Genomic DNA, 72,089 nt, shown 5'->3' on the forward strand with positions numbered 1-72,089 from the left:
GATAAAAATATTTTTTGGATTTTTTGTTAAGGGCCCCCCTTTGCTTGGTGTTATTGCTAATATCAAACAAAGAGGGGGGTTGTTGGTGACCACAACACTTCCTTAAAATATAAACAAATTTTATTAGTGGTTCCCAATATGTAGGGAAGGTGGACCTTACCAGCAAAATCATCCATTGGTTGTTTGCTTTTTAGGATTCTCTACCTTCTTGAAAGCTTTGACTCCTTGGTGTCTTCTATATCCATTCTTTTCAAAAACATCCATTAGGTGGTTCTTATCCTAATCAAAATGATCAAGATCTAAAATACGCATAGCCCTAGTTGCTAGGGATTGGATTCATTAATATTTTTAATTTTCTCTTCTTCGCACAACTTTATCAAGTTAGTAACGTCCATGGAGATATTTCATATGGGATTATTTTTTATTTTAATGTAACAACTAGTATTGTTCAGGTGGCCTAAAATCTTCTCATTCTAATCCTTTGTGTTCATTATAATAGTCGCACCACTTTTGTCACCTTTCAAGACCACAATATTAGTGTTTTGGTTTAGTGTCTTGAGAGCAAGATATTCTCGTTTGGAAATGTTGCTTATGGGTGGTTTGGATTTACTAAGGATGATGGAGAAATTGGGTTAATGAATAAAAGAGAGGTTTGGAATGGGAATAAATGGATTCGACAAGTTTGATAATGATATGATTGAGGTTTAGTTTTAATTATTAATCTTGTTAATGATTTTTAGTTTTTGATTTCTTATAAAGACTATTAATTTTTTTACAATTGTATTTTTAGTTTTTAATTGAATGATTAAAAATAAATATTAATTAGAACCTAATATTATTAATGATTATAATCTAACTAATTATTTTCTAAATAATTAATTAATTTTTATTAGTTTCAAGATTCAAATGAATTTAGTGATTAAATTGAATAAAATTTTAATCTTTAATTATGTTGGAATGAAATTGAGAATTATGAAAATATATAATTTTGTTTATTAATAATCATTAAAAATATTTTGTTAATGACGTTATAAAGTCTTAATTCTTATAAACTATTATTATATCTTTATTAATTATTAATTATTAATTTATAAAGTATTCTTTTTTTAAAATTTTAGAATATACTGATTGAGATTAAGTTAACTAAAGTCTTAGTTAAAATTAAAATAAATTAAAGTTGAAAGTACAAATTAATTTTTCATGATTTTTGTTTTCATTAAAATATTTTAATAAATTTTAGGGTTGGTATACTATAAGGAAGACCATGGAGGCGAAATCAAGTGATAATAAGGCAGAGATAATATAGGAGAAGGTGGAATCCGCGGTTAGAGTGGGAATCCGATTATCACTTATTTTTCAGCCGTCATCATGGTTAATGTCATAAGGGAATTTTTCAATTTTGATAACTTCTCTAAATTTCCTATGGTGATAATAATAAATTTTAGCCACAACACAAGAGTTTTAGATACAAATGTGATGATTGGTTTTACTAGAGTGCTCTGCCAAAGCTAATGGTTTGGAACGATGATGATTAATTTCAGCAGCATGCTCTTGAATCCTAGTTAAGATTAATCAACCGGTCTCACCAATGTAGGATTTGCCACAAGAACAAGGAACAAAATAAACCATTTTGTGATATTTAGGATCAACGTGATCTTTTAGCGATTTTAGACATCTACTAATGGTGTTCATGTGTTTGAAGGTGGTTTTTATATTGTTCTTATTTAAAATATAAGAAATTTTATTAGCGGTGCCCAATATGTAGGGAAGGTGGACCTTACCAACACAATCATCCATTGGTTGTTTTTTTTATGATTCCCCACCTTCTTGAAAGATATGTTTCCTTGGTGTATTTTATATTCATGCTTTTCGAAAACATCCCCAAGGTGGTTCTTCTCATGATCAAAATGATAATGATCTGAAATGCTCACAATCCTCATTACTAGAGTGTTTGAGAACCCCGAGTTTCTAAACAGGATGATGGTGAGAGTTGACAGGGAGGTAATCTTCTGTGTGGCTATTGTAGAAAACAACATATCAAAAATTTGACTCTAGCTACTGTAGTAAACAACATACCTTGTCTCTGTTGCTCTCCAATATTAATAGTATTTTTCTCCAAAGTCAATAATTATGACTTATGGAGTGTTAAACTGCAAATAATTTTCAATGGTAGTTATTTTCTATTACTCTCTTTGAATGCAAAGTAATTAACAATGTTGAATGATGGAAAATGGAAATAATAAGAATGTACCCAATTATAAATAGTTTATAGTTTCAAGAAGCAAACATTTAGGGTAAGGAAACATTTTATTTAGGATGAAAATTCAAGTATTGTATTTATGGTTGAATAATTTTTATGTGCTTACATTGAGAGAGAGTGTGTGTGTTTTGCAAGTGAGAAGGAGAGAGAAGGAGAGATAGAGATCTATATGTGGGGGAGAGGGAAGAAGAGAGAGGAAAAGACAAGGAGGGAGGAAGAGATATATATGGAGAGATAAATTTTGGAGAGGGGGAGAAGGGGGAGAGGGAGAGAGGGAGGAGAAAGGGAGGTAGGGGGGAATATAAATAGATATAAAGAGAGAGTGTGTATTTTTAGAGGTTGCGATAGAGAGATAGAGAAGGAGAGACAATGAGAGATAGAGATATAGATGGAGGAGGTAGAGATGTGCGTACACACTATTAATCTAATTACTTTGAAATTAATGTACATCATACATCTTGTTGCATCAAATAAAAAATCAACATCTACACTAAAATCACTAGAAATCAACATCTATACTGAAATCAATGCATCTAGTGTAAGAGATCAAATAGGATTAGAAATCAATATCTAGGATGAAACTAATGCATCTAATGCAAGAAATCAAATGAGTAGTAATCAACACCTACGTTGAAATCAATGCATCTAGTGCAAACAATCAAATAGGATTAGAAATAAACATTTATACTGAAACCAATGCATCTAGTGCAAGAAATCAAATAAGATTAGAAATCAATATCTACAGTGAAGCCAATGCATCTAATGCAAGCAATCAAATATGAGTAGAAATCAACATCTAAATTGAAACCAATGCATCTAGTGTAAGTTATTAAATATGATTACAAATAGGCATCTACACTGAAATCATGTAATTGGTAGCTAATTTAGAGTAATTAAAATATTTATAGAGTTAGAAACCTCTAAAACCATGTATATATACAGTATGCTACTTAGTAACCATAAACTATAATTCAAAATAGTCTTACATATAATATCATATTTATATCTCTTAAAATTAAATTATTATTATGTAAAAAATGTATTAAAAATTATAAACACATAAATTCTGAAATGTGTCATCAATATTTTCCATATAAAAAACATAAAAGATAAATAAATTAAACATTGTCTAAATAAATTGATTATAAATAAATTATATTAAAAAAGAAATCTAAATAATTTATGCATATAGATTAATTTAAATGAATATTGTAACTAAAAAATATGGGTATTTATTTTTATATTAAATTCATTATCCAATTATTAGTTAAAAAATTTAAAACAATCAAATTAAAAGCAATATAATATATATGTCTATTTATTCTCTTGCACATTTATATTAGTAAAATATATAGTAAAAATAAATATTAAAAATATGAGATATAAAAATAAATTACTAAGAATAAATATTTAAATTTGATAGATGTACTCTTACTAAATGTTATGACACTTGCTTTGATACTTTATACAATGATAATTAATTTTTATAACTATTTAGATTTGATAAATATATTATTTATTCAATGTTAAGGCACTTGGTTGCACATATGAAATGATTATAAATGAAACAATCAAAAAATAGAAATTTATATTTAAAAAATTTCAAAATTTATTTTTAATTTTCAAAATATTTTATTTTTTCAAAAATTTAATTAGAAATTTAAAAACTAATTGAAAATCATACATTTTTAACCAAATAAAAGATAATATATCTGCTTTCGGTATAATAACATAACAAATTGGAAATTGTTATCAATTTATCTCTGTACGGATATTGAATAATGAAAAAAAGTGATCATTACTTTATTATTATTATTATTAGCTATTCTTTGTATCTGCATGGATCATATATATAACATAATAACAAGTTGGAAATTGTTATCAATTTATATCTATATATTTAGGGATATTGAATAATGAAAAAGTGAACATTACTTTATTATTTTAGATTTTAAGCTTAAATGGTTGCGTTTTCAAAATTTATGATTTGGATCATCCACATTAATATTTACATCTTATCCAAGTTTCGAATCCCAAAGAAGTTCCATTTCACGCCAAAATACTTAAATGATAATTTGAAAGAGGAGCTTGTATATCAAAACCAAATAAATAGCAATGCATAAAAACCAGAAAACTAACTAATTTCTCAGAAAGCTAAACCTAAGGGTACATGAAAATAAATTTATATTTATATGAGGAATTAAAAGTAACCTTTAATTTTATTTAAAGGAAATGTTTCTATTAATAACGAAAACTTAAATAATAAATTAATCTTATAATTTTATAAAACTATATCGTTTAAAATGTAATAAATTAATAATTTTATATTTTTTTAATCAAAATTATTATATTTCTTTCGAATAAATAAATACATAATTTTATTTTATAAGAAATATTATTAATAAATGATCGCTAATATCAATAAAACCTAATAAAATAATAAATTGTATTATGATATATTTTATTAGTAATAATAATAATAAAATTAATTTATTATATAAACATTTAAGGCCTAATTTGTTTATTTATTTTTTTATGGTTTATTAACTCATAAATATAAAAAACCAAATAATAGTATTATTAATACTTAATTATTTAATTAATAATACTTAATTATTTATAAAAAACAAATAATATTATTAATAATAATTAACTACTTATTTATTTCTTTAATAATAGTTAATTACTCATTCTTAATGAATAAATAATAATAATTATTAAATAAATAGTAATAATAAATTATTTATTTATAATAATTAATAATTTAATATTTTTTGAAAATTTTAATAAATGTTTTTAAGAGGTTATTACTAATTATTAATTTATTGATTTTTCATAGTTTCTATTTAATATAGATTAAGGTGAGGAGAAAGGGTTGATATGTGGAATACTATATCTTAGAAGATTTGGAAGCTTGATATACCTAATTACAGAATGTCAATGCTCACTGATTTTATTTCCACCATCCCTGTTGAAGTTATTCAAACATTTCCTAATCTCAACCTCTTCTCTCATTTTTTTGATAATGGTCTTCTCTAACTATAATTTATAATTTATAATTTATAAAGTCTTGTTCTAATATTTAAGCCAAACATATGTTTTGACGAACACTCCAATTCTTTAACCTGAACAGAAATTGGTGATAAAGCCTAAGAGTGTTGAGTTTATGCCGTTCCATTTTTCCCTTGTTCACATTTATTAGCAGTTTTTTATGGATGATTTACTTCCTTTTTATGGAATTGAACCAGTGACCTATCGCAAGGAGTGCCTTAACAGCGCACCCATTCACCGTCAATCCAAAGCCCCGTGGGCATTACTTTCATAACTATTATAAATTATGTTGTTAATAAAAAAATTAAAGCAACTATATAATTAATGATTATTTATAATTATGTTATAAGTAACTTTATAATTTAATATGGAAATGATAGTTATCATTTATAATTTTATATAATAAAATACAATAATATTATTAAAATAAAAATAATTTTTTATAAATTTTATGATGAAATGGAAGTGATTTTTCAATACTTTCAAAGATTTGAACATAAAAAAATATTTTTTAATTATTTAAAATATAATTATATTTAATTTAAAATATATTAAGAGAAGTTGTACACAGAGAATTCGATCATAGGGATATTCAGTAAGAGGTTCGAGTCATAGGCATATTGAGTCGGAGTCTAGGCGGTGAAGGAAGCGACGTTGATACTCCTCTATTCATTTGAAATAAATGTGCCCCTTCAATTTAGAGTAAAAGCTTCACTCAAACGTAGTTTTGTGTGGTGATAAATTCTGCACTGATCGCATTTATGTTTTTTTTTGGCATTTATGTTTTTTTGGAATGGAGGTTTCGAATCTATTTCTTCGGTCAATCATCAGGATCACATGAATGAATAAGTCATAACTTAATAGGGTTAATAAATAAAGCAGAAGATGAGATAAGAATGAATGGAGCAGACAAATTTGCTAATGATACAGTTTAATTTTAGTTTTAATTATTAATTTTGTTAATGATTTTCAGTTTTAATTTTCTTATAAAGATTATTAATCTTTATATTTTTTTGACATTTATATTTTTAGTTTTTAATTGAATGATAAAAAATAAATATTAATTAGAAACTAATATTATTAGTGATTGTAAGCTAACTAATTATTTTCTGCATAATTAAATAATTTTTATTAATTTCAAGATTCAAATGGATTTAATGATTAACTTGAACAAAATTTTAATGTTTAATTTTGTTTGAATGAAATTGAGAATAATAAAAATATAAAATTTTATTTATTAATAATCATTAAAAATATTTTGTTAATGATGTTACAAAGTATTAATGCTTATAAGATATTATTATATCTTTATTAATTATTAATTATTATTTATTAATTTAGAATGTTTTATTTTTATTTTAGAATATACTCATTGAGATTAAGTTCACTAAAGTTTTAGTTAAAATTAAAATAAATTAAAGTTGAAAGTATAAATTAATTCGTTATTGATTTTTGTTTTCATAAAAATATCTTAATAAATTTTGGGACTCGTATACAATAAAGAAGACCATGGAGGCCAAATCAAGTGATAATAGGGCAGGGAGCACTTAGGAGAACATGGAATCCAAATTTAGTGTGGGAATCCAATTATCACTTATTTTCCAACCATCATCGTGGTTAAGGTTGTTAGGATGCTTTCCTAATTCGATAGCTTCTCTAAATTTCCTATGGTGATAGTAATCAATTTTGGCCATAAAAAAAGAGTTTTCAATACAAATGTTGTTGAAATGTGGCAACAAGAATATTCCAATTTAATTTGTTCTTGAATTAAATTGTGAATTAAAATCGAATTTATTCTTAATAGCTACGTGAAAATAATTAATTAAGTTATTCTAACTTAATTAGTTGGAGAAATTCAAGTTAGAAGTTTTTTTAAAGTCATGCGAGAGTTATCCCTTAAATTATAAGGATAAGCCTTAAATTAAGGAGATAAGATTGAGTTATATTTGAGTTGTAATTAGTTAACTCAGTTTACTGAGCTAAGTCTAGTTAAATTAGTTCCAAACTGTTTGAAGAACTAATATAGACTTAACAGTCAGTTGATGCATGCATGCACTCAACTAGTGCACTCTAGTTAACTAAATATTCCCTCATTAGAAACTCATTCATATCTATTCTGAGAAACACCCAGTTGAGATTGGAGTCAAGGACAATGTACTATCAGTTGCATGTGTTTTCCTAACAAGAAAACTTATGCATGCAAAATGAATCATTCGTTGAGGATTGTGCAGTTCTAACAGTGTGTGAGATCAGGTGATCATCCACTGGGTAGAAGAGGTTTTCCACTTGGTTGAAGGAGAATCATCCCAGAGGAACAACATAAGGAAAGAGGAGCTTGAAGAGCAGAGAGGGAAGTGCAGAGAGGAAAGATGGATAACAACCTAGATTTCCTATGAGAATCTGTGAGGATTGTACTCATAGTTGGCTAGCTGTGAGAGCTAAGGCTTTGTATAATTCCTATGTATTTCTACCTTGTATGATAATACAGATAGTGGGGTTTCTAGCTGAGGCTTTCCCCAAAGTATTTTCATGTGTATTGTGCATTGATTCTTCTTCTTATGGTTATATTTTTTAGCTCGATCTTTAGGCTTCCGCAAATTGATAGTAGAAGTAGGTTATAGTATTTTGCTTTGATTTATATTGCATTATCGAGTTAACCTACATTGCATATTTTGTACATGGTATCCGAGAATTTGTAGAAATTTTCTACAAGGTTATCGAAGCTGTGAATAGTATACTGAGAAGAGAATTTGATGTTTGAAGTTCGTGGTTGCAAGTGCAAATCAAATTCATATCATACTTCAATGGAGATGGTACATTATGCGACTAATTTCCCATTGAGGAAGTCTAAGAAGGAATCCTCAGAAGGATCGGAAGGTGAGGCATTAACCTCTTAGTTCCAAATGGACTTTACCCTCATCGCATGTAGGGTATCATGGATGATAGGTTGTGTCTGGTATATTGACAGTGGAACCTCATTCCAGAAGACCAGCGATAAAAATTTATCCAGTGCCTTGGAGGAGAAAGGCCTCAAGATGAGCATAGAGATGGGTGCCAACGGAAGGTATAGTGTTTTAAATGTGGGCACAGTTGCTTTTCAGAGAGAGCATGGAGCTCCTCTCACCTTGACACATGTGATGTATGTGCCTGGACTGAAGAAGAACTTGGTATCAGTTGCGATGTTGGAGGACAAAGGCTACAATGTTGTCTTCAGTAAAGGAAAGGTGTTACTAAGACACATAGATATGGGTCAGACCAAAAGGATAGGGATTCAGGTGAAGAATATCTACAAACTAGAGGTAGATGATTGTGTAGCATTGAGTACAAAAGCAGAATTGGTGCAATGCCAAGGCATTGGGGAGTTGTGGCACAGGTGGTTGGACCATTTGCATCATGGGGCTTTTAAGATAATGCAACAAATATCTACAAGACTTCCCAAAGGTAAACTTGAGAAAGTTGACACATGAAAAGGTTGTACCTTGGGAAAGTACACCAAGTATTCCTCTCATGAACGAGATAGTCGAGCAAAGGCTATCTTAGAGCGAGTTCATACTGATGTGTGTGGAACATTCTCAATGGCATATAGAATGAAGCAAAGGTATTTTTTTATTTTCATTGATGCTTATTCTCATAATGCTAGATTTATTTCATGCAAAAGAAAGACCAAACCTTCACAAAGTTTGTGAGTTCAAATCTTTTGTTGAGAAAGAGTCAGGGAAGAAGACCAAGGCCTTGAGAAGTGACAACAGTGGGGAATATGTCTCTCAAGAGTTGAAGGACTTCTGTGTATCAAAAGGAATTAAACGGGAGTTGACGACACCTCATAACCCACAACCAAATGGGGTGGTCGATAGGAAAAACATAACTATTGTAGGGGCAGCATGGGCAATGCTGCATGACCAAGGCCTACCACTTCACTTGTAGGCTAAGGCATGCACCACAATAGTCTATTTGCAGAATAGAAGCCCGCATCACATGCTTGGGATGAAGACAACAGAGGAATATTTCTTCGGTAAGAGACCATATGTGGGTCACTTCAGGATCTTTGGCTCATCGGTATATTTTCGTAGGATAAAGGAGGCATGAAAGAATCTTGAGCCGACAACAAAGTTGGGGATACTTGTGGGGTACACTGATACACCTCACAAGTATCTAGTGTACTTGCCTACCAGTCGGAGGATAGTGGTTCACAGAGATCTCAAGTTTGATGAGTAGAAGGCCATGCGAGTTTCCCTTAAGAGGGAGCTCCAGCTATAGGCTATGGAGGAACTGTTGGTTCCTGAGGAGGAGGAGCTTCATACTGATGTGGAGTAGCCACATGTAAAGGTTCTAGGAGTAGAGACATCCACTCAATCAGTCTTCCAAAGATGCACGGAAGGGCACAAAATAAGCTGACAGATTGTTGGATGATCCGAGAGAGAATGTGGGAGCACAATTTTCTCACTACAGATAGAGGAGGTCACCTAAGAGGTACACTGGATACATGGCCCTTGCTGGGGAATGTGTTGAGACCGAGCCATATTCCTTTAAGGAAGCAGCACTTGCAGCAGCCGATTTGGGTTGATGCTATGGTTAAGAAGTATGACTCCATAGTTCGTAACAGTGTTTGGGACGTGGTTACAAGTCCATAGAACAAGTCAGTTGTGAGTTTCTGTTGGCTTTACAAGGTAAAGAAAGATGCCGATGGTAGTGTGGAGAAGCATAAGGTAAGACTTTTTTCCCATGGCTTTTCACAAGTTGAGAGGATTAACTATGATGAGACTTTTAATCCTGTCACAAGGTACTCATATATCAAATCTATGTTGGCACTATCAGCACAAATGGGTTGGAAGATCGATTAAATGGATTTGAAAACTGCATTACTCAATGGCGAGATTGAGGAAGAGGTGTACATAGAGCAGCCAGAAGGTTTTGAGACCTTCGATTGTGGGTCGCATGTGTGCCGACTCAAGAGAGCATTGTACAGGCTGAAGAAAGCACCTCGTGCTTGGTACACTAGGACAAACAACTACTTCACTAGGTCGAGCTTCAAAAAGAGTGACGAGAATGTGAACCTGTACCACATCGTGGTGGAAGGTAAGCTGTTGATCATTGTTCTTTATGTTAATGATCTCATGTTAACGGGTGATGATCAATTGATCATGTCTTGCAAGGAGGACCTTGCAAGAGAATTCGAGATGAAATACATGGGTCTCATGCATTACTTCCTTGGCATGGAAGTGTGGCAGAAGGATGGGGAGTTGTTTGTGTCTCACGAAAAGTATGACAATGAGATACTCAGGAGATTCCACATGGAGAAGTGCAAGCCCATGCAAACTCCTCTAGAAGGTAACTGGAGGAAGGAGGATGATACTTCAAGATAAGTAGTGGAGACTACTGTGTATAGGAAGCTTGTGGGTTCACTGATGTACTTAGTGAACACATGACCAGATTTGTGTTATGCAGTGAACCAGTTGAGTCAAGCGATGGTTCAACCTACCAAGATGTTTTGGAAGGAATCAAACCATGTATTGAGATACCTTGGAGGCACCTCTTAGTATGGATTATGGTACAGATGAATAGAGGGAGTGAAGCTACAGGGCCTCACTGATGCAGATTGGGTAGGGAGTCCATCAGATTGGAAGAGCACATCAAGAGAGATTTTCAACCTTGGGTCAGCCACAGGTTCTTGGTATAATAGGAAAAAAAGGTCGGTTGCACTTAGCTCGGTAGAGGCAAAATACATGGCTGCAAGTGAGGCAACATGTGAGGCCATCTAGATGCAGAAAATCCTAGTTGGTTTGTCTGATTAGAGGATGGATCCAACTATGATCTATTGCAATAATAAGAGTTGTATCAAACTCTCTGATAACCTAGTATTTCATGATAGGTCCAAGCACATCGACATCCAGTATTATAATCTCAGAGACTGTGTAGCGAGGAGGATCATGTTGCTACAGTATATTTTGATAGAGGATAAAGATGCTGACATTTTGACAAAGGCGTTGTCAAAGTGTAAATTCGAGTGCCATAGAGACAAGATTGGCGTGGAAAATAATCCCTTTCCTGTTGAGAGGGAGTGTTGAAATGTGGCAACAAGAATATTCCAATTTAATTTGTCCTTGAATTAAATTGTGAATTAAAATAAAATTTAGTCCTAACAACTACTTGAAAATAATTAATTACATTATTTTGACTTAATTAGTTAGAGAAATTCAAGTTAGAAGTCTTTCTGAAGTCATGTAAGAGTTATCCCTTAAATTAAGAAAATAAGCCTTAAATTAAGGAGATAAGATTGAGTTATATTTGATTTGTAATTAGTTAACTAAGTTTATTGAGTTAAATCCAGTTAAATTAGTTCTGAACTATTTCAGGAAATAATAGAGAGTTAATAGTTAGTTGATGCATACATGCACTCAACTAGTGTACTCTAGTTAATTGAAGATTCCCTCATCAGAAACGCATGCATGTTTATTCTAAGAAAGACCCATTTGAGATTAAAGTCAAGGACAATGCACTATCAGTTGCATGTGTTCTCTTATAAAGAAAAATCATGCATGTAGAAGGAATCATTCCTTGAGGATTGCACAGTTCTGACAGTGTGTGAGATTAGGTGATCATCCACTCAGTAGAAGACATTTTCCACTTGGTTGAAGGAGAATTATCCCAGAGGAACAACGCAAGGAAATAGGAGCTTGGAGGGAAAAGAGGAAGGCTAGAGAGCAACCTAGATTACCTGTGAGCATCTGTGAGGATTGTACTGACAGCTGGCTAGCTATGAGAGCTAAGGCTTTGTATAATTCCTATGTATTTCCACCTTCTATGATAATACAGATAGTGCGGTTTCTAGCTGAGGCTTTCCCCAAAGTATTTTCATGTGTATTGTTCATTGATTATTCTTCTTCTGTTTATATTGTTCAGCTCGATCTTTAAGCTTATGCAAACTGATAGTAGAAGTAGGTTATAGTGTTCTGCTTTGATTTATATTTCATTATCGGGTTAACCAACATAGCATATTTTCTACAAATGTGATGATTGGTTTCACTAGAGTGCTCAGCCAAAGTTGAGCTTTTGAAATGGTTATGCTTATTCTCAACAGCATGTTCTTAAGTCCTAGTTAAGATTGATAGACCGATCTCACCAATGTAGGCTTTGTCACAAGAATAAGGAACCAAATAAATCCCTTTCAGGTATTAAGTATCAATAAGATCTTTTACCAATTTTAGACATCTCCTAATTGTCTTCATGGGTTTGAAGGTAGTTTTTGTAGTGTTCTTCCTATTGGGGGCCCTGAAATCGGGTCAACAACAAGGGGGATACCCACCCGGTCCGGAACTTGGTTGGCAGCTCCTTGTCCGTTTGGTATAGCGGGTCTGACTGGGGATAATGGGACCAGTTTCCCAATCTAAGGGGTGTGTGTGTGTGTAGAATTTGATGATGCTGATCTAGAAGTCTTTTAAGCTAATTTAATTCTAGCTTCTAAATTGACTCTATGCTATTGTAATCTAACAAAAACAACACATCTAATCTACGCTAACCCGGGGTAGATTTCCTCTATTATGCGATCTAAAAAGATTTCGAACAATAACTGGTAATAAAGATCATTCAACTATCATAAGAATAGAAATCAATTAAGATAAACCATTCTGCATAAAAAGTTAGGCACAACAGTTGTGAACAACATATCGCATAATAAGTTATTCATATGTCAAGCACAAATAAATGACTCCACCGTACATAAGTGCCAAATGGTAACCCACACATTCATACATTAACATATAAACAACTCAGCTGCATATCACTCTAAGAATATAAGAAGAAATTGGTCAAGAGATAAAAGTACCATTTATGACTGATTTCACTCACAAACTTCAAGCAATAACGATTTATCTCTACTTGTTCTAATATCTACTAAGAGTACAGAAGTGCAACATTAGTAGCAGATATCAAAATGCAAACATAAATAAATCTCGATCCATCCATTCATCAAAAACCCCCTCCGAGGGTGCAAAAGTGCATGTTCTGAGGACAAGTTTTTTGACAAATTTCCGGACCCTTCTCCAAATGCCATGAGAAGGGTTAAATACTACTAAATAATTAATCTTAATTACACAAATTTAGGAAACGGCTTCAAATGACCGCCCTTTTACTAAAACAAATTTATTTCTAAAAATTGAATCTAATTTCTAACCGTTTCTGTATCTGCTCCTTAGTGCTGTAAGCAACGCAACGTTCGCCTGGAAAGGGTCGGCTGGTTCTCTTTTCCTTTCGCTCGAGCGATAAAAGTAGAAATAATAAGAGCTGGCGCCTCTTTCTGACAAACTAGAAGATATTTTCGAAAATCTTCCTTTGGCTGGGTGTATTCGGCGTGTGTATACTTAGTATAACCCAGATTTCTTTCAAACTGATTGTGCTGTTGCTATTTCGGTTTCTGGCCGTGCGAATGACTCAATGAGTTAGGGATTTCGTTGCCTGAACAATCTTCTGTATTGAAAATTTCTTCCGTTCTTTGTTCCAGGCTTTTCTGGAGCGTCCTCCCTCTTTAGCGTTTTTCTTTTTGCTTTACCCAGTCTGAGCTTCAGGATCTTTTGTAAACATGCTGCTTTTGTGCGCCTTTAACTCTGAGTCTTGGATAGTCTATTTCCATCAGTATCTGTTGAGTGATACTCTGGAATCCGCGGTCCTGCTGCATGTGGCAACCATTTGCGAAGGCATCTCCTCTCTGTTCTCCTAGTATTGGCACTTTCCCCTTTTCCTTAGATGTTTCCTGCATACTGATTTATATTAGTTGCTGTCTTACAGTTTACGCAAAGGAAAAGAGAGATGACGAAAAGATTGACATGAAAGCTTTAAGTTCTAATGAATGCATAATCATGACACTCATAATGACTTGACTCTTCGAAAAATGCGACACAATCATTCTTGGATACTCAAGCGTACAATCATTAATTTCCCTTAAGGTGCGCGCTCAATTTTGGGTTTACAGACTATGTCGAGGAAATCTTGCGATGAGTGGTTTCTGCGATTCGCATCGCAGTATCGAGGATTGCGATGTCAAGAAGTGTCATCGCAGGAATTGATAGTCTCATTCATCGCAGATCGCAAATCGCAGGATCGCAAATCGCAGATCGCAAGATCGCAGATCGCATTTTTCATTCAATCACTGTGTGCTGCTTATGCGATGTTGCGATATGCGACGTCGCATATCGGCCGTCGGCAATTCCTTAAGATTTTTCATTTAAGAGCGCTTTCAATATATGTGATGCGATGAATTTCGCGTCGCTTCTTCGCAGCTTATTTATGCGCATAGGAAATGCTTCATTCTCTCTTGGCAATGCGATCTAGCTTTAGGGAGTTAAAATACAAAAATTTTGATAAAAATATTTTTTGGATTTTTTGTTAAGGGCCCCCCTTTGCTTGGTGTTATTGCTAATATCAAACAAAGAGGGGGGTTGTTGGTGACTACAACAATGGCGATTCACTGTGAAGAACCAGTTATCTCTGCTTTTCTATTGAATTTCCACTTCCGAAACAGAAAAATTTTCATATGTCTAAATTTTGTTATGGACAGATAGAGTACGTTACCCCTTATCCTGTCAATGATACTTTGTCTCAACCTTTTCATATTCCAATTGTCTGCTTCCTCAGGCTTAGTTCTTGCATTTGTACCAGACATTATTCGGTCTTTTTAAAGATAAAATAAGGTCTTCTCTGCATACTGGCTTTTTAAAATATGCTCATTTGTCGTAGGTAGAGCCTCTGCTGGCCGCAAGCATCCATAGCCTCGACAGGGTTACCATGTTATCCAGCAATGATCCTTTTTTCCTGCTTGAGGTTATTTACAACATTTCAGAGAAAAATCTTTTTTGACACTTTTTCCTTTTTTATTCTCTAAAGAACAATGTCTTGGTTTGGTGGCCAAATTATGACACAGTCATTCACTTGATTTACACTTTTGCTGAACAAGCTGGCTCGTGATGAGACCCCTTGTCTTTTGATTGCAACAATCTTGAGTCGTTGCCCTATTTTGATAGACAGTATTGGCAAAGTCAGCAAATTATAATATCTGTGATCATGATAAGCCGGCTCGTGATGAGACCTCTTATTCTTTGAGATATAGTGTTTTCTCGGATTGTTCCTCTGAATGCTGCGATTTCCTTTAGTAGGGAGGAAGTCATTGTTTTTCCTTAAGAAAGCTCTAGATGACAATAATAGAGTTTGAAAACAGCATCTTTACAGAGAATATTTATTTTATTATTGATACCTTTCATTGTGCTGATATAAAACAACTTTTTTACCAAAGGTTGCTTTCATAAAAGTTTTTTGAGGTTGAAACTAACATCATATTTAGGCTAAAGTTAACTCTATTTGTCAATAATAAACATCAGTTTTTTCGAAAAGTTTTGCTACTTGTACAAGCGAAATCAAAATCTGACAGAGAATTGGTGTGCTCTTTCATGAATCCTTTTTGATGATCATTTACAACCAGTTTTATTTATAAGAAAGAGAAAAGAAAAAGAAAAATAAATAAATAAATAAATAAATCTAAAACTATTCTACAAAAATAGAAGAATGATCTTCTATGGAAAATATATTTTAAGAATCTGTCCATTCACAGGCAAAGAATCTCTTCTACCTGCCAAATCCTGCAACACAAATGTCGATGGGCCTATTACTTCTACAATCTGAAAAGGACCAAGCCACAGCCTCTGAAATTTCATATGTTTGCCCTTTTCTTCATGAGCCTTATCCCATTTCAAAACTAAATCTCCCATCTGAAAGTTTTTTCTGGTCATTATTTTTGAGTCAAAAGAGGATTTTATTAGCGCCTGGTGATGAGCATGGGTTTTCTTAGCTTGTTCTCATTGTTCTTCTAATTTGATTATTTCCATTTTTCTCAGTTGTAAGGAGGAAGTAGATACTTCATCAATGTATTGTACTAAAGACAAAGAGGGAATGACTAAGTGGGTTGGAAGAACCACTTCTTTCCCATAAACTAAATTAAAGGGAGAAGTGCCAATTGAAGCTTTCTTCGTAATTCTATCCGCCCATAAAGCATTTACCAGCACTTTGTGCCAATTCTTTTGGTTTTGGTCGACTGCTCTTTTAATAATCCTGATTAGGTTTTTGTTTGTTGATTCAGCCAACCCATTACCTTGTGGATAGTAGTTGGCATAATACTTCAGTTTGAACCCTCTTTTAAGTGCAAACTCAGTCATTGTATTTCCAGAAAAGTATGAGGCATTATCAAACATTAAGGCTGTTGGCAATCCAAACCTAGTGATGACAAATTGATCTATGAATTCAATAATGTTTTCAAAATTAGCTGTCTTGAGAGGAACTGCTTCTACCCATTTAGTAAAATAATCTGTTGCCGTGAGGATATACCTATGCTGCTTAGAAGAGTGAGGAACGATCTCACCTATTATGTCCAAGCCCCATTGGTTGAATGGTTGCTCGATGTTAACTGGCTGTAGTGGCATGGAAGATTTCTTTTGTTTCCCTGCAGCAGTCTGGCAGACATGGCATTTCCTTACGTAATTGTATGAGTCTTTGAACAACGTGGGCCAATAATATCCTGCACGTAAGATTTTATGTGCAGTAGCTTCCCCAGCATAGTGTCCACCTGCTGGTCCATCGTGGAGTTCCTGCAAAACCTTTTCAGCTTCAGTTTTCTCAAGACACCTAAGAAGTACAGAATCATAATTCCTTTTAAACAGAACATCATTTATGAGCTGGTATTGTTTAGCTTTCAATCTCAGAGCTCTTTTCTGGGTGTGGTCCAGGTGTGATGGAGCATACCCATTCTTAATATAATAAATGGTGTCAGCTTATAATGATTCTGTGTCATTTAGGCTTACCTCATACGTATGTACCTCTTTAGATGAGTTCTCAGGAATTTGCGATGCTCCAACTAACATCTTGCAGAAGCCTTGACCTCTTACGATGTTTGCTGGCTTGATCTCAAGATCGTATTCTTGTAAGGCAGTAATCCAATTTGCTCTCTTTTCGCCCACATCCTTCTGTATCAGAAGGTTTCTTACCACTGGAAATGGTACTACGACTTTGGTATGGGCTTTAAGTAAGAAAGGTCTGAAATACTTGATCGCTTTGAAAATAACATATGCATGTTTCTCCACGTCTGAATAATTGAGTTCAGCACCATGTAAGTTCGAGCTAAAAAATGCGATTGGAGCTTCCGCCTTCTCTTGATTTGCTTGAGTTAAAATCGCGGCATAAGATTTCTCTGAGGCAAATGTGTATAAGATAAAAGATTCTGAAAAATTTGGGGTCGCCAAAGATGGAGCGTTCATGATAGCTGGTTTGATCAAGTTGAATGCTTCATGCTCGTCTTGACCCCATTTAAAATTTGAATTCTTTTTTATCATATTTTGTAAAGGAGAAATAATACGTGAAAAATCCGGGACAAACCTTTTTACAAAATTGATTTGACCAAGGAAAGATTGCATGGCCTTTTTGTTATGGGGCATGGATATTTCGGAAATTTCTTTAATTCTGTCAGGTTCAATGTGAATACCAGATTTTGACACTATGAATCCTAGCAATTTTCCTTCACTTAATGCGAAAAAAGATTTCTTTGGGTTAAGTGAAATCCCATACCTTAAACATCGTTGAAAGATTTGTTTCAAGTCTTTGAGATGGTCGCTTCGCTTCTTGGAGTACATTGTTATATCATCCAGGTAAATCACTACAGATTTATTGACTAATCCTTTCAACACGATGTCCATGGCTCTCTGAAAGGTAGCGCCGACATTGATCAGACCAAATGGCATCTTCCGATATGCATATGTGCCCCATTTAGTTCGGAATGTGGCTTTTAACTGATCATCGGGATGTACCAGCACTTGATTGTATCCTGAAAATCCATCCAGAAAAGACATTAATTCTGAGCCTGCTACTGCCTGTAATATTTGCTCCATAGGTGGGAGGGGAAAATTGTCTTTTTGACAGGCTTTGTTGAGATTTCGGAAATCGATACAGATCCTAATATCTCCGTTTTTCTTTCTAACGGGCACCATATTGGATACCCATTTGGAATGTCTGACAGGGAAAATTATTCTCGCTCTCAACAACTTATTTAGCTCAGTCTTTATCTGATTTTCTAAGTTGGGGTGGATTTTTCTGAGTTTCTGCTGGACAGGTTTTTCATTGTCAATCATAGGGATAGTGTGTTGAATGATAGAAGTGTCGTATGTCTTCAGCTCATCATAATTCTAGGCAAAAACGTTTTTGTATTGTCTCAGAAGACGGATATATGCTGATTTTTCTTCAGGGGCTAGGCCGTGGCCTAGATTAACGTTTTGTGGCTTCTCATCGGTTCCTAGGTTCACTAATTCATAGTTCAGAGTTGAACTGTAGAGTTTAGAATTGGCAGACCTTTTAAACTGACTTTTCAAATCGTATAAGTCTTCTAACTTAACCATCGATTTAGGTATAGCATTATCAGTGCTATTTTGTTGTATTTGGTGATCATGATGGTCTTCGTCAATTATTTGGTTTGAGTAGGATCCTTCAGAAGTGAGGAAGTTTACAATGTCAGGATCGTCGTTGAATACTCTCCAGTCGGTGATGTTGTCAGGGACGGATGGTCTAAAGATTAATTCTATTGAGAATCTATCTGGACTAAAATCTTCGGAGGGAATAAGTCTAGAGGCTATGTTAGCTAACAGGTCTGCGCTCGCATTTTGGAGTCTTGGGATTGACGAAATATTGAATGTTATGAAATGTGCAGTCAGATCTTGTACTAAAGTTTGATAGTGCTTCAAATGACCTGATAGGCAATGTATGGTGTTACGTACCTATTTGACGATGATCTCAGAGTCTCCAAAGACTTGAAGGTACTTAACGTTCAACCCGATTGCTTTGTATAGGCCTTGTACCAAGGCCTCGTATTCCGTTGTATTGTTTGTGCAATCGAACTCAAGTCTGCACGTAAGCATGGTCTTATTTCCGTCTCGGCTAATCAGAACGCATCCTGCTCCTGCTCCCTCGTTAGATTTGGAGCCATCAAAATATAATTTCCAAAACAAAGATGTATTTACAGGGTTATCTAAAAAATTAACACATTTTGAATTATCAGTTTGGGAAAAAATTTCAACTTGGGACAAAACTAAATTTTCTAAGTAAGGTGAGGTATGAGCATTGAAATTTCTGAGGAAAGAATCTACCGAGTAATTGCCTGTGATATTGCTGTTGTATGCTATTGCTTCATTCTCTCCTTCCAATTCCGTCACTATGCATTTTTGGTGCAACTCTCGTTCAACCTTTATTTGATTCGGTTTACCGTTGTAGGGTAACCACATGTGCGACCAGTCGGTTGAGAAATATCCGTGGAGTTTTTCGAACCAATCCCTGCTAAGAATCAAACCATAGAATTCAGGGATATCAGCTACTAGAATGTCGATAACCTGGCATACCTTCGGGTTAGACGACAATCTTATGGTCACTTGATTAAGTTCACCAATCACTTCGACTTGAGATCGATCAAGTTGAACTATGCGCACTGCGGATTTTTGTGGTTGAACATTCAATTTGGCACATATTGATCTGGGTAAAATATTCGTTGAAGCACTAGAATCAACCAAGCAATTGTGCACGTTTTTATTGAAAATTTCATAGGTGAGAAGAAAAGGAGGAGTATGAGATCTTGATCTTCCTCCAATCAAGGCGATTTCATTTGGATCAATCTTATTGATCGTGTTGGTTGGAGGTCTTCCCATGTTGTGGGAAGCTACAGTTGTAGGTAAAGATGTAGTAAGCACGGCATGTAATTCTTTCATCATTATTTTCTGTTGATGTTTCAATTTGCTCAACTCGTAAAGAGTGATATTAGCCCTAGTCTTTTTCATGTCATCGATAATGTTATACTCCATTTCATCCGACACTATCAGTGTTCTTGATGGAGGTGCTTGATCTGATTGGACTGGGCTAAATTGGGTCGCTCTAGCGATTGTTTTCGTTGTTGCGACCTTATCTTTTGTTGCAGGGCTTGCGCCCTTCTGTTTAGGGGTAGTTTGGGGAGGATCAAGTTGATTTTTGCTTCGTGTGCTAACCGAAAATGCTTCTTGATCTTCTTCTTGTGGGAGGATGAAATCCCACATTCCTTGTAGTTCCACAACTTCTTCGCACTCGGTCTGCCCTTCAGTGGTATTCTCTTCTTCTTCTTCTTCTTCAGATTCGACGTTTGAGACAGCATTGGGTGGTCTCACATCCATGGGAGGATTTCTTTTAAAAGCTCTGTAGGGCTTTTTTGAAGAAGTTTCTGCTACCTGTTTTTTTATGTCAATCATCTCATTGGACATGGCCTTTAACACTTTTTGTAATCCTTCCAAATCGAAAGGATCTTTCATTTGTTTCTTCTTAGTGTCTTCTTTGAAAGATATTTTCTTAGATTTGCGTTCCTCTATTGCAGATCTCTTTTCTAGGGCTACTACACGCTTTTCTACTGCTAACGCCTCTGTCAAGTTTTCAACTAAGGTCGTCTTGTTTGCCCTATCTACGAAGATAGCCAAGTTTGATGGTAAGGCCGTGATATACCATTCACATCTTACTTCCTCGCTGGGTTGAGAAGCAGCGGGAATTTTGTTGAGGATCTTATTGAACTGTAAATTGAAATCTTTAATGGGTTCTCTAGCCTCAACTTTAAGATTGGATAGGTCATTAATCAATGTCGCTGTTGATCTGTCATCACCGAACTTGGTAAGGAATTGAATTTGAAAAATGTCCCAACTTGTGATAGACCCGGAAGGTAACGAAAAGTACCATGAGCCGGCTGTTCCTTGCATTGTATAGGGAAAAAGCCGGACAACAGCATCTTCGTTGGTAACTTCGTTGAGATTAACGGAAAGCATGAAATTATTGATATGCTCTTCAGCTAGCATGCTTGTTTCTGGATTGAATTTAGGTAGCCATTTCTCAGGATGGGCCGGTATTGGGCTCAGGGGTGGAGGCATTAAAACTGCCCCAGGATTGTTCCATGGAGATTGGGCCATCGTTGAGCTGCTAGTTAATGAAAGTGCAGAGGATGATCCCTGATGCTGAGAAGATGAAGATATTATGATCTTTGATGATTGAAGAGGAAGGGTTGTGGAAGATGGATGAGTGATTTGGGATGAAGATGTGGGTGGCTGACTTTGCGGTGAGGGAGTTGAAATGGACGAAGTAGATGAAAGAGTCTCACTGTCAGACTCTGGTGGTGTTTTCCTTGATCTTTTCCTAGTGGGGAGAGGAATCTCAGTTGGCTGGATGCCAAACTTTTCACTCTTCAATCTGGTCAGGGGATGAGCAGGATTGTATTGCGAAGTCACACTGCTTTGCGATTTATCAGACCTCTGATTAAAAATAGAGAATCCCTGGAGTTTACGAATTAGAGTTTGAATTTCAGGGGGATCAATGATAAGTTGGTCTGATATATTAGGGTATGTAGTAGCGGTGGATACTCGAGTGACTTCAAACTCCGAGTTTAATCGTATTGGAGAAGTCGGGGGAGTTGGTGAGGGTAATTAACTCTCAGAATGGTATTTAGATTTTGATTTAGGTGCCATTCATAGTTCTGGCCCTCCTTCTAGCGCCAAATATGTTGGGGGCCCTGAAATCGGGTCGACAATAAGGGGGATACCCACCCGGTCCGGAACTTGGTTGGCAGCTCCTTGTCCGTCTGGTATAGCGGGTCCGACTGGGGATAATGGGACCAGTTTCCCAATCTAAGGGGTGTGTGTGTGTAGAGTTTGATGATGCTGATCTAGAAGTCTTTTAAGCTAATTTAATTCTAACTTCTAAACTGACTCTATGCTATTGTAATCTAACAAAAACAACACATCTAATCTACGCTAACCCGGGGTAGATTTCCTCTATTATGCGATCTAAAAAGATTTCTAACAATAACTGGTAATAAAGATCATTCAGCTATCATAAGAATAGAAATCAATTAAGATAAACCATTCTGCATAAAAGGTTAGGCACAACAGTTGTGAATAGCATATCACATAATAAGTTATTCATATGTCAAGCACAAATAAATGACTCCACCGTACAGAAGTGCCAAATGGTAACCCACACATTCATACATTAACATATAAACAACTCAGCTGCATATCACTCTAAGAATATAAGCAGAAATTGGTCAAGAGATAAAAGTACCATTTATGACTGATTTCACTCACAAACTTCAAGCAATAACGATTTATCTCTACTTGTTCTAATATCTACTAAGAGTACAGAAGTGCAACATCAGTAGCAGACATTAAAATGCAAACATAAATAAATCTTGATCCATCCATTCATCAAAAACCCCCTCCGAGGGTGCAAAAGTGCATGTTCTGAGGACAAGTTTTTTGACAAATTTCCGGACCCTTCTCCAAATGCCATGAGAAGGGTTAAATACTACTAACTAATTAATCTTAATTACACAAATTTAGGAAACGGCTTCAAATGACCGCCCTTTTACTAAAACAAATTTATTTCTAAAAATTGAATCTAATTTCTAACCGTTTCTGTATCTGCTCCTTAGTGCTGTAAGCAATGCAACGTTCGCCTGGAAAGGGTCGGCTGGTTGTCATTTCCTTTCGTTCGAGTGATAAAAGTAGAAATAACAAGAGCTGGCGCCTCTTTCTGACAAACTAGAAGATATTTTCGAAAATCTTCCTTTGGCTGGGTGTATTCGCCGCGTGTATACTTAGTATAACCCAGATTTCTTTCAAACTGATTGTGATGTTGCTATTTCGGTTTCCGACCGTGCGAATGACTCAATGAGTTAGGGATTTCGTTGCCTGAACAATCTTCTGTATTGAAAATTGCTTCCATTCTTTGTTCCAGGCTTTTCTCGAGCATCCTCCCTCTTTAGCGTTTTTCTTTTTGCTTTACCCAGTCTGAGCTTCAGGATCTTTTGTAAACATGTTGCTTTTGTGCGCCTTTGACTCTGAGTCTTGGATAGTCTATTTCCATCAGTATCTGTTGAGTGATATTCTGGAATCCGTGGTCCTGCTGCATGCGGCAACCATTTGTGAAGGCATCTCCTCTCTGTTCTCCTAGTATTGGCGCTTTCCCCTTTTCCTTAGATGTTTCCTGCATACTGATTTATATTAGTTGCTGTCTTACAGTTTACGCAAAGGAAAAGAGAGATGACGAAAAGATTGACATGAAAGCTTTAAGTTCTAATGAATGCATAATCATGACACTCATAATGACTTGACTCTTCGAAAAACGCGACACAATCATTCTTGGATACTTAGGTGTACAATTATTAATTTCCCTTAAGGTGCGCGCTCAATTTTGGGTTTACAGACTATCTCGAGGAAATCTTGCGATGAGTGGTTTCTGCGATTCGCATCGCAGTATCAAGGATTGCGATGTCAAGAGGTGTCATCGCAGGAATTGATAGTCTCATTCATCACAGATCGCAAATCGCAGGAACGCAAATCGCAGATCGCAAGATCGCAGATCGCGTTTTTCATTCAATCACTGTGTGCTGCTTATGCGATGTTGCGATATGCGACGTCGCATATCGGCCGTCGGCAATTCCTTAAGATTTTTCATTTAAGAGCGCTTTCAATATATGCGATGCGATGAATTTTGCGTCGCTTCTTCGCAGCTTATTTATGCGCATAGGAAATGCTTCATTCTCTCTTGGCAATGCGATCTAGCTTTAGGGAGTTAAAATACAAAAATTTTGATAAAAATATTTTTTGGATTTTTTGTTAAGGGCCCCCTTTGCTTGGTGTTATTGCTAATATCAAACAAAGAGGGGGGTTGTTGATGACCACAACACTTCCTTAAAATATAAACAAATTTTATTAGTGGTTCCCAATATGTAGGGAAGGTGGACCTTACCAACAAAATCATCCATTGGTTGTTTGCTTTTTAGGATTCTCTACATTCTTGAAAGCTTTAACTCCTTGGTGTCTTCTATATCCATTCTTTTCAAAAACATCCATTAGGTGGTTCTTATCCTAATCAAAATGATCAAGATCTGAAATACGCATAGCCCTAGTTGCTAGGGATTGGATTCATTAATATTTTTAATTTTCTCTTCTTCGCACAACTTTATCAAGTTAGTAACGTCCTTGGAGATATTTCATATGGGATTATTTTTTATTTTAATGTAACAACTAGTATTATTCAGGTGGCCTAAAATCTTCTCATTCTAATCCTTTGTGTTCATTATAATAGTCGCACCACTTTTGTCACCTTTCAAGACCACAATATTAGTGTTTTGGTTTAGTGTCTTGAGAGCAAGATATTCTCGTTTGGAAATGTTGCTTATGGGTGGTTTGGATTTACTAAGGATGATGGAGAAATTGGGTTAATGAATAAAAGAGAGGTTTGGAATGGGAATAAATGGATTCGACAAGTTTGATAATGATATGATTGAGGTTTAGTTTTAATTATTAATCTTGTTAATGATTTTTAGTTTTTGATTTCTTATAAAGACTATTAATTTTTTTACAATTGTATTTTTAGTTTTTAATTGAATGATTAAAAATAAATATTAATTAGAACCTAATATTATTAATGATTATAATCTAACTAATTATTTTCTAAATAATTAATTAATTTTTATTAATTTCAAGATTCAAATGAATTTAGTGATTAAATTGAATAAAATTTTAATCTTTAATTATGTTGGAATGAAATTGAGAATTATGAAAATATATAATTTTGTTTATTAATAATCATTAAAAATATTTTGTTAATGACGTTATAAAGTCTTAATTCTTATAAACTATTATTATATCTTTATTAATTATTAATTATTAATTTATAAAGTATTCTTTTTTTAAAATTTTAGAATATACTGATTGAGATTAAGTTAACTAAAGTCTTAGTTAAAATTAAAATAAATTAAAGTTGAAAGTACAAATTAATTTTTTATGATTTTTGTTTTCATTAAAATATTTTAATAAATTTTAGGGTTGGTATACTATAAGGAAGACCATGGAGGCGAAATCAAGTGATAATAAGGCAGAGATAATATAGGAGAAGGTGGAATCCGCGGTTAGAGTGGGAATCCGATTATCACTTACTTTTCAGCCGTCATCATGGTTAATGTCATAAGGGAATTTTTCAATTTTGATAACTTCTCTAAATTTCCTATGGTGATAATAATAAATTTTAGCCACAACACAAGAGTTTTAGATACAAATGTGATGATTGGTTTTACTAGAGTGCTCTGCCAAAGCTAATGGTTTGGAACGATGATGATTAATTTCAGCAGCATGCTCTTGAATCCTAGTTAAGATTAATCAACCGGTCTCACCAATGTAGGATTTGCCACAAGAACAAGGAACAAAATAAACCATTTTGTGATATTTAGGATCAACGTGATCTTTTAGCGATTTTAGACATCTACTAATGGTGTTCATGTGTTTGAAGGTGGTTTTTATATTGTTCTTATTTAAAATATAAGAAATTTTATTAGCGGTGCCCAATATGTAGGGAAGGTGGACCTTACCAACACAATCATCCATTGGTTGTTTTTTTTATGATTCCCCACCTTCTTGAAATATATGTTTCCTTGGTGTATTTTATATTCATGCTTTTCGAAAACATCCCCAAGGTGGTTCTTCTCATGATCAAAATGATAATGATCTGAAATGCTCACAATCCTCATTACTAGAGTGTTTGAGAACCCCGAGTTTCTAAACAGGATGATGGTGAGAGTTGACAGGGAGGTAATCTTCTGTGTGGCTATTGTAGAAAACAACATATCAAAAATTTGACTCTAGCTACTGTAGTAAACAACATACCTTGTCTCTGTTGCTCTCCAATATTAATAGTATTTTTCTCCAAAGTCAATAATTATGACTTATGGAGTGTTAAACTGCAAATAATTTTCAATGGTAGTTATTTTCTATTACTCTCTTTGAATGCAAAGTAATTAACAATGTTGAATGATGGAAAATGGAAATAATAAGAATGTGCCCAATTATAAATAGTTTATAGTTTCAAGAAGCAAACATTTAGGGTAAGGAAACATTTTATTTAGGATGAAAATTCAAGTATTGTATTTATGGTTGAATAATTTTTATGTGCTTACATTGAGAGAGAGTGTGTGTGTTTTGCAAGTGAGAAGGAGAGACAAGGAGAGATAGAGATCTATATGTGGGGGAGAGGGAAGAAGAGAGAGGAAAAGACAAGGAGGGAGGAAGAGATATATATGGAGAGATAAATTTTGGAGAGGGGGAGAAGGGGAAGAGGGAGAGAGGGAGGAGAAATGGAGGTAGGGAGAAATATAAATAGATATAAAGAGAGAGTGTGTATTTTTAGAGGTTGCGATAGAGAGATAGAGAAGGAGAGACAATGAGAGATAGAGATATAGATGGAGGAGGTAGAGATGTGCGTACACACTATTAATCTAATTACTTTGAAATTAATGTACATCATACATCTTGTTGCATCAAATAAAAAATCAACATCTACACTAAAATCACTAGAAATCAACATCTATACTAAAATCAATGCATCTAGTGTAAGAGATCAAATAGGATTAGAAATCAATATCTAGGATGAAACTAATGCATCTAATGCAAGAAATCAAATGAGTAGTAATCAACACCTACGTTGAAATCAATGCATCTAGTGCAAACAATCAAATAGGATTAGAAATAAACATTTATACTGAAACCAATGCATCTAGTGCAAGAAATCAAATAAGATTAGAAATCAATATCTACAGTGAAGCCAATGCATCTAATGCAAGCAATCAAATATGAGTAGAAATCAACATCTAAATTGAAACCAATGCATCTAGTGTAAGTTATTAAATATGATTACAAATAGGCATCTACACTGAAATCATGTAATTGGTAGCTAATTTAGAGTAATTAAAATATTTATAGAGTTAGAAACCTCTAAAACCATGTATATATACAGTATGCTACTTAGTAACCATAAACTATAATTCAAAATAGTCTTACATATAATATCATATTTATATCTCTTAAAATTAAATTATTATTATGTAAAAAATGTATTAAAAATTATAAACACATAAATTCTGAAATGTGTCATCAATATTTTCCATATAAAAAACATAAAAGATAAATAAATTAAACATTGTCTAAATAAATTGATTATAAATAAATTATATTAAAAAAGAAATCTAAATAATTTATGCATATAGATTAATTTAAATGAATATTGTAACTAAAAAATATGGGTATTTATTTTTATATTAAATTCATTATCCAATTATTAGTTAAAAAATTTAAAACAATCAAATTAAAAGCAATATAATATATATGTCTATTTATTCTCTTGCACATTTATATGTCTATTAATTTTTCATGATTTTTGTTTTCATTAAAATATTTTAATAAATTTTAGGGTTGGTATACTATAAGGAAGACCATGGAGGCGAAATCAAGTGATAATAAGGCAGAGATAATATAGGAGAAGGTGGAATCCGCGGTTAGAGTGGGAATCCGATTATCACTTATTTTTCAGCCGTCATCATGGTTAATGTCATAAGGGAATTTTTCAATTTTGATAACTTCTCTAAATTTCCTATGGTGATAATAATAAATTTTAGCCACAACACAAGAGTTTTAGATACAAATGTGATGATTGGTTTTACTAGAGTGCTTTTCCAAAGCTAATGGTTTGGAACGATGATGATTAATTTCAGCAGCATGCTCTTGAATCCTAGTTAAGATTAATCAACCGGTCTCACCAATGTAGGATTTGCCACAAGAACAAGGAACAAAATAAACCATTTTGTGATATTTACGATCAACGTGATCTTTTAGCGAATATGTTGGAGACACCTCTATTTTTATTTATGATTCCCCCAAAGAGTCCCCGGTGGTGGATGAACTTCTCTAAATTTCCTATGGTGATAATAATAAATTTTAGCCACAACACAAGAGTTTTAGATACAAATGTGATGATTGGTTTTACTAGAGTGCTTTTCCAAAGCTAATGGTTTGGAACGATGATGATTAATTTCAGCAGCATGCTCTTGAATCCTAGTTAAGATTAATCAACCGGTCTCACCAATGTAGGATTTGCCACAAGAACAAGGAACAAAATAAACCATTTTGTGATATTTACGATCAACGTGATCTTTTAGCGATTTTAGACATCTACTAATGGTGTTCATGTGTTTGAAGGTGGTTTTTATATTGTTCTTATTTAAAATATAAGAAATTTTATTAGCGGTGCCCAATATGTAGGGAAGGTGGACCTTACCAACACAATCATCCATTGGTTGTTTTTTTTATGATTCCCCACCTTCTTGAAAGATATGTTTCCTTGGTGTATTTTATATTCATGCTTTTCGAAAACATCCCCAAGGTGGTTCTTCTCATGATCAAAATGATAATGATCTGAAATGCTCACAATCCTCATTACTAGAGTGTTTGAGAACCCCGAGTTTCTAAACAGGATGATGGTGAGAGTTGACAGGGAGGTAATCTTCTGTGTGGTTTTTTTTACAATATACCTAGTGAGATATTGATCCATCTTGGTTTCTCTTAATTAGGATGTAAATAAAGGGAAGGATTCCATTCTCTTCCACTTCCATTGTAAACTTGATAGAATTAGATTGACTATTAAGGTGCTTTAGAAAAATGTCTAATTTTTCTTTTCCATGAGGCAAAATAATATAAATTTCATTGTCAAATATCTTCCAAATCTTAGGTTTTAATGGGGAAGACTTAATGGATTTAGCTTCAAAATATTCCATAAATAGATTGCCGATTATGGGAGATAGAGGTGATGCCATAACCACACGGCAAGTCTGCTCATATATATCATTTTTAAAACTGAAAAAGGTTGATTTCAGACAAACTTATACAATTTAGGTCTATCAAGATCAATGAATTTATGGACTTCTTCCATGGCTTCATTTGTGGGAATGTTAGCATAGAGAAATTTTACATCAAAACTCACAAAGATGACATGCTGGTTTAGTTTTTTCCATTTGATCTCATTGATGAAGTGATTGGAATCTTTAACAAAGGAACTAGTGTTCCCCACCATGGGCTTAAGTTTTTTAGAAAGATATTTCGTGAGATGGTAAGTGGGGCCTCCAATGGTGTTGACAATGGTCTTATGGGGATACCTTCTTTGTGAATTTTAGGGTCTCCATAAATCCTAGGGGCATAGGGATTGGTTTCAATAATATTTTTAGTGTTGTGTTCTTTGCTCGATTTTATCATGTTATTAACATCCTTGGAGATTTTTCTTATGGGCTTATTTTTTAATTTAATGTAACAATCCCTATTGGTAAGGTGGTCTGGCATATTCTCATTGTAATCCTTTGTGTTCATTATAACGGTCACACCACCTTTGTGAGCTTTCAAGACCACAATATTAGGGTTTTAGTTTATAGTCTTGAGAGCAAGATATTCTTGTTTGGAAATGTTGCTTCTTGGTGGTTTGGCTTTCCTGAGGATGATGGAGAAATAGGGTTAATAAATAAAGGAGAGGGTTTTGATGGGAATGAATGGAGCTGACAAGTTTGATAATAATGTGATTCAGTTTCAGTTTTAATTATTAATTTTGGTAATGACTTTTAGTTATAGTTCTCTTCTAAAGAATATTAACTTTTTTGACAATTGTATTTTTAGTTTTTAGTTGAATGATTAAAAATAAATATTAATTAGAACGTAATATTATTAATGATTATAAACTAACTAATTATTTTCTGCATAATTAATTATTTTTTATTAATTTCATGATTCAAATGAATTTAATGATTAAATTTTAATATTGACAATTCAGTTTAATGAGTTTTATGAATTATTTTTAGCTATAATTGCATGATTAAAAATAAAAAATAATTAAAACCTATATTTAATAATGATTATAGACTAATTATTATAAGCATCACTAATTAATTCTTATTAATTTTAAAAATGAATTTAATGATTAACTTGAATAAAATTTTAATCTTTAATTATGTTTGAATCAAATTGAGAATTATGAAAATATATAGTTTTATTTATTAATCATCATTAAAAATATCTTGTTTTTTTGTAAGGTTCAGCAAGACTTTATATTAATAAAATACAGTAGAATACATGATACGGAGTGGGAGTCGATGGGACCTCCCTGTGTCTGCCTTTGAATAACTGAGATGGTCTAGTCTCTGCTCTCACTCTCTCCTTTTCTTTCTTTGAGCGGGTCGCTTGTAGCTTGTATAATTGTTAGTGGATGGATATGTGGAAGAATCAAAGGAGCCTGGAATTTGATAAGCTTGCTGGTCTACCTTGTTTATGGTGTGGTATTTCTCTCTGAGTTCCCCCTCCTTCAGTTCTTGCCAGAGGATGTAATAGTCTTCATTGTTGGACTGAACGCCCGTATTGGCTATGGTGTCGGCCAGCTTATTTGCAGTTCTTCTGACTGCTTGAAAGGTAATGCCTTGAATGTTGTTGATATGGGCTTGCAGATCCTTCAGGATTGCCGAGTGCCTCTAGCTGGGTGTGATCTTGTCCACTTGCATGTTTTTGAAGTTTCCTCGTCATCTTGATGACTATCTCCGAGTCTTCTTCCACTATCAGGGGTAGGAATTTGTAATGGTCAACCAGGGTGATGCCTTTGATGAGAGCAATCAGTTCTGCAGCATTTTTGGTGTTATTTCCAAGATTTTCATGGTAGATGAGCTGGATGTTCCCCATATGGTCCCTGATTGCTCCGCCGTATCCTGCTTTTCCCAGGTTTTGCTTTGACGTGCCATCGAAGTTTAGTTTGAACGCTGGAAATGGCGGTGTTCCCCATTTGTCCTGCTTCATCGCTTGTGTGGTCTGGTTCCTGCCTGTGGGATTGGTCCGGGCTCTGAGATTGAGGATTTGGACAATCCTTTGATCCTTTGGTGACAAGTTCCCCTCTTGCTGCGTTATGTCCATGGCGTGGATCGTTTCTGTTATTAACTGCCTCGATTTTTCCATTAACCTATCCACTGACATCGCAGAGTTCTTAAAGATTCGAGCATTGCGCTCTTTCCAGAGGATCCAGACCACGGCTCCCGGAATGAGGTTCCATGCCCTATTGATCAGATTATTGGTGGACATGGTTGATCACCAATTGCTCAAGGTAAGGCAGATCGAATCTCTGTTTCTGTCGGTTTTCCTGAAGACAAAAGCCATATCATCCCATAGCACGCAGGCGGTGGGGCATGTATTGAGAATGTGGTTGAGCATTTCATTATCATTCTCACAAAGGGCGCATCGAGAGGGTCTGATGAAGCCCTGTCACTATAGATTGTTCCAGGTGAGCGCTCTGTTGTGCATGACCAGCCAGGAGATCAAGGTTATTTTGGGCCAATTGCCTCTGGTCCAGAGGGTGTGCCATCTGGGGTCCGGTTGCCAATCTAGTGAAGCAATGATGATTCTGTAGGATTCCTTTAGTTTGAAAGTTCCTTTAGAATTTTTTCCCCATCACAGGATGTCTTCTCTAGTTGAGGTAACGATCCTGCACTGTTCTAGCTGTTGTAGGAGTTTTTCTATGTTTCCATTGTGGTCATGTGTTGGCCATTGATCTTTGGTTAGCCATTTTTGCCAAGTGGTGGTCACTGTTTGGGGTTGCCAATAATCTGCTACCTTTTTTAGCCCTACCTCTTGCATGTCATTTTTGAGTGTAGTCCAATCTGGGTGGTCCAGAGGGGGGAGTTGCTGCCAAGCATCCTCCCAAAAGAGGGCAGTGTTGCCTTGGTGCACTTCCCAGAAGCAGTGCTACTGAGCAATGTGTCGATTCTCCCATACTTTGTTCTAGAGGGGAGAGCCTTGAGTGCCACTTGTGAGCCTGATGAGGTCTTTGTCCTGTATTTGATTTGTGTACTTTTCCTTCCACAAGGTGCCCCATAGGGAATTAGGATTCTCCACCCATCTCCACCATATTTTTGCTGCAATAGCCTCGCTTAGGATTTCAGGATCTCTTAGGCCCAGTCTTCCTGCCAGCTTTGGTTTGCATATGTCTATCCACTTGAAGAGGGCCCATTTGCGCTTCTTTGAATATCCATTCTAGAGGAAGGACCGCTGGTTGTTCCGAATGGATTTGTAGACTGATTTGGGTGCTGCAAGGGTTGAGAGCATGTAGGACAACATTGTTTGAAGCATTGATTTGACCAGTACCAGTCTGTTGGCCATGTTTAGGGCTCGATGAGTCCAGTTGCTTAATCTGGATTTCATTTTGTTGAGGAGATCTTCCCAATTTGCAGCTTTGAGGGCGTATTCTGAAAGTGGTATGCCGAGGTATTTGGTTGGAAGGGAGTTCCTCTGAATCTTGAGAATTTTGCTGAGATTTCTCTACACAGGGATAGAAGTGTTGAAGAAAAATAATTTGGATTTAGTTAGATTGATCTCCATACCTGAGGCTTCCGTGAAAGTACTTAGCACCTTGTTGAAGGTTCAAGCTTCCTTCACTATGGGGGTTCCCATAAGCATTGTATCATCGACAAATTGCTGATGCGTTACTGTGGGTCCTTGATGCGTAGCTTTGATGCCTTTGAGCTGATTTGTTTGGAGTGCTTCGGATAGGGATCGTTTGAGGCCCTCTGCCATGATGACAAAAAGAAAATGTGACAAAGGATCCCCTTGATGTATGCCTTTGGATGGGCGGAATCGTTGTAAGCGGCCTCCGTTCAGCATGATTGAGAAGAATGCTCCTGAGACCATTTCCATTATTCATTTTATCCAGATCTGACTAAAGCCAAAAGCCTGAAGGATTTCTCTGATGTATGTCCAGCTGATTTTGTCAAAGGCCTTGGAGAGGTCAAGTTGAATGAGCATGCCTGGGATATTTTGAGTTCTTATAGAATGCAACACCTCCTGGTTGAGAATGATGTTGTCAGTTATATGTCTTCCTTCAAAATATCCAGACTGTTCATGAGAAATGATTGAGGGAAGGATGGGTTTAAGTCTGTTGGCCATCAATTTTGAGACGATTTTATATATGACATTGCAAAGGGCTATAGGTCTAAATTTGTCGGGAGAGTCAGCATGATCCGATTTGGGGATGAGGGTGAGGAAGGTAGCATTGATGGCTGAGCACTCTCTTGATTCTGTGGAAGTTCTTTATCAGATTGAAAAGGTCTACTTTGATGATGTGCCAGCAAGCTTTGAAGAATTCAATTATAAAGCCGTCTGGTCCAGGGGCTTTGTCAGAGGCCATGGTGAAGATGACATCTTCAATCTCCTGCTCAATGAACTCTCTTAAGAGAAGAAGTTTTGCTCCTCCGTTACTAAGGGGGGAATAACACTAATGATTTTGTTGATAGCTTGGGTTCTATCTTGATTAGGCTCAGAGAGCAACGACCGGAAGTATAAATTTAGTTCTGATCCTATTTTCTCTCTGGTTGAGACCTTAGCACCATCATCTTTTTTGAGGGATAGAATACGGTTTTTGGCTCTGTGCTAAATGGTTGATTTATGGAAGAAGCTTGTGTCTCGTTCCCCATGCTTTAGCCACTACACCCATGATTTTTGTTTCCATAGCAGCTCCTCTTGTCTTAAAGTCTGTCTTTCCATTGCTTTTGGAGGTTTGATTCCTAAGCTAACATGTCCTCATTAGGCTCGTCCTTGATCATTGATTGTTGGAGGCCCGCCATTTTTTCCTTGAGCTCTTATTTGGCTTGAAAAATGTTACCAAATGTGTTGTTGTTCCAGCATTTGAGCTTTGTCTTAATGCTCTTGAGCTTTTGCTGAAATATGTACATAATGTTGTCGCTCTTTACAGAGGTTTGGGTCCACCAACTTTGTATATTTTGCATGAAGGTTGGGTGATCTATCCAGAATCGTTCGAACCTGAAAGGCCGATTTTGGGGCTTGATCATATTGGTGAAGTGTAGCTGTACTGGCCAGTGATCTGATCCCCCAATGGGTAGAATGTTGGCTTCCATGTCTAGATTCTGGAGCATGATGGACTCTGATATGAGGAGCCTATCAAGCCTCGATGCAACCTGTCTATTTCCCCCTTGCTTATTATTCCATGTGTGTAGAACATTGGTTGTGGGAACATCAATGAGTTTAGATGCTGCTATGAAGGTACTGAAAGCTTCCACATCTTTATCTAATCTTCTTAGGCCCCCTTTCTTCTCCGCTAGGTTGGTGATTATGTTGAAATTTCCACCTAGGATCCAGTGGTTGGCACCATGGTGTTGTCTGATTTCGTTCAAGTCTTCCAGCATCTTGAGCTTCTCCTGAATTTGCTGAGGTCCATACACATTGGTGATGCATATCATTTGTTGTGAATCTGGCATGTTGAAGATCACTGATAGTGAATGCTTAGTGGACAGATCATTCTGCATAAAAAACTTGTTTTTGTTCCAAAATATTAGGAGCCCTCCTGCTTACCCAATGGCTTCTATGCTTGTGCATTGAAAGCCTTTTGCAACTAGTTTCTTGAGTGTTTCTATGCCGTTGGCTGAGCATTTGGATTCTTTTAGTAAGACCAGGTCTAGAGATTGCGTGAAGAGACGGTTTTTAAGGATTCATCTTTTGGAGGTGCCATTTATCCCTATGATATTTCATGTTGTTATCTTCATTGAGAAATCTTCGGTGTGGCTAGGACCAGAGCCCTAATCTTTCCTTCATTGATTAGGCACCTACCTAGTTCTTGTATTTGTTGCTTTGTCGATTTTCTCCCCCGTTTTCTTCCTGGACCTTTCAGCTTGTATTGGTCCAGGTCTAGGTTTGCTTGGATGCCTTTTTGGCTGTTGTCTCCCCATTCCTTTTTAGCTGCATTCTGATTCAGGTATTCTAACTGCAGGTATGCCATTTCAATTTTCTCCAAGTGTTCCTGGGGAATGGCATTCACACCCTGTTTGGACCATTGCTCGGTGACCTCCTGGAGATCCAGGTCACCCAGAATTTCTTCCAGGGGACTGATAGGAGCAGTTGAGGGCATCCGATTTGGCTGAATTTCTGTGCAGGGAGGGGTATGCAGAGGATCGAAGCTTGTATCGCTGTGGTCTGAGTTGGGCTGCGGGATTTGAGGTTGTTCCTCAGTTTGGGGATGGTCCGAGCAAGGGATGGAGATGGTTGAAGGGTTAGATGGTTGAGGCTGCCCGGGTGGATCTTGAGCCGGGGGGGCTTGGGATTTCAGAGGGTTTTCGAATGGATCCTGGTTGCCTAGAACTTCAAAGCTATTTTGATGGGTGAGGATTGGGTTGGAGGGGTTTTTCAGAGGATTTTCCCCTTTTTGCTTTTTTCTCTTCCTGGTAATAGGGATGTAATCTGGGGATGGGTTGTCTGCTCTGTCTATTTGGGGTTGAGGTGGGGGTTGATTTAGGGGGCACCCATGACTGAGATGTCTGTGCTGTCGGCATTTCCTGCATCTAAAAGGAATATTTTGATAGTCGATGGACTGCTTCCACTGAATACCTTTGTGGATCAGAGCAATCTGACTTGGGAGAGGTCCTGAGACATCAATATAAACATAGATTCTAGCATAGGCAGTGTATTTACCTTGAGATGTGAGATCTGAAGATTTGATGAAGACACCCAGCTTGTTCCCGATGGCTTCCAGGATCCGCTTATTCCAATAGTCCACCGGCAAGGAGCATAGCCTAAGCTAGACTGGAACTTTTGTGAAGTCTTCTTGCTCTGGGACAAAGTTTGGGTTCTAGTACGTTATGTAGAGTCCTGCTGAGTTGTAGAAGTATGGGACTCCTTAGAAAGTGTGATCTCTGTCCTCCCTGTGGGTGAAGATGACCGTGAAAAAATTCCTTGCTCCTAACTGTAGTTCATAGTTCCCTTTAGGCTTCCATTTCTGGTTTATCCACCAGCAGAGAGCTTTTTCATTGAGTCTCACTCCCATGAAGCGACAGATTAGGGCATGTTTGCTCATGTGATCTCTGTATTCTTCGATCCATGGGTCTTTGATGATTAATGAGGGAGTTTCCTTCGATATCGGTTTGCAGGGGGTTGATCCTGTTGCTCTGCTTTGGTTTGGGACGCTTCTCTTAGCCGTAGGTCGGTTGGCTGTCGAGGTATAGTTTACCGCCGGAGCTTTGCCTTTGTCCCTAGATTGGGTAGCAGATGAGGTAAAGGGAGGCTCAGGAGGGAGGCTGCCGAAAACGAAGGGGTCGAAGGCTGGGGGGGTCGATCCCCCCCCCGAGGGTGTTGATGGAGTGCTGCATCTAGGGTTTGGTTGCAGGACTGAGCGTTGCGGACCAGTGATCACCTCGTCCCACTCAATCTGAATATTAAAAATATCTTGTTAATAATGTTACAACGTCTTACTTATATATATATATATATATATATTAATTTTAGAATATATTGACTGAGATTAAGTTAACTAAAGTCTTAGTTAAAATTAAAATAAATTAAAGTTGAAAGTATAAATTAATTCATTCTTGATTTTTGTTTTCATTAAAATATTTTAATCAATTTTAGTGTTGGTATACTATAAGGAAGACCATGGAGACCAAATAAAGTGATAATAGAGCATGGAGCATCTAGGAGAAGGTGGAATCCGTAGTTAGAGTTGGAATCCAATTATCACTTATTTTCCAACCATCATCGTGGTTAAGGTTGTTAGGGTGTTTTCTTATTTTGATAGATTCTCTAAATTTCCTATGGTAATAATGATCAGTATTGGCCACAACCCAAGAGTTTTTGATACGAATGTGATGATTAGTTTTACTAGAGTGCTCAGCCAAAGGTGAGGCTTTGGAATGATTATGTTGAATGTCAGTGACATGCTCTTGAATCCTAGTTAAGATTGTTCAACTAGTCTTGGCAATGTAGGTTTTTCCACAAGAACAGGGAAACAAATAAACCGCTTTGTGGTATTTAGGATCAATAGGATCTTTTACTCATTTTATACATATTTTGATGGTGTTCATGGGTTTGAAGGTGGTATATTTTTTTTCTTTAAAATATAATTTTTTTTATCAGTGGTGCCCAATATGTAGGGAATGTGGACCTTAGCACACAATCATCCATTGGTTGTTTGTTTTTAGGATTCTCTGCCTTCTTGAAATCTCTGATTCGTTAGTGTCTTCTATATCCATTCTTTTCAACAACATCCATGAGTTGGTTCTTCTCCTGATCAAAATGAACATAGCCCTAGTTGATAGAGTGTTGAGAACCACGAGTTTCCGAATAAAATGATGGTGAAAGTTGGCATCAAGGTAATGTTCTGTGTGGGTTTTCTTATGATAGACCTGGTGAGATATTGAGCCATATTGGTTTCTCTTGATTAGGATGTCAAGAAAGGGAAGGATGTCATTCTCTTCCATTTCCATTGTAAACTTGATAGAATTAGATTGACTATTAAGGTGCTTCAGGAATATGTCTATTTTTTCTTTTCCATGAGGCCAAATGATATAAGTGCCATCGACAAATCTCTTCCAAAGCTTAGGCTTAAATAGGGAAGACTTAATGGCTTTAGATTCAAAATGTTGCATAAATAGATTAGCAATGATGCGAGAAGGAGGTGATCGCATAGCCACACTGCAAGTATACTCATCTATATCATCTTTAAAACTGAAAAAGGTTGATTTTAGACAAACTTCTACTAATTTAGCCGTGTTAGGATCAATGAATTTATGGATCACATCCATGGCTTCATCTATGTGAATGTTACTATATAACGCTTTTACATCAAAACTCACCAAGACATCATGTTGGTCTAGTTTTATCTATTTGATCTCATTGATGAAGTGATTGGAATCTTTGACAAAGGAACTAGTGTTCCCCAACATGGGCTTAGGATTTTTAGCAAGATATCTCATGAAACAGTAAGTGGGACCTCCAGTGGTGTTGACAATGGGTCTTATGGGGATACCTTCTTTGTGAATTTCTGGGGCTCCATAAATCCTAGGGGTGTAGGGACTGGTTTCAATAATATTTTTAATGTTTTGCTCTTTGCTCAATTTTATGAACTTATTAAAATCTTTCGAGATATTTCTTATGGGATTCTATTTTAATTTAATGTAATAACCACTATTGGTCAAGTGGTCTAGCATATTTTCATTGTAATCCATTGTGTTCATTATAATAGTCCACCACATTTGTCAACTTTCAAGACCACAATATTAGGGTTTTGGTTTACGGTTTTGAGAGAAATATATTCTTGTTTGGAAATGTTGCTTCTCAGTGGTTTGGATTTCCTAAGCATGATGGAGCAATTAGATATTTTCCTAAAGCACCTTAACAATAAATCTAATTCTATCAAGTTTACAATGTAAGTGGAAGAGAATGGCATCCCTCCATTTCTTGACATCCTAATCAAGAGAACCCAGATGGCTCAATATCTCATGAGGTCTATCGTAAGAAAACCCACACAAAAAATTACCTTAATGCCAACTCTCACCATCATCCTGCTCAGAAAATCAGGGTTGTCAACACTCTAGCAACCAAGGCTATGTGCATTTTATATCATGATCATTTTGATCATGAGAAGACCCACCTCATGGATGCTTTTGAAAGGAATGGATATAAAAGAGACCAAGGAATAAAAGCTTTCAAGAAGGCAGAGAATCCTAAAAACAAACAACCAATGGATGATTGTGCTAGTAAGGTCCACCTTCCCTAGATATCGGGCACCATTGATAAAATTTCTTATATTTTAAATAAGAATGATATAAAAATCACCTTCAAACCCATGAACACAATTAGCAGATGCCTAAAATCGGTAAAAGATCATATTGGTCCTAAATATCACAAAGGGCTTTATTTGGTTCCTTGTTCTTGTGGAAAAGCCTACATTGGTGAGATTGGTCGATCAATCTTAACTAGGATTCGAGAGCATGCCACTGACATTAACCATAATCATTCCAAAACATCATCTTTGGTCGAGCACTCTAGTAAAACCAATCATCACATTTGTATCAAAAACTCTTGTGTTGTGGCCAAAATTGATCGTTATCACCATAGAAAATTTAGAGAAGCTATGGAAATAGGAAAACACCCTAACAACCTCAACCATGATGATGGTTGGAAAATAAGTGATAATTGGATTCCCACTCTAACCATGGATTCCACCTTCACCTAGATGCTCCCTTCCCTATTATCACTTGGTTTGGCATCTATGGTCTTATAGTATACCAACCCTAAAATTTATTAAATTATTTTAATGAAAACAAAAAACAAGAATGAATTAGTTTATACTTTCAACTTTAATTTATTTTAATTTAAACTAAGACTTTAGTTAACTTAATCACAATGACTATATTCTAAAATTTAAAAAAAAGAACTTTATAGGTTAATAATTAATAATTAATAATTAATAAAGATATAATAATAGTTTATAAGCATTAAGACTTTGTAACATCATTAAGAAAATATTTTTAATGATTATTAATAAATAAACTATATATTTTCATAATTCTCAATTTGATTAAAACATAATTAAAGATTAAAATTTTATTCAATTTAATCATTAAATTCATTTTACTCTTGAAATTAATAAAAATTAATTAATTATGCAGAAAATAATTAGTTAGTTTATAATCATTAATAATATTAGGTTCTAATTAATATTTATTTTTAATCATTCAATTAAAAACTAAAAATACAATTGTCAATTTTTTTAATAAGCTTTATAAGAAAACTAAAACTGGAAATCATTAACAAAATTAATAATTAAAACTAAAACTAAATCATATCATTATCAAACTTGACGGCTCAATTCATTTCCATCCCAACCCTCTCCTTTATTTATTAATCCTATTAAGTTTTGACTTATTCACTCATCTGATCCCGATGATGAACCACAGAGGTTGGTTCGAAACATCGATTCCAAAAAACATGAATGCGATGACTCTGAAAGATATCGCCACACAAATATAGATCGCAGAAGCTTTAAATCAATAACAAATGGAATTTTTTGTTCATTTTCAATTTATTAATTGATATGGTGCAACATCAAATATTTTAATGGCCATTATTTTCTCTATCTCGTCATGATCGAGATGGGTGCTCAGTAGTTTCTGCAATTTGGAACTTTAGGCAAAATGATATTTTTCTCTCAGCCCACCCTTTTGTCCAGACACATTAGTTAATTAATTATTTGTATATATTTTTGTAATAATATACCTTATTATAGCTATTTTACATATATTTTAATTTTATATTTATTATAATTATTTTACATATATTTTAATTTTAGATTTATTAAATATTAAGGGGTAAAATATTTTATTGAGTTTTCACATTTAGAAAATTGTAGACTAGTTTTAATAAATTTATAATCTAAATTTATTTATGACATATATAGTTGATTTGTAAATTAAAATAAATATTTAGAGAATGTTGAAATAGATTTATACTCAATTTATAAAAGATATAGTTCATTTGAAAATTAAATAAGAAACAAGAAACCACACAAAATTTGGAACCCTGATTTGTGTTAGTTGTCTTTATATAACTTCATTTGGCAGTGTTATCATGAGAAAGGTAAGTGATAAGATAGGTACCAAGCCATGGTGGAAAACTCAAGTGGGGACTACATTTTCTTTGCAAACTTAGCATTTCCTCATGGTGGTGTTCAATATTGCCTCTAGGAAAGTGTGTAATGGAGAGATGAAAACTAAAGTAGCTAAAAAACTAAGAAGATGGATAACTTGTCCATTATAATTCTACATGATAAATAATGTGATATTGACTAAATCCTATAAATTTAGTAGTAGACCAAATGACTTATCATGTTTGGTTATTTTAGTGAGTATATCAATAACAATTTTTGAAACATGGATGCATGCCAAGTGTTTAATGAAATGTCTAGATGATAAGAGTTTGATGAAATTATTACCCATTAAGTGTTTGATGAAATAGTTTCCTATCTAAGTATTTGATAAAATTTCTACTATATATAACATTATTGGGATAGGCTTAGTTTTAGAAGGTTTTATTAAGTGGTTGAGAATGTTCTCTGCGATTACCTTACCAGAAATGATGAGTTTGATTGTGTGGAGATCTTTCAAATGTTGGTGATGTCATATGAAGTTACTGATGGTGCTGGGAATCTGTCAACCATGGGGTTATCCTCGATGTGAAGTCCCAATTAGAACTTACAACGTTTGGAATAGGATCCCCATCCGAAGTATCGACATAGTTTTCATATATTCTTATAGATTTTCCTTGGCTATAATTGTCCGAAATAGAGAGGAACGCACGTGTGCCTTCGAAACCATGTAAGACTGCCCGATGAATATTCAGTTGTAGGTGTGTTAACATTCTTCTAATGTGGAGGGAAAAGAAAGGGAGCCTCTAAGAGAGAGGTAATAGTACCACTATAGTAGAAACACACACAAATGAGAGATATCTGCCTAGCATCAAGTCGAATAGTCCACAAATCTGCGATGGGCATTGCAACCACTAGAACACATGCTCCATATGATAAGCACTAAAATAATCGAAATAGTTTAACTAGTTTAGTAGAGGTGAAAACAAACATGAATCATAAAGATTCACAGAACAATCTTACAAACATTCATAATCCATGCATGAAGAATGTGCGAGCATCAAAATTCATATATTAAGTAAAAGTCCCAAGACACATGTATACAACAAACACCACTAGCTCCAATAATAATGCGTTGGAGCCATTACTTGCCCCTCAAAAGAACTAGTTTGTCTCCCTGATGCTTTACGGGAGGAGCCAAGGTGAAAAGTCATTTTCGTATAGAATGAGGGTGTATATATAACCAATGGGGTGATGCTTCACCTCCCCTTATGACTCTTTCACTACCGTCATGACTATTTGACTTACTACAACTTTTCAACTTTACATGACTCTTCATGTTCTATACATGTCCATTGGAATTCCACTTTACAATACATTTTTGAATAAGAAATTACATAATCCAAAAGAATGATGTGGCATATGATGACTCATGACATGACACTGCTAACATGGACTTCTTGATGATATGGTAATGTCAAGCCATTCTTGTTGCTCCTTAGTGTGTGTCTTCTTGAGAATGCTCTTCTATCCACCTCCATATGGCTTAGAGTTAACCAGTCTTTAGTGATATCAGGTTGTGAGATATGGCCGTAAGTTGGTGTCCTTTTTCTTTCCCTTGTTTGATTAGCTTGCATAATCATCTACAAAGAAGTATTCTATCATGTTTCCCTTCTCCATCTCCTTGTTCATCATCCTATCATGGTATGATAGAGTACCTTCATCTACAATTCACTCATGATAAGACGATGTGAGTCCTATGAACCCATAGTCTGGGATGATGCATGTTGATATACTAACTAGGCCAGAACTAGGTTGCAGGCTATGGGAGAGGCTCAATGAACATCCAATTGGACAACTTAGCTAGTCAAGGGTGAAGCTTGAGCCTTGAGACTATGTAATGCACAGTTAAGGCTAGACTAAAAAAACAAATTACACAGTTTTCAAGCTCATTAGGTCAGGCTAAAGGGTTGAGCACTAACTATTCCTACTACAGAGTTCTGGAAGGTATAGCAGGTTGGGTGATTGCACAACTCAGGAGCTCAAAGGTTGGGCTTAAGGTCAAATATTGTACAATGTGCAGTTGAGGCTAGGCTAGAGGGATAAATTGCACATTTTTTCAGGCCAAGGTCTTGGTTTGAACACAGAAACTATGCAGTGCACAGTCCTGGGAGCCACAAACTACACATTGTGTGGTGTCAAGAGCTGGTGTTGTAGCTAGAGGGCTGTGACTATGCAATGTGCAGTTCAGGAGGGTCGAATGAGTCTAAGTTGCTTGGTTGGAGACCTTTCGAAATTTGAATAAGAGTGGGATCGATGAAGCTAATGTGAACAATGATAAGACTCGATTGTGATCACACAGTTAGGACACTTGATGAGACAGAAACATAAATCATCCAGGACATATATACAACATACTTCCCTCAGTGTGACAACTTTGTGATGATTCACGACAAGTGCGACACTAAAGATACACTTTGTGACGACTGTGACAACACCTGTGAGACAATGCTTACAACTTTCAAAATGAGTGTGATGGATTTTCACATGGTAAGATCAACTTATTTACACAAAGATAACCCCTTTAAACCACCAAAAAAGCTCATATACATTTTGTGACACTTAAGATGCAAGAAGACAACATTTTGTTTTTCTTGCAAAAGGGACCAAAACACTTGGAGAAAACACATACAATGGATTTCAATGTTTGCAATGATAATATGGAAGACCAAGGTAGGATTTGAAATTTGGTGGAGGCCAAAATTCTGGAGTTTGTTGTAGCAACGACAACACTTGGAGACATAGTGGTAGAATTCCAAATTCTCTGTCTTGGTTGACTGTTTTGTTGAAGGTCTCAGTTCTTCAGGGAGTATTGCTTCATAATGTTGGTCACCTTCCTTTCTCCACTTACTCCATGAATAAACATGGCCCCCTCTATTCCTTCTTGATCGAGCACAAACATAAGATCAACAATATCACAATGTTTCAAATCAGAAAGGGTAGTATATTTCACGAGATTTAGATTTTTAGAGTATATTTTTTCATCTCTAGTGTCGCTCCACTATGAGCAGGGCTAGATAGTACCCTAGCAAGGTCACAACATGAACATAAACATTGTTCCACTACCAGCGAGCCTTGATAGTACCCAGGCGGAGTTTCTTTCTTCACCTCTCTACGCAAAAACCCTTTCTATTATTTCCCCTTTATTTATATATTTACATAAGAATGTGCACAGGCACTTATTCATTTCATGGGTAGAAGAGGGATTCTGACTTATTGAGAGAAAAGGAGGTTATTCCTTCAAAGAAGCACATGGATACCTTTGATTTAGGTTTTCTTGTTTCGATTTCCCCATTTTTACTCCTCTACTGATTGGATAAGCATGAAAATAATGGAAAATAAAGAACCAAGTGATGAGCCTTAGTATTGCAACAAGAATGCTACAACTCCCAAGGCTATCAACCTGCAGTTCATACAAACTTAAGAGGTGTTGGCACTATATGTGAAACATACAATGTGTCCTTCTTTCATTGATCTTATGTAATGGAGTGAATATCATGAAATATAACCTAAAATAATTTTATAAATGGAAATATTAGTTTTCTAAATTTAAACACTAATCGTAATTGCATAAATGAAAATAAAACACTAACCTAATTGCAAGATGTGAAAGTTGCATTGAAAAGGGAACCTAGTGTTAACTTAAGAATAAAGAAAGTAATCTAATCTAACATGCATGAAGGGAAGAGAATGTAATGAATCATTGTAGTCCAAAGAGATTAGATCCATTGAAAGAGTTCATTATATACTTCATTTGGAAATCAAGGAAATCATTATTGTGCTATCCAATTCATAAATATGTCCACTAACCCAAATTGTTAAGATATGTCGTAGGGTTAAAAATGAAAATCCCAAGTGGTATTTGTTATTACCCAATAATTGATTTAGATCTCAGGGGTTATTATTCATCTATTCTAAGTCAAAGTTGTACTGGGGATGAAAGTTGGTGAAGGAAAGTGATGCTATAAGTTTGCTATAGGTGATTGCTACAAGAGGCCTTGTTTTGCTGCAAGAGCGAGAATATTGCTGAATGCCCAAGTAAATCAAATAAAAATGGGATGAAATTTTTTCTGCTAATAAGTAGGATGCCTTATGTCTCCATTGCAACTAGAATAACTCAAAAATACCTGTTTTAACCCATGCTAAAAAACAGTAGAAAATTACTACTCTAAAAACTCGAAATTCAAGAACTAGTGAGCTAGTCAACCTACCAAATTCCCAACCTAATAAAGTGAAAAAGATATGTGGTAATTTTTTTTATTAATTTTCTTTCTTTTTAATGTTGTAATGAAAGTGGAATAAACTCAAGTGAATCTCATTAATGCTTTCTAAACAATATCATAAAATTACTAGAATCATGAACTAGTAACCCAATCCAAGTAGCTCAATGATGAAGATAAATTTTTAAAGCTATTGTAGGTATGCATAATTATTTTGATTATGTAAATAACCTGAAAAATAAATTACTTCAATCATTTAACCCAATCCTACAGCAACAAAATAATCACTTCTAAATGCAAGAATATGAAAAACAAGAATAAGAGATGCATGTGAATAGGAAGTGAAATCAAGAAAATAAAATTATAAAAAAGGGATTTGAGACTCTTGGGATGGCCAAGCACAAGGATACACAAAGTATTATGAATGAGACCAATGTTTAGTAGCTAAAAATGGCACCAAACTTCAATATTTGAATCAATACAAGTACATCCCTACTAGAAATCAAAGCAAAGCTGCAAAAGTACAAGCTTTCTTAACAAGAATACTAAGAAATACATCCCTCTAGAGGAAAATTAGAATTGGTACCTATACAAAATTATGAGGAAGCATTCTCATTGAAAGGAGGAAGCTTTACCCTCCAAAATACCTCAAGTAGTGGATCTGGTTCCCAACACTAGGAATTTGCATTAAACGATGGGCAACACAATCCTAGATTTTCTCAATCATTGGAGCTCCAAAATTTGTGCAATAATTTCATATATCCTATTGATTTATTATCCAATATTGATCCTCCTGTAGTAGGGAGAAAGTCCTTAGATTACCTCCTCCTCCAAATATATATAATCTACCAAATATTCTCACAATATTCTACAAAAATAAATAATATTAGGCACAAAGATGAAATTATCTATAACCCTTCCTAATGAACATATTAAAGTTAAAATATGTAATCTAATGTAAAAAGAGAGGTTTAATGTGCTGAAGGATGGTCATATGGGCCTTAATTTTTGTCTACTTTGGAGGCCCATCATACCCCTTGCTGAAACTATTGCTCATCCTATGAGCAACATAGTGACCTAATTGTGCCTCATTCATGGCCCTGATGGTCTCTCTCTTGTACATTCCTGAGTCCTTTATCTTAAGAAGCTTGGTTGTATGTTCTGCAAAGACAAGCAAAAAAATGTAGTTGTTCTTTTCATGATTCTTTTGCCATCATTAAAGCACAAAAACATATCTTTCCTCTTTGCAAGTGAAATTTGTTGGCTTGTAGATCCATTGCATTGACACCTTCTCCCTTGACACTTTCATTACATTTTCACTCATTTTTCCAAAACTATTTGTGCATAGAAATATCACAGTGTTTCTATTTTGATGGTGAATTCCTTCTTGCCATTTGTTGCCTTCTTCTTCTCTTTTGTGCCCTAGATGATTGGCTAATGGGCTTTGGATTTCTCTATTTTGATTTGGTCTCTCTTAGGAACTGCTATTTTAGTTTTTAGCACAGTCTGTTCTTCTCCTACTAATATCCATATTCTTCTACTTCTTCATTAGTTTCTTCTTCTCCCTCTTCTTGGATGTGGGCTTTATATGGTTATATTCAACTACCATAGCCTTCAATACAACTTTCCAAAGTTGGCAAGGCAATTCCCTATTTCTGCTACAAGTTTTAGATATTTCTATGTAATAAGGGTTTTTAAGGCAATGGTAAAATGAACAGTTTTCTTATATTGCCTAGAGGAAGGTTGATTTCATGCTCACCCAAAAATAATTTCAATTCACCTTCTTATCAAGCTTAATTCAAAGGAAGCATCCATATTTCATTTTTTATCTGTAAAATTTTATCAAAAGTTTTTGATAGGATGTACTACTAAAAAATTGAAAAATTTGCAGGCTTCTTGTTCACATATGGAAAGGAGAAATATGTAATACCATTCCTTTGGATGTTTTCCTTCAAATCCTAGGGTTTGGGTGAAATTCATCAAAATCAGGGTCTTTTGGAACAACTTCTTCCTTCCTGTAGCATCTATGTTTCTCTCTTATAGCAACCCTTTTTTCCTATAGCAATCATGTTTCTCTTGTCGCACATATAAATTAAATCTGTATCTCTTTTGTAGCACCCTAGGCATCCCCTGGGATCATCTATCTCGATCCTTGATGCGTTAATGAGCCTCTCTAACTATTTTGGCAATTATTATTTATACAATTGAACTTGAAACTTGTTCTTTCATTTCTTTCTTTGATAGTGGGTTCAGTGCACTTGGGTGACTTTCCCTTTGCACAGATTTCCTCTTTTAACTGTTGTCCCCACTCCTTGTAATCATCACCTTTCTTAATTTGGATTTTCGACACTGCATGAGTGAGGGAGTTAGCTACACTTAACTCATTGAGGGTGGTCGATACCATTGACCCATCCTTAGCTTATTAAACCTCATCTCTCATGCATTGACAACAAATTTCTAACAATAATATGCTCAAGAGAAGAGGTGAAGAATATTGGATACTTGTACCTACCTAATGGTTGTTGGAGATGCATGCATGCTTCTATTGAGTTGATGATTGATCCATGGTCCTTTGGAGGTGCTAATTTCCGTGCTTTACTTGCTTCTACACAAGTCTGCATAGATTGATGATTCTTTGACTAGTAAAAGTGTTGTGTGTGAAGGTTTCTTCCCATTGTCCAATCTGATACTATTGGACTGGATTTATTTCTTCCTAAGGAGGGTGTTCCCCTTCTCAACTTTGGAAATGTATTCATGATGCTCAATGTGGTTGTATCTTCTGATCTATGGGTGAAAAAAAGAATTGATGTTGTGTTTTGTTGTAATTGTACACGGTGCTACAAGAGGAATCCTCTTCCTGAAGAAGTTATTTTATTCCTCTTAGAGATCTCATTACTGCAAGTGGGATTGATGCAAAGTCATATGAGGTATAAGGATATGGTTAAAATCATCATGTGGTGGTGTTGGTGGTGGAAAAGTTTATGACAAAGCTTTTTTGGATTTTTTTTCATGTAAGGCAAAGTCGGTTTTGAAGATGACTCTTAGCTAGATGGAGTGGATGAGTTATGTAGGTTCTATAGGTGGGACACTCCCAACATTTCAAAGATAATACATGCCCTTTTTGACCCTTTTTCCAATCATATCTTCCTCCTATAACATTTTGGGTTGCTCGTGTACCATTTCACGACAATCTCTTGTAGCAGAATTGTTTTATCCATATCTCTCAAATGGTAGAATAGATTGACCCGATATTTGGTGAGAATGTTTCCATAATCCTTATGCATGTCCCCATAAACCATCTTATCCAATGGATGCATGAATTTCAAAAAAAATTAAAATGGTTTTAGGTGATGGAGGTCGATTTCTCAAAAAGTGTGCACTGGAATTTGTTGAAATTGCTTGAGAATGTTGCCATCGGCCATATGAATCTCCCCATGAATAAACTTAGCCAATGGATGCAAGATTTTAAATATATGGTAAAGACGATTTTATGCCCTGTGTATTTTGGCCTCTTGTAGAAAAATAGAGTTGTCTTGTAGCATTTTAGGACAGTGAGGAAAATGAATGGGAAATGCTAGGAAATTATCGGTGGATGCTAGCAATGGATTAGAGTGATGATTTGACATAACCTTGGTCTTGTTGTGGCACGTGAGAAAAGGAAGAAAAATCCCAAGTTTGAATTTCTTTGAGTAGGCTTTTGATAAACTTTTCCTTTAGTAGCTAACTTGTTTTTGTTTCTTGCAGAGGTTGGAGAACAGTTGCATTCATCAAAGAGAAACACATGGAGAAAACAATTTTTTCACATTTTCCTTTTAGGCCTACTAGTTGCCTCGATGACATTTTCAACTAGTAGGTCTTCCTAGGCACCTCAAAGGAGGTTTTCACCTAGGATATTTTGTTCTTCTCTCTTTTTCTCTTTTTCCTACCCATTGACCACATCATGGAGGTTTTCAATCAATAAGCCAAACCTAGGTGCCTCAAGGGAGGTTTTCACCTAAGATTTTATTTTTCCTCTTATTATTATTATTATTATTTATTTCTTTCTCTATCCTACTCTACTTGAAAAACAAAATCCATTTCAAGTATAGGAATACTTCCAATGGAGCCATGTGCACATCAAGATGATAAATAAACTCATGCATAGGCTCAAAATATATGCTTTGACATGTACCTAAATTTTAGAGACCAAATGCTTTGAATTTTATGATATGCAACATTGTTGAAGAAGAGAGTGGTGTTCCATATTGTTGATTTTATGGAACCAAACCTCAATATATATTTGATTCCCTTGGTTCACTTTCTAATTTGGATCATTGTCCACGTATTATTCTACCCTGACATTTAAATCTTCCTCTTTTTCCATATTATTCTCTTGAACACATGGAGGATTTGATGGTAAACGTGAGAAAACTTTCTCAATCTCTAATTATGATGCCTTCTCTTCATCAAGTACAACCCATGATTCTTTTTTATTCTCATTTCAATCTTATTTTTTTGAATGTTTTCCTTCAATTACATCAATAGAATATCATTTTTTCAATATTCTTCCCAAGTTAAGATGAATAGCATTGAGATCAAGAGGATATGTTTGGAAGTGTTGTACCTCAGCGTTATAAGTGGGTTGAGCTATTTCCTTTTGTGGGTTTCGAAATGATGGTACAAGTAGTTGAGTGGGAGTGGATATTTTAGATGGATGTGGTTGGGGTTGTGGTTATGGTGGAGGTGAATGGTAGGGATAACATGGAGTTAGGTATGGAGGATATTGTGGAAAATATTAAGGATATTGTGGATTGCTCCCATAAGTTTCTTTCAAACCTTGTTTCCAATATTGGTTTTCAGGTTGAGATGGCCAATGTTGCTAAGGAAACCGTGTGTTCCAATTAATTTGATATGGATGTGCATAACCTTGAAATTCTGAATTAGGTTCTTGCACCATAATAGGCTGACTAGGATGCCATGGTCCTCTTTGAGCTACATAGCATAGCTTCTTTGGTGAATGACTTGCTCCATTGTCCTCTTGGTAAACTTCCTTCAACCTTAGTAATGATGGGAAATATTTAACAACATGTAGTTATGCATGGAAAACACAAATATCAACATCTATTTTTTCCTCATCTTGCATTCTTAATGTTTCTACTTGTTTTCTTAGCTTGCTAATATTTTTTTTTTAAGTCATCAAACAATTTCCAAGTTTATCTTGATGTTCATTTACTTACTCCTTCCCTTCCTCTTGCTATGTGTTTGCATGTTTCACAAATTTATTGAAATGATAATTGGTATACATCACCTCTACTCATGATATCAAGGAGACCAATCCACTCATTGTTAACTATTCTAAGTAAGAGTTTTTCAGTGTGTCAGATCCTAAATGATGTAATTTTTCCCCTTTAACATTATACATGAACCTCTCGATTAGATCCTCAAGGCTCTCATATTTTGTTTGTCATTCTAAATATTTATTCTTTAAGATCATGATCTTTATATTTTTATATAAATATCTTTTTCATATCATTCCATGATCTTATTGAATTAGTCCCTAAACTCATGAACCATTTAAGAGCTCTATCCTTCCATGTTCCTAGAAATAATCTCAATTTTCTAGTGTTTAGTAAGTAGCCATAAGATCTAGAAAGGATTTCAAATTCAAAGATGGAAGTTGGGAAGGAAAGATGGAAGGATGTTCTTCATAAAAACACGAACATCAGTATCTTGAATGGCAAATATGAGAGGATCTTCTTCATTGTTATCATCTCCAACCATTTCTTCTATATTCTCTGCCACCTCTTCTTCTTCTACCTGCAAAAGTGGATGGTGATGTGATTCTTACTGCACCACGTGATCAAATGGGGGGGGTTGGTGGTGTTGGAGAAGTATTTTAGTTTTTTTGTATAAGAATGCTAATGAAATGTGCCTAACGCAATTTTTTATTTTTGTAGAAGGTAAAAGAGATGAATCAAATATGGAAGAAAATGATGCATACTTTGACACCTCCCCAACAATGGCTCCAAAATGCGATTAGCCTCAGTAGTGCAACAATAATGCTCCAACTCCTAAGGCTACAAACTTAAATTATCAACTCAGGGTTCGTACAAACTTAAGAGGCATCGACAGTATATGTACAACATACAATGTATCCTTATTTCCTCGATATGATGTAATGGAATGAGTATCATGAGATATAACCTAAACTAAATTTATAAATGGAAATTCTACTTTCTCAAATGTAAACACTAAACGTAATCACAAAAATTGAAATCAAATAGTAGCCTAATTGTAGGATGTGAAAGTTTCATTAAAAAGTGAACCTAGTATTAACTTAGGAATAAAGAAACTAAAATAATCTAACATGCATGAAGGAAAGATAATGTAATCAATCAATGCATTCCAAAGAGTTTATATCCATTGACAGAGTTAATTATATTCTTCATGTGGAAATCAATGAAATCATTATTGCGCTATTCAATCCATAAATTTGTCCATTAACCCAAATTGTTGAGATGTGTTGCAGGGTAAAATGGTAAATCCTAAGTGGTATTTGGTGTTACCCAATCATGTTTTTATATCCTAGGGGTAATTATTCATCTAGAATAAGTCAAATTTATAGTGGGGATAAAAATAGTGAAGAAAAGTGATGCTATAGGTTTTCTATCGGCGATTGCTACATGATGCCCTATTTTGCTACAAGAGCGAGAATCTTGCTAAATTCCTAAGTAAATAAAATTAAAATGGAATTGAAAAAAATTATTATTAATTAGGATGTCTTAGGTGTCCATTCCAAGCGGAATCACTCCAAAATACCCCTATTAACATGTGCTAAAAAATAGCAAAAAGAATGCTACTCTAATAACTAGAAATTCAAGAACTAGTGAAGTAGTCAACCTATGAAATGCCTAACTTAATAAAGTGAAAATGATATGGGGTAATTTTTTCTATTAAATTGATTTATTTTATGATATAATTCACTTGAAATAAACTCAAATGAATCTCATTAATACGTTCTAAAAAATAGGAGGAAAATACTACTATTTTGCTACAAGTGACTTCCAAAAATTCTAGATTCATGAACTAGTAACCCAGTCCAAGTATCTCAATGATGAAGATGAATTTTCAAAGCTATTATAAAGATGAATGATCCTTTTGACTCTATAAATAACCTAAAAAATTACTTCAATCATTTAACCCAATCCTATGGAAAAATAAGCACCAATATTAAATGCAAAAATTGGAAGAAGAAGAATAAGAGATGAATGTGAATAAGAAGTGAAAATAAGAGAAGAAAATTATCAAAAAGGCATCTAAATCTCCTAGGATGGCCAAGATTGATGATATGTATATTCATATGAATGATACAAACATTTAGAAGTTAAAAATGGCACCAAACTTCTTATTTGAATCAAATCCAAGTACAACCCTACTAGAAATGAAAGTAAAGCTACAAAAGTACAAGTTTTCTTCACAGAAAAACTAAGAAATACATCCACTTAGAGGAAAATTCGAATTGGTACTTATAAAAAAATATGAGGAAACATTCTCTTTGAAAGGGGGAAGCTTTTCCCTCCAAAATTCATCGAAAATCAATGTGGATCCCAACACTATGAATATGCATTAAATGATAGGGAATACATTCCTACATTTCCTCAATCACTGGAGCTCCTGAATTCATGTAGTAATTCCATAGTATCCTCTTGATTTATTTTACAATCTTGATCCTCCTGTAGTAGGGACTATTTTCTCCTACAAATATTCATAATCTTCCCTATATTATCACAATATTCTACAAAAATAAATAATATTAGGCACAAATATGAAATTATCTATAAATATTCATAATGAACATATTAAAGTTAAAAATGTGTAATCTAATGAAAAAATAGAGGTTTATTGTGTTGAAGGATGGTCAAGTGGGCTTTAATTTATGTCTAATTTGGAGGCCCATCACCGAGTGCAGTCATAAGGTTTTTAGAACAGACACAAGTATCATAGATTGACACAAAACCCTCCTTACAGATAGATCACATTTTGCATTAGAACATCATCGACAAAAAGACATAACCAACACAAAGAAGGAGGACCTAAGGTTATCCAGATGTTGCAGTGTCATAAAGTTCTTTTATATCTTACCACATTTCCTTTTGAGCCAACAAAGCATATTCCTGCAAGGCCTTCAAAATGAAAGAAAAGACAACACACAACAAAGAAACAAAACCAAAAGACAAAACAAAAGGAGGCTACACCAAAACATGATACGAAACCAAAATCATAAAAGACAAGACAAGCTACAAAAAATGAATGTAGGATGAATATGAAAGTAGCTAATATGCAACTAGGCCTACTCCTAACCTAACTAGTTAGAAGGTCAGGGTCATGTGTAATGAAATTTCCAATGATGCCACCATAGTTGCTTTTGACCTTCATTCACAAAGATGCAAGAACTTAAAGAATATATAAAATAGTGTGCCACACAAAATATAAGAGCTTGAATAACTTGCACAATAAGTAGAAGGTCTTTCCCATGAGCAGAAATATATTCCATGGCCACTACTTCTAACCAGTTCACATTCTTACCTTTTCGATGACCATTATAAGAAGACAAACCATGAAAGCTTCTTGTGAATGCACCTTCATCTATGTCATCCTTCTTAGCAAGCATGAGAAAATACCAAAACATGTTATTAGCCAAAGGGATTCCTAAGAAATATGCTTCCATGCAATCATAGATTGAATTCTGAAATTTGAAACAATCCTCATGAAAACCCCAAAATCCTTTAAAATATTAACTTTCAATTAGAAGCATAGGATGAGGATGAGAATCTTGTAAGAGACAATTGATTTGATCATATTCATTCAAATTTTCAAGATAGTCAAGAGCCAACATGACCATCAATAAAGGTTGAAGTTTCTCAACCATTTGACAAATACTCGAAGGATGAAATGTTAAACCATGAAGGTCAAATAATGTAAAATAATTTTCAGTAGATATACTGGTTAGAAAATGATAAAAAATGAAAATTAATATTATGATTAGATGGGTTGTTTAAGGCAGGAGATTCTGTATTCAAATATGGATCAATTTGAATATTTGTATGAATGCATTGAACAAATGAATCATACTTCACTAGAATCCTAATCATCAAAAGCAATAAAAATAAATGCATGTATGAGAAACACATGAAACCAGTCAGGATACGATGACTAAAGAAGAATTTGATTCACCAGATAAATAATGCGTTCAATATTAATCAAAAGGATTCCATGTGTGATGAAGGGAAAAGTTTGCAGTATAACATTTACAAGAATAACCAGGAGCTGATTAGTTAGAAACGAATGTGATAGGAATGATTCCCTTAGCCAAATATTATTTTTGAAATGATTAACTTCATAGTTCTATGATTCTATGAGAGATACACATTTCAAACACCCATTTTCTACACGATATTTGCATGAAGGTGAATCAACTAAAGACAATTCATGAATCTGATTAGAAATAAAATATTTAAAGATTGAAATACTACATTCACAATACCAAGCATCTTTCAAAAATAAATTTACATGGAGTGAAACCATGCAATGAGAACGATTACACGAGAGAAACCAAATCTAACTTAGTTGAGGGGGCCCACCAAAGTGTTGGCTTACTGGGGCCTGACCTAGGTTCGAAAGTGATTTAGGCAAGCGAATCTCAGTACTACTGGCCCTTTCAGCAACAATCCGTTGAGCGCAGACTGAGGTTTCACTCATAGTAGTATGGGAGGATGCTAGAACCAAGTTTCCACACCCTGGGGATGCTTGATATGTGGTGATTGGTACACGATTCAACCCTCATGCTTATTGGGCTACACGCACTAGCGAGCCCTTTCCACAATTCGCGCAGCTATAGCCACAACGCAACCAATGTTAATTACCCAAATATTCCTTACTTAGGTTATGTTCACTAATTACTTAGAGTATTTTCATACATAAGAATTCATATCAATGTTTACCAAGTGCGCATATATAAATCACTAGTTACAATTAACACATAACATCCAAATAAAGATCCACAAAATAGATGCACAATATGCCAAATCAAAGTTATCTTTATTAATAATCCTTTCAAAGTTCAATTCAATACAAACCCAACTCTGCCCTGTGCACTTAGCTGCAGGGGTCCGCACACTCATCTGCGACTCTACTAGGCCTCTGCACATTCAACTGTAGAGCCCCTACCTACTACTATGCCCCAATACACTTTAGTTCCACTTCTATCCTTTAACCACTCCTTCGCATCTGTCTATTAGTTTCTTACTTTCCAAATACTAACTTTAGACTTAGAGCCTCACTCTATTTATAGAATCCCATGGTCCGCAGACCATGGGTAGGCCAACACAACTTTACATTATTTTACAATTCTTAGGGCAGACAACCCTATAAGTCATCCTAAACTTTCGTGCTCCACGTCCATACTTTGTAGAGTCTTTACATTACATTGACCAAAACTTGGGCTTTAAGCCCCAAAAACATGCTGTGAGGGGGATCCACTGCCCAACAGGCCTCCAACATAATCATCGTGACTCGTCCCAAGTCACTCTGCCGGTGCGGCGATCTTTGCTCGAAGCCCATCTTGCAGGTCTCGTACAACTTGGGTGTCTGCAACACACTATTTGGTTGTCTGTTGTACTTATTGCACATGTAGCTCTGAACCTTTGTTAGCAGGGTCACATACCTATCCAACCATATAAAGTTCATGCATTTGTGCTAGCTTCCCTTCAATGGTAGATGTAATTGTGAATGCTTCATCGATCCATGGTTGGATGCGTGCTTTAAGCAAGGCTTCTTTTTCGCGTGTGACATCTAATTGGTCCTTCAATGCCCTTGCTTGCTGTAGTCTGGCGAGTTGTTGAGTAAGGAAAACTGTCTGCAGGTGCGTAAGTATGGTTAGTGCTTGCTCCAACATCCTGTTGCAATCCCATGTTGCCTGGACAATTTTCTCCAACCCCATCTGGATAACGTGGGTGCACAACTTTATGACTTTGAGTGGTGTGGAGGGCTGTGCTTTTAATCGCAGCTCAGTGCTCTGCATGTTCAGCTCCAACTGAACCTTTTCCATTTCTTCCTTGGCCTCATGGACCCTGGCCACCAATCTATGGACCTGCTCTATTGCTTGTACAAAATTTCACATGACAAGGCGGCCAAGTTCAAGCTAATGCCTTTCATGCTACTCATCGCATCCTAGTCACCATCACTTGTTGCTGCTAGCACACCTTCAGGCAATACGAAAGGGTTGTCCATATGGGCATGCAGCATCTGTTCGGCCTCGGCAGTTCCTGTTGCGATGTATTGAGCCATTGTACCTGTTTAGGGGGTTGTACCTATAAGACTTGTAACTATGCATTGAGCGCCAACAACATAGTGTTCTACTGCATCCTCAGTTCCTAGAGTATGTCCTTCATGATCTCGTGGATCATTTTGTTGATGTTAAACAGATCACCTTCTATGAGCATGATCGGGTTGATGGATGTCTTTGTCACTTTTACCTTCTTCCTGGGAGTTGTTTTCTCAGGGTCACGCGGCTGCTTGAGTTGGGTTGATGCAGAACCGGGGTCCTCGCATTCTTCTACCCTATCCACTTCCCTAGCCTGTTGCCCCGTGGACATCTCCTAGCCCTCCTCCGGCTCTCTGGTTGGTGTTTTTGTGGTTTCTGCCATTTGTGCCATTGTTGTTGCATCAGCCACCTTCGGCTGTGTGGCTGTTTCCTGTTCCTAGTACCTCTTTTTAGCCAGTTGTGCGATGCGCAGCTTAGTGTCCTTCTTTCTCCGATGGGTTATGGCCTTCTCCATTTCTGCCACATCCGGGGCTTGCCACTCCGGAGTCTATGACTCCATTACTGTGAAGATCAAATCATTTCTTGTGATGAATGAAAGCTTTACCCATTTCTGTGTTGCATCCTTGCACACTTGGATATACACGTTATGCATATCTGCCTTGAACTTTGCCATGCTTTGTAAGCTATTATGGATCGTAGGAGACAGGCGCGGCCATCGGTTGATCCACATTCAGATGCTTGCCTCCATAAACACTCAGAACACTTTCGTCTTGCAAATCCTCTTAATGTCTTTTTTAGCCCAAAGCAAGGTTTACCTCATGGCTACAAGCATGTCACCCTTAATAGTTCGAAACTGCGTGTCGTTTGGTAGCTCACCTGCAACCAACACAATGGATAAGAGCAACTATGCATAGTGGAAGGTATTACCTTGCTCCTGGGCCTCCCTGCAATTCATCAAAAACTTGTTGCAGAGGAACTGTGCCTAGTTGAACTGGACCCCCTCTGCACACTACTCTACCAACACAATCACAGACGCTGGTACTTCATCGGCGTGACAATTCCTCATTAACTTGCTTGCCAGTAGCTGGGTGACTATGTGCACCCCTTTGTCCTTAATGCTTGCTATTGTGTACCATTGCTTTTTCTTCTCTAGTTTATACTTTTCCTTCATGGCTTTTGCGAGGGCCAAGTCGCTACTTTTCCCTATTATGGCCATAGGGTTATATCCTTTGAATGGCAATCGAGAAATTCGGTGAATTAGGTTGGCAGTGATGGGAATATGCTCCTCTAGCTAGAGATACCCATCATGCACCATGCTTAGTAGCTACCTAATGATGAAAATGGTGATGGACGCATGGTGGTAGTGGGGTATTGATCGCAGATGGAGTAACCCAGCCTTCTCCACATCGCGCAACCATTTCTAGTTCATTAACTTCTCTATGGCCGGGTGTGGGAGCTTCCTGCTGTTCGCGAGGTCCTAATCCTTGAACTTCATAGTAGATATTTGTCTCAACAGTGAACCTTCAAACCCTATAACATCAGGGAGGAGCGGGCTCTAGAGCGCACTCTTCGAGGCCTCCAGGTCCTTCGGTATCCTGGTTTTCCCCTTCCATGGGGGGACATATGGAGGTAAATTTGTCGTGGAAGGAATTTGTGAGACATCCTCTGCCTCATCATCTTGTGCCTCAATTTGAGTGATCAGAGCTTGTAAGTCTTCCTCCTCCTCATCTGTTTCAATGGTGATGGATTTTCCCTTCTTTGCCATTGACAATTTTCCAAACTGTGGGTTTCTTGGCAAGAGACGGATTGGCCCCATAGTTTTTTTATCTTTCTGCGGCCATAGTGGTCGTGGTGATTTTGGAACTTCTGGCATAAATACCACCTATCCAGGCTCCTCATGGGTCATCTGGGGCTTCATGGTATCTTCGGTGAATCAAACTCTTGTTCTAGTAGCACATATAGTGTCTATAGTCAAAGGTGGTAAGAGTATGTGGCGCTCACTCCTCTATAGCTACTCAATTATCACAGAAGCAAGTGTTTCCTAGAGGTCAGCCCCAAGGATTTTATAGTATCATTTGAATTTTAATTCGACCATTTGCCCCACTTCCGAGCCATCAATGCCTTCATATCAGTAGATTGTCCGAAACCTAGCTCTTAATTCATGTCTTAATTGCCTGCTACCCACTCCTTTTTGCCTTAAATTGAACCTCTTGTCATGAATAGTGACACCAAAAGTCACTTCCTAGCCTACCCGCGTGACAGTGCAACCCCCTATGCGCATACACAACCCCTATGACATATTTATCCTGCACACAACCTCCTTATCGCATAGCTCCCATATAGACTCTTTTACAGTCCCGCACTCTCTTTCAACTACTTGGAGCACTGAAATTGTGCCTCCTATAGATATTTAGGTGGTCGCACCACTTGTGCAAGGCTTTAATTCACCTTTCAGCCTGGTCCACGGGTACCCCTTAATTACCCTTGCAATAGTCATCTCTACGCATCCCTCCTTACCTGGTGTGCTACCCTGGTTACCCTGTTTGGTAAGGTGGAGTTGTAGCCATGGTAGTAGAGCCACAAATTATCGGCGACAATCTTTTAATGCAGTGGTATGGCTAGCCATATCGTGTCTTGTTATTCTATCGACGTGACATGCTTGCGCGATTTCGGTTTCTAGTATTTTTATTTCCACGTCCATTAACATGATTTTATGCCTCGGTCGTACTCAATCTTCTTAAAGTTCGTGAAGCTTAAGGTTCCCTCACTAAATGGTTTTCTAAATTTGCATATGTTCATCCTCATGCGGCTGCATAATTCCTTCGTTCTTATCCTTGTGTACTATCCCAATTGTGGTAGCTATTGCGTGAGGATTCCTTTCCTCCATAACTATGGCCTCGACTCTCCTCATCGTCTTCAGAATCATTTCTGCACTCAATTTTTGTACATGATCTTATAGGCCCATCGGACTACTGATACTCACAGGTCCCAATCAGTTCAACTCACCTAGTGAACCTTCTTTAGGATTCCGTATACCTTCTTGAATTCTTTTACATGGAACCTGTATGGGGCATGTCACTTTTCCTGCTACTGCGTCCTGTTCTAATTTTCGATTCTTAGTTTGGGGTGTGTCTGTGTTGACTGCATAACACACTTTCGTCCTGGCTACCTGACTCTCACTCGAAACTAGGTCTTACAAACCATAGGTGCATCATCCTTCTATATCCATGCTAGGCGTCAAAATTTCCTTGATGGGTACCCCACCATCGTGCGGGTGTTGCACACAATGCCCACTTCAATGCATCGAACCGCTGTTGTTCTGGTACTGTGCTTTCAAATTTTCTCAGGAATTCATCCACCACTGTCAGTCCATCATATTTTAGAAGCTCTCATGCTTATTTTGTCACGCAACACAGTGATGTAACCATCATGTTGCAATTCAGGGTTGTCACTTTGTGCAACCAATTCTACCAGCACTCTACTTCTTCGTCTGAATCTGAAGTGCAGGAGCTTTTGTGCTCCCAAGAGATTATCCCATCTACAGTCGAATTCACCCAATCCTGGTCTCGTGCAGTTATACTGTAAATACAATCCAGCTCAACGTCGCTTTCATTGTTGTGCACTGGTTCAGTGTAGAGCACTCCTTTGCCTGGGTCTGGTGGGACTACTATGCATAGTGACTTTTTCTCGAAGATTATTTTTCACTTCTTCATATTGATGACTCTTTTCATATTAGTGGCCCAGTCAATTCCTAATAGCACAGGATAGGGATTGTTGTCATAAATAATCTATATCACATCAAAATCCGTTTGTGTACTCGCGCCTTCAATATCAACTATTACCCCTTGCAACCTTCCCATGAGAAAAAACGTTTGTTGGTTCACCATTCATAATCGAATAGGGGACCACTGTAATGTGGGTCTATCCATACGTTCCCATGTTTTCTTCAGTAACACATTCGTGTCTGAACCCAGATCTAGGATTACCTGATCCATTTCATACTCACCAATCTATGCAGTCAATCTCATCTACCTTCTAGTACGCAAGTCATGATTTCCCAATTTCCAGACTACGCGCGGTTCTCTTGACCTCACTATTAGGCCCCTATACTACTAGTGTAACCCCTTATTGTTATTAGTACAACCCACTTATTATATTGATGTACCCATGTAGTGCCCATATTGTTACTCTTGTGCCCCATAGAAGCCCACTATTGTTATTATTGTTCCCTTACATTATTATTGTTATGTCGGCTCTGATTATGTTATGACCCCTTAGACTCCTATATATAGAAAGGAGGTATTTTCATTTGTATCATCCAAGATTGTTCATTTATGTAATGTAAAGGAGGTTTCCCCCTTGAAGGGGCTGAATTCTAAGGCGTTGATCTATCTTTTCTATCTTTTCTTGAGCTGGTTTCATAACATTTGGTATCAGAGCTTTGGATTCTAGGGTTTCGCTGCTCCAAACAGGTCATCGTGGCATTTTCACTATAACTTTTTTTCTGTGACATTTCAGAAGTCGCAAAAAAAACCATTTGAGAAGAAATCACGCTGGACCTTGGGTCCAAATTTCAGAGTTTTTAACTCAATATTTTCGGAGATATGATCTGAGGAAGTTGGTCTTTTTGTAGACTCCTGAATTACATTCAAAACAGGTGACCTGGGGAAAATTGTCATAACATTCTCTCTGAGGATCAGGTTGAAATTTCGTAAGAAGGTACAGACAGAGGACGGACTGTAGTTTCTTTTATACCTTTTTTAGAGCCAAAGGTCGAAAAATTGACACGTGGCACTTCATACAATTTCGCTCTTCTGGAAAGGTCTATAATCAGGTCATCTTGGGAGATTGTGCATAACACTTTCTTGGAGAATCCAATTTGGATCAGACTGGTGGCATTGGAAGGAGGACACAGAGGGCTACTATAGGTAGCAATTTCAGAACTTAAATATCTGAAAGTTCAGAGTTACAGTCGTTTCAAGATCGAGGTCCTAAAATCAAGAAAAAGCAAGATGAGGAAGTTTGATGGCAAGGATCTGGTAAATTGGATACTTCATATGGAGCAATATTTTGATCTACATGGTGTACCACTGTTACAAAAAGTATGTATTGCATCTACATATTTAGAACCGGATTAATTTTTATGGTATAAAGGGCTTTGTTCTCGTAAACAACTTGTTACTAGGTCAATTCTCATGGAGTAAATGATAGCACATTATGAGGATACAAAGAGAAACACTTTCTTTAGAGCAACACCACAACAATTGGAAAGAGTAAAAAGGATTTGTGACATATTAGAAAGTAAAATTATGGCAACAAGGAAGTCTACCCCTCACAACTATAAAGATGGACGTGTTGTTTCTCCTAGCCTTCCACAACCTACAAGGGTTACACCACAACAATTGGAAGAAAAAAGAGAAAAACGACTTTGTTACAATTGTGATAGCAAATGCACTAAAGGTCATAAGTGTGCAGAGAAGAAATTATTTTACATAGAGTATGAAGAGGAGGATGAAAAGGATCAAGAAACATCAAAAGAAGAGGATATATGCTAGGACCCGACTCCAGAGAAAGAAGAAATGAATCAGAACATATCTTGTAAACTATTGGCAAGAATGACCACTCCTCAAACTCTCAAGATAGAAGGACATATCAAGAAGAAAAAGGTGCAAGAAGTGAAAGATCACATCAAGAAAGAAGAAATGAATCCAACCATATCTTGTAATTCACTGGTCGGAATTACCTCTCCCCAAACTATCAAGATAGAAGGACATATCAAGAAGAAAAATGTTCAAGAAGTGAAAAATCACATCGAGCGTCAAGAAATGAATCCAACCATATCTTGTAAAGGATTGGAAGAAATTACCATGCCTCAAACTCTAAAGATAAAAGGACATATCAAGAAGAAAAAGGTTCAAGCAGTGAAAGAACACATCAAGCATCAACAACAAGTTCTGCAACTTTTAAAGGATAACGCCACCTCGGTGCAAAATCAAATGAAACAGCAGGTAGATCAACATCATAGTGAAAAATGTTTTCATGTAGGCAATTGGGTATTTTTACTGCTACATCTAAAGCAAGCTATTTATGAGAAGGAAATGTTGGAAATACTACACGCACTTAAAAAATGGCGACCTTACCGAATGGGAAGACTCTTCAAGGATGAGGATGTGGAAGCATTGTTTCGTGCTATTTCTATTATCCAACCAGATTGGATAAACAAAGCAAGGGATGAATTGAAGAAGGACAAAGAAGTATGGCCACTTATTCAAAAGTTGCAAAAGATCCCAATTCAAACAATATTGCCAGAAATTGAAGAGGAAGGAAAATCATATTGGAACCTGGAGTAGTCACAGAAACAAGAACCCGACAGCTACGAAATCGATCAATTTCAGAGTATCTCATCAAGTGGAAGAACCTACCTGCTGAAGATTCCACATGGGAGGACAAGAATTTTATACAGAAGCATCAAGAACTACTCAAGCGTTGAGGACAACACTTTTTGAAGGAGAGGGGCATGTTAGGCCCCTATACTACTAGTGTAACCCCTTATTGTTATTAGTACAACCCACTTATTATATTGATGTACCCTTGTAGTGCCCATCTTGTTACTCTTGTGCCCCATAGAAGCCCACTATTGTTATTATTGTGCCCTTACATTATTATTGTTATGTCGGCTCTGATTATGTTATGACCCCTTAGACTCCTACATATAGAAAGGAGGTATTCTCATTTGTATCATCCAAGAATTGTTTATTTATGTAATGTAAAGGAGGTTGCCCCCTCGAAGAGGCTAAATTCTAAGGCGTTGATCTATCTTTTCTATCTTTTCTTAAGCTGGTTTCATAATACTCACGCACCTAGTGATCAGCTCATGTAGTCCCTTAACTGCCTTGTTGTCACAAAATAGTTTCATGCATGTCTCCAGAAAGGTAGTAAGCATAGAAGGATCCATCCCTGGCTCTAGTTGATCCTTACTACCTGAAATGGAGGCCTCCGTGAAGCTCTTCTTAGCGTCAATGAATGTCTCGTTTACGGGTTCTAAGTCAAACTCAGGTTCGTTTTCAGGAGCCTTGTGAACCCATGTATCTTCCTCAGGGTGCTTTCCCTTATCCTCCCCCGTGGTCGCACCGCTTCTGAGCATCATGTTCACATTTAGGTCTTCTTCGCACAGTTCAGACCTCATCATTTGTATATTCTGAGTTGGAGGAGGTTGGAATCCCCTTTTTCACACATCTGTGTGATCAATGTAGGACAATCTATTATTTCATGATCAAACTGAGAACAATACGAATAGGATATCCTTTTCGGGTTGGTACAGTCGCGGGCATAGTGCCCTGGTCCTCCGCAATTGTAACACATTAACTGTCTATTGCCCCTTCCTGGTCCAATTCCTCCTCATCCTTGACCTCGCCCCTGAAATCCAGCGTGTGCCATCCCTGCAACTGGGCCAAGGCCTCACATTTCTATGTGCATTCTATACGCTAGGGTTTGATCCATCACTAACTCATAGCTGGAAAAAGTGGCTCGTATTGGCCTACCGACCTACAAAAATTACAAAAAAGTTGCTGGGGTGTCAGTGTATACTTCTCCAACAAATGACAATTATCCATCGTGTGTTTTCCTCCTATCTGAAAAATCACACACAATAATGCAGCTATCGCACTCAGACTTCCCTGTGCCTATAGCCTCAATGACATTGACCCCCCTCCTACCAAGTAGTTCGTGAACACTGGACAGTGATCATTGTCATGGCCCTGGCATTTGCATTTTATGCACCATACTTCCTCGCACACCTCTCGTTGTGGTGCCCTATCCTGTTTCAAGCTTTTCATTTCCAAACATAGATTTTGTAGTTTCACATGGATTTCTTGAACTCCCAAGCTAGGGTCTTGTATTGGGGTCTCATGCAACCTCATTGCCATCTCCAATTCTTCAGCCTGGGTAGAAAGTTTCTATTGTGACAACGCTATTCTCAAGTGTGGTGGCAGAGATGCTACAAACCATGTGCAATGTTGTGCATCTGTTAGCATCATATTGGCTTCGCGGATCATACTCTTCATCCTTTGGTCCACATCCCAGGGAGTCTTGCCTGGAAGCATCGCAATCTCTTTAAACCCAATGATTGGTTGTGTCTCTGATTTAGGCTTGCTAAACACATTCTAGATCTCTGCTATCCCTACATTTGGGTGGTCATTTGGGTGCTTGGTGTACCACGTTAATGCGTGATCCTGCAGCATGCTCTTGAATGTAGCCTTCTTAATATTGTCATCTATGACACCTTGTGCTTCTCTTACTGCTCTTACCATGAACCAGAATTGGTCCAGATCCTCATTCCCTACTTCGCTGAATATCGATAGTTTGATCGCGCTCGCCATACCGAACTGTGAAGGTGGTGGAGGTGGAGTGAGCGGGGATGGAGGTGAGGGAGGTGAAGTTGGTGTTGTGGTGGGTGGAGGTAGCGCGGAATCCATTGCCTTATCAAACTGAGTGTGCTTCTCTGAGAAAATTTTGCAAGCTCATCCTCGCTCTCCCGCAAGGGTGAAATGAAGGGATTATTTTCTAGTTCTTCACTCCTTCCGCTTTTGTAGATCCTTCTACTCTACATAGTCCCAAACATTAATTTATTCACATAACCCACTTTTCACAGAAGAGCATCTTAATGCAGGTATTCAAATATTTAATATACTTACCTCGCAGTCCCTTAAGAAAATGTTGTTCTGCCTCGTTGTAACTGAAAATCGTGTCCACCGTGAACTCAGTGATAAATCTTCCTATTATTCGGTCGAGCCAATGGTCCACAACTTGTGCTATCTTATCCTCTGAGGCTTCTAGCATGCGCACTAGCTCCGGAGTCTACACTATCGGTTGGTTGAGCCTACACCTCCCTTGTCTATCAGCTAACCTCGCGATCCACTCATATAGCTTAGACAGAAAGGATGCAAAGAAAATATCATGGATTTCTGTATACACGTGGTGATGTAGCCACCTTTTCTCAGATACTTGCAGAGTTCTGCTTTTGTGTGCCATGAACTCGTGAATCTTCTTATCCAACCACTCTTCAATTTCCTTCTTTTTTAGGTTCCAGTGGCATGACATTAGACATCCCTTATGCAGATCCTGGTCCCAACAATGGAACCATTTGTTGGCTTAGTGGGGCCTGACCTAGGTTCGGAAGTGATTTACCCAAGCAAATCCCGGTACTACAGGCCTTTTCAACAACAGTCCGTGGAGCGCGCACTGAGGTCTCCTCTGAGGTAGTATGGGAGAGTGCTAGAACTAAGTTTCTACACCCTGAGGATGCCTGATATGTGGTGCTTGGTACACGATTCAACCCTCGTGCTTACTAGGCTACGCGAACCAGCGACCCTTTGCATCCTTCACGTAGCTCTAGTCAGAGTCTGACCAGTGCTAATTACCCAAATCTCCTTACTTAGGTTCTATTCACTAATTACTTAGAGTATTTTCATACATAAGCATTCATATCAATGTTTACCAAGCATGAACATATAAATCACTAGATACAATTAACACATAACATCAAAATACAGATCCACAAAGTAGATGCACAATATGCCAAATCAAACTTATCTTTATTAATAATATTTTCTAAGTTTAGTTCAATACAGACCCAACTCCGCCCTGTGCACTCAGCTGCAGGGGTCTGCGCATTCAGCTGTGGAATCTACTAGGCCTCTGTGCACTCAGCTGTAGTGCCTCTACCTACTACTATTACCCAATACACTTCAGTTCCACTTCTATCCTCTAACCATGCCTTCACATCTGTCTATTACTTTCTTACATTCCAAAAACTAACTTTACACTTAGATCCTTTCTCTATTTATACAATGCCATGGTCCATAGACCATGGGTAGGCCAACAAAGTTGTGTAAACAAAACGTAAATGAGATTGCACAAAATATCGTAAGAATTTTTATTTTTATTTTTGCTTTACGTTATTGTAACTATTTCATTATATTTTTATAACTTAATTTTTATTAACATAAGATATTTTGTTTGACAAAATTTTGTTGAAAGTCTTTCAATAATGTTGGGAGGCATTCATTTCATAGAGCAAGATATTATGAATGTTGTCAGCATTTCTACTTAGGGTCAGAAGAAGATATGGAAAACAAGCAAAAAGTAGTAATTCACGATGCTACAAAACTACATCCAAGGGATGAGAAAGAAATGTCTCTAGTGGATAAATCTAGCAAAGGTAGACATGTTACTTTTGAAGGTGAGGAAGTTGAAACTGACACTGAATAATATGTTGTCATTACTGAGGATGACATTGGAACTGATGTTAGAAAGGAGAAGAGAAATAAAATACCAAAAGTAACAATGCCTAGGAAAGTCTTTGTTCTAGTTAATGATGAGAATGTTGGGAGGAAGAAAAGTAAAGTTGAACATTTTCAAGTAGTCATTACCAACAATGAATATCCTAGTGAAAATTCAAAAGAAATTAGGGAAATCATTACACCAAGAGTTGATTTAGAGGATGGTGTTATTAAAACAAAACAAAATTCCATTCGACAGAACTTGAGAAAGAGAAACTTAATTCAGGGTGGTCATACATTTCAGCTTAATGTGAGACAAATCTATAAGGCAAGTGAAGGAAAATGTAAATATCGAATCAAAAAGCCACACCACCTACAAGTTCACAACCTGAAGACATTGATGAGGTACAATCCATATGCTCATGTGGTTAATTATGTGTTTCTTGTTGATATAGTTCAAGTTCCCAACAAAGAAGCATTTGATAAGTCAAAAAAAGTTTAATACAATTATTATGTGCTTCGGGGAAACCATTATGTAGAAGCTCAAAGATAATTGATGGATGAATATCCTAATAACCCACATTTTGAAACAATGAAACGTATCATTTATGATGGTTTATCAGATACAGAAGCAAAGTTATTGGCATGGGATCATAATTCAGATAATGAGTATAGGATGTCTATGAATTTCATCCAAAGAGTTAGATTTATTCATAGTAAATTTGAAAACAAATTCAAATTGAGGAGAAAATAAATTCAAAAGGCAACAGAGTAAATACTGATATATTCATAGGTATCGATAACACTTTCCAGTTGCTATTTAAAACAGGAGAGATATGGAAATTGATTAATGAGATTTTTAGCATGTGGGAGAACATTGGTATTAAAAGTCAGAAAGCCAAAATGTCTAAACCTTTGATATGCAGCAACAGTAAATCAGGTCCTGAAATGAAGCAGCTTCGAGAAGATATGACTATAACACCTTGCAAACCATTGCAAGGAGTGAAGGATGAAAAACTTGTCAAAGAAATATTATCTCATGTGAGGTTAGGGGAATTATCATTGGAGGAAATGTGTGAGGAATTTAAAATGTAAGTTTGTTGAATTATATTTTCTTATTTCTAGATTATAATATTCTTTTAAATATAACATATTGTTCTTGGTAGTATTTGTTATACATATCATTATATTAACATTTTTTTACATTATCTATCCAGTCACAAAGTTTACATGAAAATACAATAACAAATGGTTAAATTGTTGAATGAAGATAGTTGGGATGATGTTCTACACAAGTATCCGGATTCAAATTCTACGTCAACACTAAAAGATTTTTATCTTGCATTTAAAAAGGTATGTTGATTTATACATTCATTTTTATTCATCTGTATATTTTTTTTATTTTATAACTTACATATATTTGTCTATTTTATTAAAGATGATGAATGATGCAAATGCAGTTCCAGAGAGTTTCAAAACCTTTATTGAAAAAATTAAGATCGAAATATTGAAGAAGCAACATCTTAGGAATGTTGAACTTGATCCAACTCTTACTCATTTCATTTGGAATGGGCTTGAAACTATTCAATATCAAGTAATACAAAGCGACTGCAAAGACAATTCTAAACTCATACCTAAAAGGGATTATGCCCTAGTTATTGCAGATATTCCCCATGGTTTCAATATCCAAAACATTGACTATGATAGTGAACCTTATACTTATCTAGCTCTTAGTAAAGTGGTTGCGGGATTTTTAGAAGTTACATCATCACCATTATGGAGATTTGTGACATTTCATTCAGACACACAATTGGCAATGTTATTGTCAAGCTTCAAGGGGAAAACAAACTCAAGGATGCATCTTACATGGTAAGACGTTGAAAATGTATGTTTGATTAATGTTAAAAAATTCATTTACGTACAAGTTAATTGAAATTTTCCTATTTCATGTTACAGACAAAATTCAAATCTTCTTAACCATGAAGATCAACCATTTATAAATGATTTTGAGTTCATCCATATTGATAGTTGGGCAAAAGATGATAACTATATGTCTATGCTTTTTAATCGAGTATATGGAAAGAGTCATAGCCAAATACTGGCTTATGATGTTGTTGTGAAAAAATAACATAGGAATAAAAAGAAGAAAAATGGGAGATAGTTAACATTTATCAAACACCACAATGATTGATTAACTATCTTATAGACATATGTTCAAATGAAGGAGATTCGGTTCTGGATTTATTTTCTGGCTCATGTAAGTTTTATTATATAGAATTGAATTTCAATATCTTCTTCCCTAATTTATATGTCATTATACTAATTTAATTCATTATTTCTTTTGTGCTTGATAATTAGGTACAACATTAGCATGTTGCCTACCAAAAAGAATAAATTGCATTGCCATTGAAAAAGATCCAGTACAGTGCAATTTTATTTAACAACGAATAAATGCCCTTCAATTTCTTCCAGATGTAACGCAAGAAATTGGGTTGAAGAAAGGGGATTTTAGTGAATCATATGTGGCAAAAAAGGCAAAGGAACCTCAAAAACCATTACATGGAATGATTGGAAAGGCATACATTGAGAGATTTGCAAACATCAAAGATCCATTAGAAGAGAAAAATGAGCAAAATGAAGCAAAAAATATTGTGGAAGAAGACAAAGATGAAACTCTAGAGGATGAAGAGTTTGGATTAAGTGATATTATTCATTGAATTTAAGTTATGCTTGGAAATGAAGCTCATTTTTTGTAACTATTAATTACTTATACTTGTAATGTTTTGACTTTGACATCTTATGAGAACAATAAGCATTCAATTAATGTTGTTATGTGTTAATTATTTGTATTATGTGATTTTCACTTTAATTTTTATGTAAATCATTATTTTTTGAGAAAAACAGTGATTATTATCATTTTTTGACATGAAATTCATAAACAAAACTATTATTTAACCATTTTTTGTTAAATTTTTCCTATAAAAATTGTGATTTTGTCATGTCATTTCTAGCAAAAAATTATCAAAACGTGTAATTTTTTAGTTATATTTATGTTGAAAATGGTTATTTTTATATTAATTGTTAAAAATTATTGTATTTTTAGAGACAATTATTTGATGTGCATTCAAAAATTAATTAACGATATATAAATATGTAGACTATCAAAACTTTAAAATATTGACCTTCTTCTTTAACTATGAAAAACAATAAAAACCTCACTACAAATATATATATATATATATATATATATATATATATATATATATATATATATGAAGAATAAGACCATTTCAAACATTGTTAAAATTAGAAAATAATTATTCACATTTAATACATTAGAAAATTTAAAGTAAAAAAAATAAGTCTTCTTAAAAAGGGCTTGATGCAAAATCAACACTCTTTATAGTCAACATGCAAATCACTGACATTCTAAAAAGTAATGTACATAAAAAAAATTAAAGTGTTAAAAACTATGCTAAAAAAAGTATGTGTATTCTACATCACCACTTTTCAAAATCGGGTCACTTTTTTTCTACCTCTATGAAAATAATTAAGAAAATAATGTATTTATCACTATGACAAAAAAAGTAAATATTAGTAAAGAAAGTAAATACAAGAAAATAAAATGGCTAGTCTAGTCTAGTAATTCATAATGGCCCCTTATTCTTGGGTTCCAACTACATTAAAACTATATTATAAATGCTACAACACACTCAATTTGTATATAATATCACCCTTTTTTTTTAAATAATTAAAGTGTTTTACAACTCCTTCACTCCACACTGGTCAACTAGAAAGTTGCTCTTATCATAATTTATGTAGGAGTTGAGATCCAATCCAAATTTAGAATAATAAACTAATCATAATAATTTTTTATAAATGTTGGGATTAGTTTTTAGCGAAAAATAATCATCATGATAAACCTTATTTCGGCCGAAAAAGGAAAACCTATCATGGAATAATTTTGCCATGTTTTTTCTATATTTTGACAAATAAGAGTATTCAAAAGTGTTTTTTATCATTTCCCTTTAATTTTTAAATTTTTGCAAAATTTTAATGCATTTTTAAATTGTTTTTGACAATTTTTACATGAAAAGATATGTTCTAGTAATTCCTTCTTAGTTGAGATAATATAATGAAAACACGAATTATGTTCCTTTGTTTCCCTAGATGGATATTGTCCTATCTATCCCACAAAAAATGATTTGTAGGGTCTAGTTAATGCATGATGAACATGCCCACAGAAGAGAAAAATACTTTGTCAAGCTATAAAATCTTCCTAGATTTTGTGAGCTCATGTTTTGGCATGATTTTGGCCACTTCATAGGTCAAGCTAGTTAGCCCTAGTATTCCACCAAGAGTGATGCAACTCTGAGAGGCTCCTCAACTCTATTTATCAACCTAAGGTTCGTGCAAACTTTGAGGTGATAGTGTTGTATACACAGTAGATGTAATTCAACTCAGACCACCTTCAACTAGGTCATTTTATCATTAGGGTTCCAAGATCATTCTTCTACTGAATTAGGATAATTAAGTACTAAAATTTCAATTCAAAAGCTAGCACTAGTGTAGAAAAATTAAATGATTTTCAAATCCAACATGTAAAATTTATCCACCTGTAGATGCTCCTGAATCAATTCACGAAAAATACACAAGAGTTATGCTACATGCAGGAAGGAAACTACACTAATTGCAAGAAACCATTTAGCTATCAAACTCACTTGAAAATAAAAGATTATTCTACCAACTCAAAACTCAAAATTTTATGCATCCTTTATCTAATTCACACTTGCATATTAAGTAATGTCCTATTTGGCAAATCTGTGATGAAGAAACTAATGATATTTTATCTTCTAGTGAAGCAAAAGGAGTGTAGGAAATGGCCTAAATGGTACCTCTAATCATGGATTCTAAGTTGGGGGGTCAACCTATTCTTAGTCTAAGCTACATTTACATTATAGGTCAAAATAAGGACAAAATACACTGCTATTGGCATGCTATAGCACGCAACTCCAGGATTCTTGTATTGCTATAGGAAGTCTTGGAATGCTATAGGAAGTCATGTAATGCTACAAGAAGTTTTCCAAGAGGGTTTGGAGGGTAAGGATGATGGGATAAAGTGATGGCAAGATGGAGGAAGGTTGTTGTAGATGGATGGAAGGTGACCAACACCCCTAGCCAAGCTCAACACTTCAGGAAGGCTAACTTTGGACTAAGAGGGTTGCTCATGGCGACAAAAAATTTAACAGAGATCAAGGCAATGGTTGGTATTCATCAAAAGAGAGTGGAGAAGTCCTGGATGGAGATGGTGAAAATGTCCCTTGCGTGCAGGTCCAACAGTCCCATAACATCACATGCACCTATTCTTCTATTCATTTGCAAAATACTATAACCAATGGTGGAAAATATGAGTTGAATTTGGAAACTATCTAGCTAATGCTAAAGCCTCTGATCTATGCAATGAATTAACTTATAAGCTACAATAATCATATGTGGAACAAGATAACGAATGTAGATATTTTTCCAAGAAATCATAAGCAAGAGATCACCAAATAATGTTTTTG

General features: G+C 35.7%; 2 protein-coding genes across 2 annotated transcripts; both read right to left on the bottom strand.

Moving 5' to 3' along the window:
* Positions 1–30,636: 30,636 nt before the first annotated feature.
* Positions 30,637–31,323, bottom strand: LOC149158346 (uncharacterized). The gene has a single exon (XM_089433954.1). It carries the CDS (start codon positions 31,321–31,323, stop codon positions 30,637–30,639), a length of 687 nt encoding a protein of 228 aa, XP_089290080.1.
* A 2,549-nt stretch (positions 31,324–33,872) lies between these two features.
* Positions 33,873–34,508, bottom strand: LOC149158347 (uncharacterized). The gene has a single exon (XM_089433955.1). The coding sequence runs from the start codon at positions 34,506–34,508 to the stop codon at positions 33,873–33,875; it is 636 nt and encodes a 211-aa protein (XP_089290081.1).
* Between the last annotated feature and the right edge of the window lie 37,581 nt (positions 34,509–72,089).

Source organism: Pinus tabuliformis, chromosome 5_2 (assembly GCF_031772625.1).
Source record: "Pinus tabuliformis cultivar Carrire ecotype Pingquan chromosome 5_2, CPIR1, whole genome shotgun sequence".
NCBI lineage: Eukaryota > Viridiplantae > Streptophyta > Pinopsida > Pinales > Pinaceae > Pinus > Pinus tabuliformis.

Bases quoted from the DNA above. Each gene is read 5' to 3' on its own strand.
- LOC149158347 (XM_089433955.1), bottom strand. From the start codon at position 34,508: ATGCCAGATTCACAACAAATGATATGCATCACCAATGTGTATGGACCT.
- LOC149158346 (XM_089433954.1), bottom strand. From the start codon at position 31,323: ATGTCCACCAATAATCTGATCAATAGGGCATGGAACCTCATTCCGGGA.